The 72,089-nt window shown below is 42.2% G+C and overlaps 1 long non-coding RNA gene across 2 annotated transcripts; it reads right to left on the bottom strand.

Annotated features, from left to right (window-relative positions):
* Positions 1 to 50,665: 50,665 nt before the first annotated feature.
* LOC114091512 (uncharacterized) lies at positions 50,666 to 60,518 on the bottom strand. 2 transcript variants are annotated; one of them, XR_003582508.2, is made up of 4 exons: positions 60,360 to 60,518; positions 56,853 to 56,967; positions 54,496 to 54,593; positions 50,666 to 50,884 (listed from the first exon to the last, which is right to left on the bottom strand). It is a non-coding gene; the product is annotated as an uncharacterized lncRNA (long non-coding RNA). The 2 variants fall into 2 exon arrangements; XR_003582509.2 differs by lacking the exon at positions 60,360 to 60,518 and adding an exon at positions 59,292 to 59,369.
* Positions 60,519 to 72,089: the final 11,571 nt, after the last annotated feature.

Raw genomic sequence — 72,089 nt, 5'->3', positions numbered from 1 at the left:
GTTTGAGGATAAAGATGTCATGGTGTACCAACAGATGCTGGTCCCAGGTGCCATTACAGGGGCAGGTTATAAAAAAGTAAGGGATTAGCTACTCCTTGAAATTTTTGTGAAGTTTGGAAAATGACTTTACCCTTAAGAAGCCTTTGTACATTAAGGAGATTTTAGGATAAGACAGTCCATTTTTTTCTAAATTTTGTAGAGCAATTTTACAAAGAAGAAGAAGAAGAAAAAAGAACAGAAAATAACATTCTATTTTCATCTTGAGAAAAAAAGGAAAAATTTTACAGATTTAAATTATTTTTAAAAATTGGGTGAGAGCACTAATTCTCTAATCCTTGTGATGGACAGGTGTTTCCTACTAGGGAAGAGAAAGAGAGCACTTCCCTCTGAGGGCACATGTGCCTGGGCTGGTGTTGGGATCAAACGTGTCCCTTCTCACTGTCAGGTGTCTTGGATGTCACATACCCAATCTTGAAGGGTGGCTTGGACAGTGCTGAAGAGCTGACATTAAGGACATTTGGACCTTGTCCTAGCTGGGAACCTTTCCTGTCCTCACCCACAATACACACCCTGTTTCCATACCTGAGGACTTGGTATTGATGTGGATTCAATGCTTCACAGTGAATTCTGTTTTGAGTTACTACTTTTATTTTGATGTCTATGGTCTCAGGATTCTTTGACCGCAATTTCACCCACTATCCATTTCAGATTAGGTTTGGAAGCATTCGTGGTTCCCCACCTCCTGATACATGGGATCTGATTTAAATGCAGCTGTGCAAACTGAAGGACAGAGACACCTTCCCTGTGAAGTCATAAACTGTGAGTTTGCAGGTTAATGGTGAGCAGGATTGCTGTCTTGATTCTGGGACAAAAACTAAAATGACGGTTGTTTTCTTCTTGAAAATATACACAGGTCATCATTGTAGACATTCGGTAGCGATCTTCCCCCAGGAAGACACACAGTATCGAGGTGTTGGGAAAGTTACAGGCTTGCCCCAAGCCTCACTTTTCTCTGTAAATTATACTGTGTCGTGGGGATGAATGAATGTCAACTGCTTAGAACAGCTCTCAGAACCTAGCACTGGAAATATTAGCTACAACTGTAACTTTAGTAAGTGTGTTATTCTGTTTTCAGGGGAAAGTAGTTACAGAATGTTGAAGTCAATATGAACAGCAACTAAGATTCAACAGTTTAGTAATAGAACATTGTGTGCTTTACCTTTTTCATATTTTTATTGGTGCATTATAATTGTGTAATTGTACATAATTGTGGGATTTGCTGTTACAGATTTATACATGCACACAAAATAACAATATAATTTGGTCAATATCATTTCCCAGTTTTCCCCTATTCCCTCTCCTACTTTATTCATTCATTTATTTATTTAGGTAAAGAGGTCCTGTAAGTTGCCTAAACTGGCCTCAAACCCCTAGGCTGAAGTGATACCCCTAACTCAGTCTCCCCAGTAGCTGGGATTATAGGTCTGTGCCACCACATCCAACCAGAAACATTGTTTCAATAATAGACATGCTGCCTTACCAAAGGTCCCCCATTTACCCAAGGAAATCAGATAATAAAAGGAATTGTCTCCTAATCAATCATCATACACTGACAATATCCAACTTAGCTAACATTCTGATATACAAATCTTATTGGAATTTGGTTTACCTATTATGCAAATAACAAAAGCATGCATACTATTCTTTATCTTAATCCCATATTTACTATGAAGATGCATGTTTAAATTCACAGACACATATAAGTCATACTTACAACAGGAAAGCTGTGGATGGATTACTCCATAGGATACGTGGGCATTTACCTACTAGGCTCTGGGTGGAAAGAACTGTTCTTTTGTATAGCAGAAAAACACCAAGGGGACCATGGTCCTAAGACAGAGTAGCAAAATAGCTTTTTTCCCAGTTCAACATAATTCTGCAATAAGGTCCCTGTTACAGAAATGATGCATGAATACATTTCAATTTGGATAGTTTTTAAATAAACGCATGTAAAAAGAAACAAAAGGAAGGAAAGAGGCCCTTTTTATAGGTTGTATCAATTATATCATAGTCATATGGAAGTGCATTTCTTACACAGTATTATATGTGTAGAGTTACAAATTAGAAAACTGTGAGCTAAGAGGTAAGTTAGGGAAAGAAGCCATTTGGAGACTCAGGATCTCACTAGAAGTCTTGAAGGTAAGAGCATACCTTTTAGAATGCCAGGTGCCCAAAGTTTAGACTGATTTCACATGCAATGCAGAATATTTCTTTTCTTTCTTTTTAAAACATGAAAAATAAAAATTTAAAACCTTGTATTCAGAATTCCCTTGAGAAAAAAAGAAAAATCACAAGTTTGTCTTTAGGCTTAACTTTACTGACTTCCACTTCTGGAAGGGCCTCCAGGCAATATCTGCTTCTGAGCCTGGAAGACCAAGGCTAAGCAATGTGACCTTATGCATATTCTAATTGGCCACTTGGAGTCCTTGTTCATGAATCCAAGTTCTGGCTTTCTCTTTTTCTGAATGGATACTGAAATTGTTGTGTCTTCTTCAAAGTGTAATGTGAAACTCAAATTATTAAACAAATAGGAAAATGCTCTAAGTGAGAAAATACTGAACAATGTGCATTTTTTGTTGTTGTATTACAACCTTCAATTCTTGGTAGGTAATGCTAGTTAGTTTCTCAGAAAAGAACTTGAAAAAGGTGCTGCTACTAGACCTTTGGCATTTCAGTGTTACGAAGTTTCAGTTATCTCTAGTCATCAAATAGTATACATTCAATAAAAATACCGTGCATCCGACAATGTAATTACCAAGCAAATTTGTGTTCAGCCTTTCAGAAGCCAATAGAGAGTCTCAGCCTTGGTTATAGACTAAAACGAACAGTGGCAACTATAAACAGTGACAGATTGGATGGCAATCCCTGCACAGTCTCAATTTGCAATTTTGTTTTTGGCAGAACTTATTGGTTTTTATGACCAACCATCTACTGCCAGCCAAGGGAAGAACATGGATGTCTTGTGATCTGTTTTCAAGGGCTGTCTCACAAAATGCTTACTGTGGTCGGCGGACTGCAGAGAACAACTCCTGCCCAGTGGGACCAGGTGGGGACTGTCATTCATATTGTTGCCATTATCATTTTAAAGACAGGGAACAGGTGGAATACTTTGTCTCCCAAAGGGACCAAGATGAAAGCTGTATTCGGCCACATTGTTCCTTAAGAAGGAACCATGGAAGAAAAATTCAATTTTGCAGAGCAGCCTGAGGGTTAAATGATTAACAGAGGTGCAGTTTTCATTCATAAACATGAATGAAAGGCAAGGAAACTGGGATGTCAAATTGTGGCAGATAAGAACTATCAGGAGGCCTCATTTTTAATTGCAAGTTTTAACTCCAGAAGAGATGGCTTAGGAATTCTAGTTGAATGTGGAAATGTAAGGATTTATTCTTCCACATTTTAATGATATAAGCTTTAGGTTCACAAGTTATTTTTTTTTAAATAAAAGATCACTCATTTCACTTTCACTATGTTTCCTGGCATGTTTAGAGTGATAGGCAATCAAGAGTTCAGCCCGTAAATAAATGTAAACAAAATCTACACCAAGATGCCCATTCTCCTGTTTCTCTTTCACTTAATTATTTTTATTTTTCCAGTTCTATTGAAAATATTGGGCATAATTGCTGTGGAAATGTTTTCTATAGAATAATAGAAACAATTTCTGTGGAAAATTCACAAACTGATAGACAATATCTCAGAGGTAGAATTTACTTCATTTGGGGGGGGAAATTTGATCTGATTTTTATTTAAAATTATATTAAAAAATATAAATGGCAAGACGAGAGTTTTAACATTCTAAAAAAATGTCATGGAAGCAGGGCGCAGTGGCACACACCTGTAATAACAGCAGCTGGGGAGGTTGAGGCAGGAAGATTCCTGGTTCAAAGCCAGCCTCAGCAACTTAGCAAGGCCCTAAGCAACTTAGTGAGAACCTGTCTCTACATAAAATATAAAAAAGTGGTTCGGGATGTGGCCCAGTGGTTAAGTACCTGTGGGTTCAATCCCCAGGAAAGAAAGAAAGAAAGAAAGGAAGGAAGGAAGGAAGGAAGGAAGGAAGGAAGGAAGGAAGGAAGGAAGGAAGGAAGAAAGGAAGAAAGAAAATATAAGTCATTCATGTAAAACTCAGACAATATTAAAAGTGAGATGTTTTCCTTAATAACACAAATTATTGATTATTCTTAACTCCAAATGATTCCAAGAACCTCTTACTTTTCCTTTTACTCATACTTATTTCATATTAAGAAATCCAAATACCCCACCATCTCTTTACTCTTTAGCAGAACATCTCGCTTTATTTTCTGCCTAGCACTTATCACTCTGAGGATGCCGGTGACCTCTCTCCTTGTTAATTAGCAGTTGACTGGCTAGCTGAACTCACAAACACATAACCTGCATTTACCTGGTTTCTACTGTCACAAAAATATGACAATAAGAAAATTAGAATTAAAAGAAACAGTATTGAGGGGTTCTATTTAGATCTCTGTCCTCCAAGAGGGTTTTAGATACGGTTTTTTTCTTTTTTTTTTTTTAAATTCTGTCTTTCCTTCATTTACTCTCTCCAATTGGTGAGGAAGGGGGATGTTCTGTCCTAAATGAAAAACGAAAAGAAAAAAAAAAGTTTCTTGTTCTAAAGATTTAACAAGAAGGTCACAGAGGCATGGGCTTTTATTTGTAGATTTTAGAGCCAAGAAAAAATATATATTGACACATTATCTCTAGGGAAAAAAAAAATTACTCAACCCTGTATTAGCCAAACCACAGAGGAAAACCTTAGGATCTTGTTCATGACTTTAAAATGCAACTTCAAGTATGACTAAATCCACATTTTTAAAAACAGCTTCATAAGCTGGCTGCTGTCTTTTGAAAGTCCAGGACAGAGGCTGAAACACAGGCTCTGCAGGCCGCTGCCAGAATCTGACCCATGGATTTTCTATTGAAAAACTTTTCATTTAAAACCCTGGGAAAGGGACACAAGCTCTTTGTGCCTAAGTTTGCTCATCTGTAAAATGCAGATAATCATAGAATCTATTCAGTATCATTGAGGAAGACATGGGTTAATGCATCACAAGTCTCTGTAACAGATGTGGCATGCCCAGGGTGTTTAATAAAAGTACGTGCTTTTGAGAGGCGTTACGTAGTTATTAAGTGGCTTCTTAATATGCTAGTTAAGTGCCAGGCTCTAGAACTCAGTGCACCTGCGCACTGCCATTAGCCCACCGAGTGTCAGTCTAACAATCACGGAGACGCGCAGAAGGTACATCTTAAAGGAAGCCAGTCCTGCTCTGGGTTTGACTGGTTTTGACTTCAGCCTGGGCTGGTTTGGTAAAGAGGGGGAAAAGCACAGTGTTGTAAACAGAGGGAGGGAAACATACCAAAGCCTAGTGGCCAGATATACCAGGCTCTGGAAGTGCCAGTAGCTAAGTCCTGGTGTAGGAGAGACTCTAGACTCTCACTGTACAAATGAACCTCGTGAGGAGAAAAAAAAATAAAACAACAACAACAACAGCAAAAAAAAAAAAAAAACAACCCGAAACAACAAACAAGCAAACAAACAAACAAACAAAACCTATTAGAATCCTCCTAGACCCTCATGTTTACCCAGAGTTTAGTTAGCTGGTCATGGGTGGTGTCCCTGAGCTGGTGTGTTTAAAAGCTTCCTAGGTTTAAAACACAATGTGTGGGTATTTTAAACAGCAATTTATTGAAGCCCTAAGCAACTTAGTGAGACCCTGTTGGCCTTGATAGCTAGTGTGACCCTGAAGGTTGTAGGTAAAAAGGAAATGATCTTATCAAACCTTGGAGGTCACAAAAATGATCTCCATTTTAGCCTTTTTGCTTGGGCTGGGGGTGGATTTACTAGGGGTTGAACCCAGGAACACTATACCATTGAGCTGTATCTCCAGGCCTTTATGTTTTTAATTTGAAAACAGGGTCTCAAGACAGTGAGGTGCACTTGGGCCTGGAGAGTCCCGTCAGGAGTCTACTGCACCTATCCAGTCCCTGCCCTGATACCTCAATCGCAGGACCTTTCTTTCAAGAAGCACACAGGCTATCCTTTGGTGCTAAATATCAGGGAAATGCCGAATAGTGAACTCCAGGAACTGTAAGGGCAGTCATTCAAACAGAGGTGTTTCTTGCTCCAGGATTTCAGCAACTTATGGATACCTTGAGATTGTACACAAGAACTGTACCTGTCTATGCTGTGTACTTTTCCAGTGTGAAATTCCATACCTTTATCAAATCAGCAAAGAGCTTAAGACCCCTAGAAGTCAACAGCGCCTGTGTTCGAAGCAGATAGGCCTGGCTGTGGATCAAAGGATCTACTGAGAAATTGGGTCATTTCTAGCTCTAATACAATGTTGTGGGTATTTTAAACCTTGTCTCTTAACTTGAATTCTTTTAGCAGTTTCTGGTTCTGACAAAACATCAGAACCACCTAAAGATATTAAAAAAAAGACATTTCCAAATCTCATCTGAGAATTCTTAAATCAGGAGCTATAAAAGAAGACCAACATCTGGGCACAGTGGCACACTCCTGAAATCCCAGTGACTTGGAGGCTGACGCAGGAGGTTTGCAAGATCCAGACCAGCCTCAGCAATTTAGTGAGGCCCTAAGCAACTTAGTGAGACCCTGTCTTAAAATAAAAAAATAAAACAAATAAAAAGGTCTGGGGATGTTGCTCATGGTTAAGTGCCCCTGGGTTCAATCCCTAGTTTAAAAAAAAAAAAAAATTCATGTGATCTTAATTACAGGCAGGTGTGAAAGCCATCAAATGACTCCTTTACTTAGAAATACTTACAGTAAATGCATTTCCTTATAGACTCTACTATCTTGCTTTTGTTATTATACATCTTCATTATTTTTGCTGAAAAAATGAAACCAAGTCTTTCTTTTAAAATTATGCGCTATCATAAATTTGATAGCTCTCCAAGCAGGGGAACATGTTTGTAATCTGACTTGTAATTCTGGAGAATGTTTTTACTTGGGGATTTTTCTCCCCCCCCCCCCCATTTCTCTGCTCCCCTCTCTCCTATAAACAATTGCCATTCTGAGCTCTTCTAATAGTTCTGTTTCCACTTAAGCTTTCTGGGCCAAGGTGAAAATCATTCTAAATTGCCTTATCTTGGCACTTGAAGTGAATGGATGCTTTTTTTTTTTTTTTTTTAAAGAAAAAGGCTTCCTGGTTTGGCAAAATTATTTTCATTCTCATCTGAGCCTGGCCCTCCTATGAATAGCCTTCTTATTTTCCTCTCCTTCTGTTATCTGCTCCACATCTGGTATCCAATCCAAGGCAGAAACAGTGCGCCATCAACCACACAAGAAAGGAAACATAAGGCCCTTAGAAATCTTGGATCTGGTTTATTGTACCACTGAAGGCATACTGCGGAGGATCTGAAAAGCTTTCGATGATTAAAAATGAAATATAAGAATGTGTTGTCCTCGATGATTAGGAAGGAAGAAAGGGAAGCTTTTGTAGATTGCTGGGCGGCAGTCTCGCCAAGGACACTCGGTAGAGCACCAGTGCACCAGGCCGTCCCGCAGGCCTGCTTGTGAGGGAGGGGACAGTAGTGGGTGTTCTTTTCTCTTCTATCAGACTGAATAGTGGAAATTTGACATAAGTAAGTATTCTGAACAACAAAATCACAATTGCTGTTTGGATGAAGACTTTCTAAATGAGAAACGTTTCAGTTGTTCTACAAAAATAATCCATGTGGAGAAAATCAAATTTTTGAGAAAAAGTCTTTTTTGGAGGATTGAGGCTGGAGGACTCTGATGAGATTTCCCTGACCCCTGCCACGTCCTCCTTAGTGTTTTCTCTCCTGCTTCCTCTCCTGACACTCCTTTCCACATTTCAACCTCACTGTTGTCTGCTTCTCTCTGTCACCATGGTAGGGTCTCCTGGGCACCTGCAGCTTCCTGCAGCTTGAAGGGGGATCTGGGGTGGGAACCAGGGTGTACCCTAGGAAGGGACAGCCAGGAAGGTGTCTGGGGCCAGAGCCTCTGGTGAGCAGTTCCCAGTCCCCTACTTATCATAGACTGCTGTTGTTCCCTCTCATTGTGGGGTTGCCTTTCCATTTTGCAAGATTTTTCTTACAATAATTTCTTATTGCTGGGGTAGTTTACTACATTTCAGGCCCTTTGAGGTGAACCCTCTATTAACATGCTAAAATACTATGAGGTAAAGAAATGAAGTCTGTTTGCTTTTCTCAATGCACTTGGGAGATAAAAAAAAATTATGCAATGAATATAAGGTTCTGATGCAGAGGAAGTCCTAACTGACAGAAACTACAGATATGTGAGTCAGTAGAAGTGTAGAAACCTCACACTTTCTGACACTTTTTCTTTTGTGTGTAGTATATGTGTGTGTGTGCGCGCGCGCGCAGTTCTAAGGATAGAACCCTGTAAAAACTCTGCCACTGAGCTATATCCTCTATCCAGAAGTCTGACATTATTTAAATTTTCTTGAATACATGTCCCACCATCAAGCCTCACAGGGCACATCCTGTTTCCCCCTTCCGAGTCTGGGATGGCAGGACCTCCTACCTAAGGGAAAATGGTTTCAGGACTATCCACTGCAAAAGACTTTTCTCCAAAGCAGAGCTTCTCGAAGGGCTGATCTTGACTCTCTTGCTCCCAGGACTTTAGACAATACCTGAAAACATTTTTATGGAGGGTGTTCCTGGCGTCCAGAGGCTGGAGGTCAGGGGTGCTGCCAAACACCTCCCTTCCTTCTACTTGGTCCTCTGTTGCTAAACAAAGAGTTCTCCACCCCATTGTCAAAAGTCCTGAGGTGGTAGAGCTCTGGGCCAGATGTCTTCTGTGCCCAGTGAGGGGAAGTGTGTCCATGCCACTGGAAGCTGACACACAGGTGACAATCGTGCAGCCTTTGGGAAAACTGGCTATGCTTGTTAGTTTGACAGGTGCTTGTGTGTCTGCCAAACACTTGGTGTGCAGGAGAGAGTGAAATGGCGTCTGCTGAGCAGAGGCCAGGAGGGAGCAGGGTCCATTCACAGAACCAGGCTGCCTGAGTCAGCAGGTCCGCCTGTCTTCTCCTGGGTTCACGCATCTACCAGGGTCTGAATGGTGACTGCTCCCAGTTGCAGAACCAAACGAAAATAAAAGTGACCTCACTGTCAAATGGAGCTGTTTATCATAGTTGTGACTGGACATCTTGATCTGTAGTTCTTGGAAATTTTTCTCATCAAAAACAAGACTCGATCTTCAAATATCTGCACTTGGATATTGCACGGCATAAGCTTTGCATCCTAGGGAGGCAGGACACCCACTGAGTGCCATTTGAGTGCTGCCCTTGCCCCAGGCTTCTTGTCTAAGCACTTGATTTACTGTCTACCCGGAGGAAGGCCCGTGTTTCACTCCCAGGCATCAACATGGCCAAAGCAAAGTTGGGCACTGTGGCCCTTTAAATCATGACCTCAGTCCTTACCCTGCCCCTCCCATCTCTGAGAACTCCCTGCACAGAAGGGAGCACTGGTCTGACGCATCGCTACCCAGAAGTTTGCAAGAGGACATGAGGAGAAGAAAAGGAAGTGGCTTGAGTAGTTGCTGGCTGCCCTGCACATGACCTGTCCTGGAAGATGCCACCCAGTTCCAGCTCAGCTGATCCCTGATGGGGAGGGTGGTGTCTGCTCCCTCCCTGAGACAGAGGAGCCTGTTATGCCCAAGTTATTCCCAAGTGACAGAAGACCCGAATCAAAGGGGCTTCAGTAGTGAAATAGAATTGTCAGGTCACAAGATGGCCAAGTGCGGAGGTGCAGGGCCAGGCAGAGCTGGCTCCAGGGACTCTGGTCTCCCATTGTCTGTCTCTCTGTTTCTTCTCCCTGTCTGACTCCTCCCCAGGATCCAGCCTCCCTTCCTCAGGAGCTCACAGCATGCTCTTCTGCACGGATCTCTGTCACAGCAAACCTGGGGTGCACTCTTTCTCTCAGGCTGTCTTCAGGTCACGCTTATAGCTGAACTCACTGCCCGGCACTGGCGGGACCAGGAGGTGCCAGGAAACACCCATCAGCCAGGGCCCATTCCAGGTGCTGCTGGGTCAGAGGTGAAAATGAGCCGTGGACTGAAGGCCTCTGGCTACTGTTGGGTGAAAAAAATGGAAGGTCTCACTGTTGAGATGGTGACTCAAAAGAGCACCAGTAGCTGGAAAAATGACCAAAGGCACAAAGTTTCTAGAACAGAAGTAACTTTTAAGTCAAAAACAAACTTTAAGTTCAAATATCAAATAAACAGAGGATGTTTGCCACAATCCAAGCTACCAATCCTTAATTCCCAGCCAAATTCAGGAAACTCTGGAGATTTTGTATTAGTGATTTAATTTATTATTTGGTGATGTTTTGAAGTTGGCCTGGGTAAGGCATGAAGACTAAGTAAGGGTGCCACCAGCTACTGCTCATAGTAATGGGCACATTTTTCTCATTGACCGTAGAAGTCCTTGGAAGAAGGTAGAAGTCCAGGTCAGACTGGTTCCCTGTATGCAGTCCTCTTGGAATGGAGCAGAAAGAAAAACTCCAGAAGATCTTGGGGTTCATCTATCTCCTTGCCCCCACCAATCTTTCACTGACTTCTAACAATAACTTCATTGGTGTTTAACTCTGAAATGTTTCTTTTGATTACATGGCGATTTTGAAGTAATCTGAGTCAATTTTATATGAGTTAAAAATAACGAGGGCAAAACTTTTAAAAAGAAGACAACATTATTATGCCTGATCAAACAGATTTATTTCTCTATAATATGCAAACATATTTGATTAAGAGAATTCACATAGGCCAAAAGAAATTGCCTGAGCAAAATATCTCACTTACCTCGTATAAACAAAAAATATGGAATGTGGACATTAAATGGATTTGTCTTTAAGAAATAAAGAAACTAAATAAAATTTGGTATGACATGGTAGGATCGTATTAGTTGGATATTCTGGAATTTCTCTATACAGAGATGTATCAGGTAAGAATAAACAGGTGTTTTTTTTTTTTATTGTTGTTGTTTGTTTGTTTTGTACTGAGAATTTAACCCAGGGGAGATTTATCATTTGGCTATGTTCCCAGCTCTTTTTATTTTTTATCTTGATATAGGGTCTCAGTAAGTTGCTTAAGTCCTTGATAAGTTGCTGAGGCTGGCCTCTGAGACCCTCCTGCCTCAGCCTCCCTAGTTGCTGGGATTACAGGCATAGACCACCACACTGGCAAAACAGGTTTCTGACCTGGCACATAACCACTAGTATACCAAAGTAGTCTGTTTACCAACCACCTATCTAGATGGAAAAATGGATCCCCCTTTTAAAAATTCCTTCTCTTTTTTTGCCTGTCCAGTGTCCTAAGGTTGAATAAAATATTGCTTGTGAAGAAATTAGCACAAAAGTTTCAAAGATTCATTTTTGATCTATTTCAGGCTACTAGACCACAAAGGCAAAAGTAATTAACAGCAAAATAAAACTATTCCTTCATGATGTTACCTTCTAAAGCTGAAAACAGAGGAGGGCACTCAATGGATAAATGCTTCATGGGTCTATTTAGAAGCACCACTTGTCACCAGTTGGAGGCGCCAGACTCCAGTCCTGGGCAGTCACCTACAGCTCCCGAGGAGGTCATAGTGTGAGTGACCAAGACACTCACAGCATAGTCACAGATGAGGGACTTCGGTAGTGGAAGGTCTCAAAATGTGGCCATGTGCAGGAATGGCCACCAACGATGGGAGACACATTTGTTGAAGGGACTGGGATGTTGAATTAGAAACTGTAAGACTTCATTTCTTTCCCCAAATAAAAAGGCTCACTTAACAGGAAGAGCTAAGCTTCCCATCCTGTGGCACCAAGGAAAGCCAGATCAGCTGCAGGGGCTGCAGGAACAGGGGCTTTGGGCGGCTGGTGGGAAGAATCTCCAAACAGCCAGAGGCAGCCCAGCGGGGTGTGAAGGATACAAATTATAGTGTTGGAAAGTGCTGGGCTTAAGTACCTGTTCCTCCAGGTACTAATTGTAGAAGCTTGGCCTGTTGTTTAACCTCCCGGAGCCTCAATCTCCCTGTCTGGTAGGTGAGGAGAAGAGCCCTACTTGCAGGTAATGCTAATGATCAGTCCACTGGGGCCAAGTGCTGAGCACTGGCAGGGCACTCACCCACTGGTCCCTTCGCTTGCCATCAATGTCCCCACGGTTACTGTTACTTGTCAGAAGCACCCAACAATAAACATTCCTGGCTTTGGAAACAGTAATTTTAGCCACCATTTGAAGGATTCAAGTAGCTTCTTAAGATGCAAAGGCTACAGGCTTGAAGTCTCCTGGGTTTGAATTTCAGTTCTAAACACCTGCTGTTACAGTGAACGTGATATTTGATTTGTTTGAGCCTGAGTTTTCCTAAGTTAGGGTAATCAAATCTTCCTAAATAAACAAAAACTAAGTTTGCTCCCCTCCCCCAATAATAACATGATAATCAAAACGAGAATCTAGTTCTTGAGCATAATACACTTCATGCCAGCCTTGTTCTAAATGTTTTACAGATGCTCACTCATTGAACTCTACAATTAAATAGGTAGATTGCTATTATTTTCATTTTACAGATAAGCAAACCAAGGTAAACGTGGTCTTGTACCCAAGGCCACTCAGTGCAGCACGCTGGCTCCTGGGGCCGTGCTCCTGAGCTCACCTGCGCAGTGCTTGTCACGGAGCACGCAGCACTAACTGTTCACCTCCTCCCCAAGCACTGGACGGCCTCTTAGCCATGATACGCTGACCATCAAGTGGAGAGTCAAGACTCCTGACTTCTCTTTCTTAAACGCAAACCCATGAATGAGGGCCAGATTGCAGTTAAATGAAAAACTGCTTTGAGATGTACAAGTTCCCAGGTTCCCTTTACAAATTACAGGTGAGTCATCTCAGGCCGAGTCTAGAATTGTGCAAATGTGCAGCCCTGCAGGGCTCTCGTGGCCACCTGGGAATTCACGTCTTCCCACCAGAAGTCTCCGGATCTTTAGAGAATTTTCTGCATAAAGCTTGACCCTGGATCTATTTGATTTTCCAGTTTGCAGGCACAGAGTCCTCCGTCCTCTAACTGACTGAGGGAGAGACTCAGGACCAGTGGCACCTGCTGCTACATACACGCTATACAAAAGCTTCACCTGCCTTTCTAGAGGGTGTGTCCTCGATGGGCACTGCCGACCCCTCCCTGGGTGTGCCAGTTCTCTAATAAGTGGAAGAGGGAGATGAAGCAACCCAGAGGGCAAGTTCAAAACCAGAGCACAGGTCCATCCCTCAGCCAGGGGATGTGAGGGATACATAAATAAACACAGATGAGTAAAAATGTCAGGTATGTTCAGCTTGTCAAAGACGGGTGTGGAAAGCCTACCTCCACCTCAGACCTGCAGCACTGTGCTGTGTTCAGGACAAAAGGAGAAAACAGCTGGGTCCAAGAAAAACACTTTCTTTGAACAACATCCTTAATTATAGTTTGTGTCAATCAAGTTTCTGTCACTGTGACAAAATACCTGAGAAAACCAACTTAACATAGGAAAGATTTGTTTTGGTTCATGGTTTCAGTGGTTTTAGTCCATGGTGGGCTGGTTCCCCTGTTTCTGATCCTAAGGTGGACAACAGCTGCTAACCTCATGGCAGTCAGGAAGCGGAGAGGTGGGCCAAGGTAAGACATACACTCCCAGGACCTGTCCCCAGGGACCTAGCTTCTTCAGCTGGGCTCCATATCCTCAGGGTTCCACCACCTGCCAGTGATGTCATCAGCTGTGACCCCCTGAAGGACTAATTCACTGATGAGGTCAGAACCCCATGACCAGTGGCCTCCCAAGAGCCCCCCAGGACAGGGCTGCACCAAGACCCAAGCATGGGAGACTTGAGAGACATTCCAGATCCAAGCATGACACAGTCTATGATATAAAAGGCACAATGAACTGAACCAGGGCTTGGTCAAGGTCAAGCACTGTGCCCAGGAGGAAAGGGAACTGCTAGTTAGAAAAGTGGATCAAATACCCTGGGTCAAGTTCTGCAGTCTGAAGAAGAGCACCCTTCCTAAAGATGTGAAGACAGAAGTGACAAAGAAAAAAGATCCCATCTGTGTGTGTCACATGCACATGTGCGAACTCACATGAAAACACACGCGCTCACGCTCACACACATGCCCATGTTTTACCTACAAAAATAATTTTAATAAAACATCCGTCTCTTCCTTTTGAATATTTATATGGATAAAGGAATTTTTCAAAGTTTTAGTGCAGACTTTGGAAGGTCAAAAAGAGGTTCGTGATTTTTTTTTTTTTTAAGTTGGAGTTTGACTCAGAACCAAATTAATTTCTAGTTTTTTTTTTCTTTTGGGGTGTGTGTGTGTGTGTGTGTGTGTGTTTCCTTCCTTCCCCATTCAGAGCTTGGGAAATGACAAATCTCTCTTCATGAGAGCAACCAGACATGTTTTGGTTACCTAGATTTTATCGTGGTACGAACATCCAGAGGGGATAGATAGAACTGTATGTAGTGAGCGTCCAGGGTACTAGGAGGCAGGAGTGCAGGCTGAATTTTCCGGATGTTCTTGGACAGCAGGTTGAGGCGCAGTGCTGAGCAGGGAGGGCAGGCGTGGCATTTGGTAGCTAATTCCCAGGAGGAAGGAATGAGTCAAGTGTTTTTAAAGAAGCAGCAGAGTAAGAATCTGAATAAGAAAATTATCAGAATAAGAAAAGGCAAGATAAATAACGTTCATTACATAAGAATAGAAAACGGATTCATTGTGAAGGAAGGTGTTTACAAAATCCTAGTGGACCTTAAAAACTATTTTAAAAATCATACTATGAGTGTTACAGTGTATTGAAAAGAAACTCTGTACATCTTTGCCGAAATAACAGACAAATGAAATAGAAATAGAAACAGAGACCTTGGTCCTTTAAGGTTATGAAGAGTTGCAGTTTTAGTAGGTTCTTAGGGTGCCATCTAGTGCTCAAATAGAGGAAAGCAACTAAGATAGATTTTTTTTTTTTCCTCCCATGGAAAAAGAGTTTTGCTATTTTCTACACAGGAAAAACTAGTATAGTGAGATAGTTGGTATAATAATTTTCAGGGATAAGGCACCAATTAGAAATTTATTAGGTAAATGATTTCTCCCGGTATAAAGAAGGTGCTTGGAGACGGCGGGGACCTCAACTTCAGGTTTTGTTTCAACTTCACCATTTGGAGAAGCACCTCTATGTAGATTTGCATGAAACAAAATAAGATAAATGAAGGCAAAATGATATGATTTCAAAGACTATAGATCACATTTATTGACAGTTTTTAAAAGGAAGAAATAACTTTCATAAATAATTCAAATAACAATATTAGAATTTACCCTAAAACATTGTCCTAGTGTAGGTTTTTAAAAATCATGTTAGGAGTTCTTTACAGAGTTGGAAAGGGAATATTGGAAAATCTGGGATATTCAAGTTCTAAAATCTGTGTTCTTGTATTTTATGTGTCGTTTATTTATTTTGCACATTTACAGGGAAAGAGGGAGGAGATTAACATACGTTGTGTATCTCCGATGAGCTAGGTGTATATATCAATTTGTAAATTAATTTATGTAATCTTCACAAAGAAAAAGTTGCAGATTTAGTTCTAGTACTGTGAAGCCCACCTGAGTCTTCTGGCTTTAAATTCCACAAACACCTGAAGGACATGGGTGAATTTCCTTTGTTTATCTGTAGCATTTCCACACTTTGATGTTGTCCCTCCTCTTGTAGAACCAAGAATTGGTTTAGGGTTAGACATGCAACCAATTTCTGGCTCCAAAGATAGATTTCTTCCAAAAAGCTTTACCCTAGATGAAAAGGAGCATAGTAAGAAATGCTTCCTTTTCTGCCTGTTGACACTGGTCTCTGATGATGTGATGCCTGGAACTGCTACAGTCATCTGTGACATGAGGTGAATGAACTTCACATCTAGAATCAAAAATGAGCATTGTGTGTGCAGGGAGGAGGTATATAGTTCAGTGGTAGAGTGCTTGCCTAGCATGCACAAGGCCCTGGGTTCAATCCCTAGTACTGGAAAAAAGAACCAAAAAAACTATATTCAAAAAATGTGCTGAATATTTTTTAAAAAATGAGCAGTGGGCATCTATGACATTGTTCAAATGTTGAATCAACCACCAGAGACTGTCCTGCCTTCAGCATTGTATTATATAGACAATAAAGTTTCCTTTTAAAGCTATTCAAAGGTCATGTTCAAAAATATATTAGCTAAAACATTTGATATAAAAAATGATCAGAAATATCAGTTTAAACACTATTGGCAAAGAGATTAGTACAAAATAAATCCTGTTTTTTTTTTTTTTTGTAAGAACTAAGAGAGACCATAAAATTTAATCAAATTAATAAACATCATGTTGAAAAACAATTCTAGCAAAATATACTTGGTGAATTTTAAGTCGAGACAAATTCCTTCAAAAGAAGAATACAGAAAGATAAGAAAACTGAAACTCTGATTCACACACCACAGATGCCACAATTTAACATGCTCTTAAAAAATAAGCTATAGCAATTTTCTCAAATGTTTTGAGTATAAATGGAAAATATTTAGCCAAACTTCAGTATACAGAATATACGTAGTCTTCAACTTGCTGGCTCCTGAAAGGGATATTCTGTGGTTTTTTTACACGGACGTAAAATATTAATTCAAATTTATTTTTTCTGCTTCAAGGTAGGGTTGTTCCAGCCCAAAGTGAGTTTTCCATATTGAGTTGCAAATTAGAATGACATGGTATGTCTCCTCTATAAAGTGAATGGATTTACTTTTTAGTCCTTTATCTTGACTTTCTGTTAACCATATCAAAATAAATGAAATCAAAACTTCAAATTGAAGTGAAAATTTAAAAATGGAAATAGTGTATTTTTTAATTAAAAGAAAACATGAAGATAATGGAAATGTTTTCTCAGTTGGGGTGTTGGTTTCAGTAATTATGATATTATCTGGTATGAATTTACACAGAGGTTCTTGGACATCACAGCTGTCTGCATTTCAGCCCTTTCCTGCGCGTGCCCGGCACACAACGTAACAGGCAGAAATTCAGCTGCTTTTAAGGTAAGAGTCAGATCACTGTCATTTCCTCTGGAATGATTTTTTTGATAGACCATTTGTAAAATGACCCCTTTATTTTTCTCTTTAGAAAGTAGGAACCGATGGCAGGGATTATGGGTAAGTTATAACACCCTCTGTATCCTGGCCGGCTTTTAGCACTTCTTATAAATCATTAGAGCCACCCCAGTTTCTATCCGATCAACTTTTAATAAATTGAATTTTCCATGCTTCGGACTTGTGGTAGTGCACTTTGCAATTTGCTATAACTCGGGGAGGTGGCTCTGTTTCTTTCTTACTGTTTAAAAAACTATTCTGGCCACCATTTCATGATAATTATTCATGTAATGAATTTCAAGTCTGAGAGGATTTATGTGTGAAAATCATCTTTTTCTCACAGCTAAGAGACTTTCCCACAATCTTTTTCTTTTACAGACATTGTCAGCCTATGATAATATGGAATGTGGTCGTTTCACTAATTTCAGATACATTTATTTTACTTCCTCATAATCATGCTGTGAATTACAGCAAATCAAGCAATAAAAATTAGTATGTCTTTCCAACACTCTAGTGAAATAGGTTTATCATTATTCCCACTTTATATAGAGAGAGATTGAGGCTGCAGAGACTGACCTATCAGAGATTGTGTAGCTATCAAGTGACAGAACATTATTTAATCCTAGACCAACTGAGTACAAAGAACTCTACCAAATAAACAGTCTCAGTTTCCTTGCTCTGTTGAGATAATTAATTCTATTAATTAACTTGTTCAAAATTATGTCAGAAAGTATTACTCATTCATTACTTGTGGGAAAGTCAAAGGGGACAGCCACTTGGTTAAAAAGTTTGGCAGTTTCTTATAAACGACACATGCAAGAGCCAAATGGCCAGACAATTGCACCCTTGGTATTTAGCCCAGACAAATGAAACCTGTGTTCCTGCGAAACTTTGTATGCAACTATTCATAGTAGCTGTCATATTGTATTATATTATTTATAATAGCTCTACCGAGGAAACAACCCAGTTGTTTTTCAGGAGTTGAATGGTCAAGTCAACTGTGGTGCATTCATTCCATAGATAAGTACTTTGAGGTAGAAGGAATGAACTGTTCATCTACACAACAGCTTGACGGGGTCTCCAGGAAGTGATGCTGGTGGAACAAGTCATTCCCCAAGGTTGGGTACTGCTTTTGGCTGCATAATGCTATTGAAATGACAAAATTAGAGAAATAGAAAATCTATTTTTTATTTTCATCAAAACAATTCAGTACTTATTTGTGGTTAGGATCTGAGGAAAGTGGGTAGGAAGGAGGCAGATGGGATCATAAAAGGACAAGGCCAGGGATTCGTGTGGTGGTAAAACTGTTCTATTATCACTGTTATGGTGGTAGACACACACATTTACACATGTCATTGGCGAGATAGAACAAATACTCACCTAGACAGACAGACAGATAGACACACACACACACACACACACACACACACCTAGCTATAAGTAAAACTTGGGAAAACAATAAAAGATCTATGGATTGTATCAGTGTCAAAATCCTGCTTGAAATATTATAGTGTATTTTCATAAGATGATATTATTGGAAAAAAATACCTAAGGGTTATATGAGGGGTTTTTTTGTATTATTTTTTTTACAACTGCATGTGAATCTACAATTATCTCATAATAAGAAGCTTAATTTAAAAAGATTGAAGGTATTCTGTTTGCAGATGTCATGATTTTATAAATAGAAAATCTTTTAGGACTGATAAAGAAATTCAGTAATCCAAAAATCAATAGCAGTTTCATTGATCAATAATGAACTAGCTGAAAGAGAAATCAAGAAAACAATACCATTTATAATGGCTACTAAAAGATACTCATGAATATATTTAACCAAGAAGGTGAAAACTCTGTTGAGACAAATTGATACTGATGAAAGAAATTGAAAAAAGTACAAAAAAAGTGCCAAGACATCCCATGTTCATGGACTGAAAAAAACAATATAATTATAATGTACATACTTGCCAAAGAAATCTACAGATTCAATACAATCCCTTTCAAAATACCAATGACATTCCTCATGGAAATAGGAGGAAAAAAAAAAAACCTAAAATTCATAGGGAACCAAAGATCCTAAGGTAATCCTGAGAAAAATTAACAGAATTGGGGGCATCATAGATACCTGACTTTAAAACAAAATATAAGACCAAAACAAGATGGTACTGGCACAAAAATCAACATAGATGGACAGAACTGAGAACCCAGAAATAAATCTACGTATTTACAACCAACTGATTTTCAGCAAAGACACCAGAACATACATTGGAGAAGTTACAGTTTCTTTAATAAATGTTCCATATGCAGAAGAATGAAATTAGACTCAGTTGTCTCAACACATTGGAAAAAAAAAAAAAAGAACCTTACAAACATAGGAAATGCTTCCCAGTATTGGTCGGCCAAGGAGTTTTTGGATAAGATTCCAAAAGCCTAGGCAACAAAAGCGAAATTGACAAATGGGATTATATCAAACTGTAAAGCTTCCACACAGCAAGTAAATAACCAGCAGTGAGGAGACAACCCACAGAACTGGCGAAAACACTTGCACACTGGCAAAGGGTCAACATGGAGATCATATTCCATAAACTCACACAGCTCAGACAAGTCAACCGCAAATAGAAAATACAAGCCAATCTGATGAAAGAATGGGCATATGGCCTGTTTGGAAATTTCTCAAAAGAAGATAAACAAATGGTCATCAAACATTTCAAAAAATCTTAACAACATAAATCTTTAGGAAAATGCAAATCAAGACCATATCTCCTCAGAGGTCATCTCACCCTATTCAAATGACTGTTACCCAGAAGCCAGTAACAGATGCTGCACAGATAGGGAGGAAGGGGAGTTTTCATACACTGTGGGCATCATGGAAAGCAGTGTGGAGTTTCCTAGGGGGAAAACAAGTAAAGAAAGAAACACTAGGGATCTGGGGATGTGGCTCAAGCGGTAACGCACTCGCCTGGCATGCACAGGGCACTGGGTTCGATCCTCAGCACCACATAAAAATAAAATAAAGATGTTGTGTCCATCAAAAACTGAAAAATAAATATTAAAAAATTCTCTCTCTCTCTTAAAAAAAAAGAAAGAAAGAAACACTAGAAAAACTCACCTTATGATCCAGTGATCAGTATGTCCAAGGGAGATCTGCACTGCACATTTACTGTGGCATTATTCACAGTAGCCAAGATACTAAGTGGCCTGCATGTCCACCAATGGGTGAATGGATAAAGAAAATGCATCTATTTCCATGGGGAATAGTACTCAGCCATAAAAATAGAATTCTGTCATTTGTAGTAATGTAGATGGAACTGGAGGACATTGCATTAAGTAAAATAAGTCAGACACAGAAAGGCAAGTGTTCAATTTGTTCCTTATATATGGAGGCTGGACATTGATCTCAAGACATCAAAGGATAGAATAGTGCTTCCCAAGGTGGAAAGAGGATGGTCCACCATATAGATCACAGTCAGATGGGAGAAAGGACTTCTTATGTTCTAATGCATCATATGCAACTCTGGTTGACAATTAATTATGTATTTAAGATGGCTGATAAACAGGAGTTTTGAGATCCCCATGCAAAGAAATGATACATGCCTGAGGTGATGGAGATTCCAATGATCTGATCTGACCATTACACATTGTATACATATGTTGAAAGGTCCTGCTGTATCCCAGAAACATACAATTTTATGTGTCAATTTGAAATAAAATTAAATCATTGTAGACAAAGTATTATCCAGATTAATCATGATTATAATTATCTTTCCACTTATGTAGAAAAATGAATTAAAATTTCTATACACATTTTTGTTGCCAAAAATAAAACATTAGGATGAAGTTTTATTCACAAACACAGCCATGCAGGGGCCTTGGTGCCTTGCTTTGCTTGCTTATAGCATGTCTACAAATGAGCGACTGGGGGAGACTATCTTTGAGCCCTGTGGACATGCATTATACAGTGTTTTCCCGAAGTGTGAAGAGAACTCCCTTCACAGAACAGCTCTCCTTTTGCATCAATTCATGACCCGAGCCTGTGCGGCTTCGTCAGATTTTCACTTTCTTTGTGTGGCTCTTGTCAAAGGCATTGATTTAAAAAAAAAAAATGTCCTGATTTGTCAAAGCCCACTGATTTTTAAAATATGCCTAATTCAAATCAAATACTTGAAAAAATATATGGCATGATTTTTATCCCACCTCTGGTTTGAACAGGATGGGGGAAATATCTTTGAAAATATGTTGGGACCTCTGATCGCTGCAAAGGCCATGTTCAGGAGTTGAGGCCCATTTACATGGTTGGTCTGTGCTATCTTTCCTTTCCTCCCTCTGTCCATCCCCACCTTCTGCTCCCCAGCTGCCAGGTTTCTGTTCTCGTGACTAAAAGGCTCAGGGGTCACTCTAGTTAAACTGGGCTAACTGGGCTGCACAAAATAACCACACAAGAGACACAAATACCTTTTTTTGGGGGGGTTGCTGTGACGACTCCTCTGACCTTAAGGGTCCGCAGAAAGAGAGAGAGGGAGAGCACGCGCTGACCCCTTTTATTGAGGAGAAGTTATTTAAATGAGGCAAGGGGTCAGGTTTCAGGGGGCTGAGTCTATCTTCATGATGTCCACTGTCAGCAGGTTGACTGACACCTGGGTAGGCCACACCCAAGGGCACAGTAAGAAGAGGGGACACACACAAGGCACTTCCATGGAAGATTCTATCCTAAACAGGGCAAGGGGTTATATTACAAAGGAACAGGTGAGCATAGCTTCACCCATGGGGCTGTAGCAAGACACACCCATTTCTGTGACTGAGCGCCTCAGCACCCAGCTGGGGAGTGTAACTCAGTCACCGGTAAGGTTGGCCTCCCACACCCAGCCATTTGTGTCCAGCCTGTCCCAGCTGCTGGTGCTGATGTACAGCATTTGCTTTATTGTTACCATGGAAACACTGCTTGTTAAAAAAAAGTCTTTCTTCAGAAACGAATCACCATGTTATACATTCATCCAGGTCCTTAAACACATTTCTATACTCTGAGCTTACACATTTAATAATGAAGCCACTCTACAAAAGCAACCTCTGCTATTTACCGTCCACTCCTGCGGCTGTGCCATTTCCCAAGACACACACCAAAGCTGTCCTTATCTCCTTCCAGCACAATCAGCCGAGTGGCCCCTGCACCACCTTCCCAGGTCTACGCCTGCGGTGACTGTCTGCGTCTCAGCCCACTCTTCCCTCTATTCAGACCTTGGGCTGGACGTACTTCAGGAGCTGGTCAGATGCCACGGTGCTCGTGGTAGCCTGAGAGTCGGGGAATTCTCTGCCTGTGTTGTCCTGTGTTTGCACTCTCCCGTCACCTGGGCGAGGAGAGGACCAGAGGCTGCACCATGAACCTGTGACACCTGTGCATCTCCCCTTGCCCCCTGTTCCTTTCCCAGAGCTCAGGGATGAACAGCTGAGCACTTAGTGAAGTGCCTACTCTGTGCCTCGTGCTGGCAGCACAGCAGATGAGACAAATCTCCAGGTTTTCATTTTGTTTGGAGAAAATCAGATCTACTTTATGTACACTCTTCTACTGTTTGATAAAAACTAAACACCACCAAAGCTTTATTTGGGGGGAATTATTCACTTTACCACTCACACTCTGAATACATGGAACGGCATTTATAAAGAGAAAAGTTGAAAAGATATGGAATTACTCAGAAACAGGATCTGTGACACTGATGGAGAAGTGTCACAGGGAGGCAGGTCTGCTGAGCTCTGGGTCCAGAGACCTGGGGTGGGGATATTACTTTTAGCTCCTGCGTTCTAAGAATGGGGGAGCAGGACCTGTCGCTTGCTGGAATAGGGTGCTCCCTGCCCATAAAAGGAAGGGAAAATAGGCCTTTGATCAACAGTGGGAGCTGTGCCTCACCTAGAGTTGCCCAACCTGGGGAAGGTGTAAGAGAGAGCTCACACCCAGGGCCGGTGCCAGCCTGCCCGTCATGCAGCACCTGTACCTGTGTCATCCAGCAACACAGCTGGGCAGGCTCGGGCACCTACCGTGACCTGGCTGTGGACTGGGGTCCCCAGTGTTGTGGGTGGGGCATCACAGGGAGAGGGAAGACTAAAAAAAAGAGTATAAAAAGTAAGCAAAAAACATGAAGGGGGTGGGGAAGCCTCCCATCTAAAGAAGCTTCTGGAAACTATAATCACTCTGAGTGAAATCCAAACAACTCACCTATCTGAAAAAAATAAAACAAATATGCTTAATAATTTTAGCAAGCTTTTGCAGAGAGAAAGTGGAGTAATGATTCTAAGAAAATTGTTTACAAAAAATAAAACACCTGCATGTGAAAAAGAATGGAGTAAAAATTTGTAAATGAAGTTTATTATAGGAAAAAAATTAATCTACAAGAGTCATCCAAGACTAAATGCAGTCAAAGAGAAAATTTTAAAATATTAGGAAAAAGTTATTGAGGGTGCATGCATAATTCAGCACAAGGGCAAGAGATCGAACAATCTGTATGAATGGAGTCGAGAGACATGGACACACTGTGGATAGATTCTGAAACCTCTGGACCAGGAATCCTTGAGAAAGAAAATGAAAGAAATAGGTGAGAAGTCAGAAGATCTAATGGCTTAGCTTTAACTAGAACTGAAAAGAAGACATTTCATGTTGAAATACCGTGCTTAAAACAGAGCAGGATGTATTTTACAACAAACATTTATTTCAGTGAGAAGATTGTTTCAAACAAGCCTTTTGTCTGTTATCAAAATATAAACTTCAAAGGTGTGGGGGACACAGTTGATTGTCTACTTATGGAATTTCTCTAGTCTCATGTATATTTAGACTAAATATTACCTAAGTGTAGTAATTTAGAAATGTTCCTTTTTTTTCCACCACCACTCTTTAAAAAAATCCATCAACTTCAATATCAGTGTCGTTGGCATTATTAGAACTGCTTTTTTTTTTTTTTCTTTGCAGTGCTGGGAATAGAACCAGGGCCTGGTCCCTACTAGGTGGTGTCCCTAGCTCTGCTCTACCTTTAAATAATCATAGGGGCCTTGTTCCTTTTGGATTATAGGTGTGATTTTGACAGTGGAGGTTTCCATTAAGAACATTAGGGCAGTTTTAATTTCACATTTATTTTTCCTCAAGGGTCAGATCCCCAAACCTCATAAGGCAGTAACCTTTATTGTTCTCCAGAACACTCTTTAGGAGCCTGTTTGCATGGCCCTTCAATGCTTGTGAGTGTGATGTCCACACCCAGGATCAGTTCTGAAGTTATTAACCTTCTGCGCTTCCTTCTACATTAAGTTTAACAGACGATTTTTATAAACACTGAAACTAGCATTCATTATAGAAAACACATCCCAGGGGAATATCTGGCTAATGTTACTCTCAATAATATTTCAAGATTTACGAAAGTGATCTAGAATGACCAACTTTGTAAGAACTCGAATGTGGTCATTTCTTGTAGTGGGAGTTTTGGAAAAGTCACCTTATATTTAGTTTGTAGTAGGTTGTTTAGTAAGAGGCTCTGATCAGCCTCTTCCTCTCTGCTCCACACAGGTGCTGGCCATGTTGCAGCAAGGAAGACAGACAAGAATCCCAGTCTCCTGGAGTTCACGCGCTAGCACCGTGGTATATCTAATAAGCGAATAAAAAATATCAGGAGGTGAGGAATGATATGGAGGACATTAAAAATGACTTCAAAAACTTAATGAAGTTTAGCAGAGATCCAGATCTTGCAAAGACTCTGAGACCGAAGGGCCTGTGGGCCTGGGTCTCCTGTACAGACCACAGTAAGCCTGGACCCACCACTCTGACTCTAAATCCCATTCGGCTTCTTTATGCCATTCACCTTTTGGTTTAATTTCTTTTAAAGACATTACAAATCCAGAAGCAAGAAGAAGAATTAAATTGCAGAAGATTAAAAGCAAAACAAAACCAGCAAAGTCCCTCTGACATGCACATGGGCAAAGATCAACCACACACGCAGAGTCTTGGCCACACCTGGAGCGTTCGGGCCCTCAAACCTGCCCAGTGGGGTCTGTGCTTCTCTGCTCACTTGCCTGCCTCTCCCTCCCTCCCTCTCCCCCTTCTTCCCTATGTTCCTAATTTCTATATTTTCTAAAATATTTCTGTTGCCTACGAAATCTGGAAAGAAACACATTATTTTCAGTTTGAACCAGGAGTTCTCAAACATTTGTCCTTTATCATTTAAAATGACCAAAGTGATATTTTTGAAACTTAAATTTGAAACTTCTTATAAAAACATTCTAATGGGTATGTTCCGTTGTTAAATTTGTTGCTCAATTAATAGGTAACTACGTGAGAATATATTGAGTATGACTTTTAAATTTTGATTTTAAATGGTCTTATAGCTCTATAAGTTTATCTGCAAGCGTGGTAAGAATACAAACTATATTCCCTTCATTATGGTAAGTGAATGAAATCCAAGCCATTCCCTCCCATTTCTACCTCACAGTACGTTTTATATTCTTGGGTTAATTTCAGTATGAGGAATTACTGGAGCATGAGATGATACCTGGGTCTTGGAAAGAGGGACCTACCCTTCCCTGGGACTCCCTTACTAAAGAACACATTTACTACTTTCCTGAGGCTTTTGCCCTTGAGTACCTGAATGAATTCAATCTAAAATATTGCAAGATAATAGATCCATAATCCCCCCAGATGAAATCTGGCTTGCTCCCCTGGGCTTACATCATCTTATTTGGCTAACAGAGACTCTCAGCAGCTTCTCTTCCCTAGGGGCAGAGAAAGGTTCTTATTTGGAAGATTTTGCTGACCTGACTGATCTTGGTTGATTAGCTGCTCAGTTGGCCCCTTCCAGCCACCTCACTCTCTGCCCGAGACCAGTCACGTCTTCCCTACACCATGACTCATGGGAAGACAAACGCATGCCTTCAACCTAGCTTCATTTGTCCCGGTTGCTAATATTTACATTCAAAAATGTCTCACAATAATACTTCTGGTGACATTTTGTTTTGCAATCAGATGCATCTTTTAGAAGCCTATCAAATTAAAAGGGTGAAAGAGAAATTTGCTCTTTTCATTCAACTCCCGAAGTACAAAATCCAGTACAACTATCTTTTTGGTCTTTGCAAAACCTGTTTTCCAGGCTGGCACATCAGACTGCGTCTTCATCAGACACCTGATAGATGGTTTTGATTGCTTCTGAAAAGCAGGAGCATTTTGACACCCATGTGTGCCCAGCTAGGGGGTGTAAGCAAAGTGCTTCATGAAAAACACCTAGAGATAGGTGAAGTCATGACAGGCGCATTTCTCCAGTGCGCGCGTGAGCGCACACACACACACCCTTGCTGTGCTCCACAGGGAGCAAGTCCAAGCAGCTGCTGGTGTGGGTGGAGCAACACAGCTGAAGCGGCTCCTCTGTCTCATGACAGCTGCTGGTAGGAGGAGACCTGCCGGCTGGTGAAGAGCCAGCCCACTGCCTCCTGCCAGGCTTTCTCTGGACAATGGTGGCAACAAGACCATGAATGTCCCCCTTGATGTTAAAATGACAGATGCAGGGGAAGAACTCACAGGGCTTGGACCAGGGCTCATGGGGCTGAGGAACACACAGAAGGCAAAACTTAAGGAGGCGCTTCCTGGTGGGTGCTCACCCTGCTCATGTTGAGGGAGAGGGTGCTGACTTAAATTTTGGGCCCTGCTTGTGCCATCCAAGTCCTTGTCAACTTCTACAATTTTGGGCAAGTTACAAGCTACCTAGGAGCAGATATAAGTCAGGTGACAGGGACTTCTCTTGAGGCAGCACATGCAGTTTTCTTCCATCGGATGCTTCTGGGAGGTATTTGATAATGGACTTGGGAATTCTGAATACCCACGGTTATTAAGCATTTTTTAAAGTACATTTCTCAGACATAAGCATACTCTCAAGAACAAAAGATAAGGGTCTAACATGAGGAAACTGTGTCTTCTACCCTCTTGCTCATATTTTGTCCTGGATTTGTATCCTGAACTGACACAAACTAGGCTGCTTATTTCTGTCCTTGACTTCACCTCTGGTGGGAGAGAGTGCTCTTTCTCTATCTTCAATTGTTTGGAGCTGAACTGTAATAATGCATCTAGATTTACAGCCACCTGTGCTCATGGTCACATGAAGCTTCATGGGGTTCTTCCTGTTCCCAGTGCTGTTCCACGACATTTGCACTGGCTGCTTGTTCTCCTGAGGTCGCCATGTTGGTGGGATACTCTTGGTCTCTGGTCCATCCCTCTCTGGGTTTTCTCTTCCTGTTCTGGATCTTGACAGAGTAACTTCTAGATTACTTTCAATCTGAGCAAACCCTCCACTGCATAGAACTAAGTACTCCCGATCTTCCTTCCTGCTGTGTACCACAGGACCATTTTGTGTTGATTAGTACATAGACTCTCCATACCACCCAGGACCTGCTGTAAGCTCTAGGGGCATGCGTGAGACAGATGTGCAAGGGGAGAGGACACTGTCCCTCATTTGTGCTTCTGAGCATGGGATGCTGAAGTTCTCTTTCATGTCCTTGGAGCCAAGCTAGCTCTCCAATTGTGAGTTAATTCTCCATCCGAAAAACTTGTCCCCCTCTCCCTTTGCCCTGGCTGCACTTGCCCTTCTTGCTCATTCAAAGCCTGAGGCAGGAGCCGCAGCCTCCAGGCACCAAGGGCAGTCAGAACGTGCAGTGAATCACAGGGGAGAGCGGAGGTCTGTGGCAGGCTACCAGCACAGGGCCTGCAGGAACCCAAGTTCAAGTCCAGGTGCAAATAAGCTGCAGGAGCCACGACTATATAATAGAAACGCCATTCACACGGGGTGTGCACACGCATTGTGTGTGTGAGCCTGACCTGCTCAGAAGAGGGCTTTGTGTGAAAGGATTGCTTGTTGTCAAGTTGTTGTGCACAACACAAATCTCTTAATAAGAATCAATTAAAAATAGAAAATGGGAACAGAAGGAAACCTTTTCACAGCTGATCTAGAAGCTGAGCTGGAGGTGAGCTAGGTGTAAGCCAGAGCTGTCCCAGGACACAGAAGCAGCAGGCTCCACTTTCCAGGAGCAAGAAAACCCTAAAACGAAATCCCAGCAGCCAGCCCAGGAGGACACGCCCATAGCAGCTCCAGGGACATACTCATGTGCACCGGGACATGAGTGAGGAAGCACATTCTCCTACAGTGGTGGCCAGAGCACTTCAGACCCCAAGTACAGGGTAAGCCAGGGCAGCGCGAGGCAGTACAGCCCCAGGGAGCCGGAGGGCCTGGCTGTATTCCTGCCTTCCACCTACCCCGTATCCCGAATCACCCAGACTCCCCAACTCTGAGAGCTAACACCACCACAGAGATTTGCTGAGAAAGCCCCTGTATTTCACTTATTTTGAAAAGTAAGACTCAAAAGCTGAAGTGTCCTGAAACCACTCTTCTAAATGAAAGCTTATAAAAGAAAAAAAATATATATTCCTTCATTGTATTTCCCATTATTAGATTTTTGGCATCATTTGTAAAAAAAAAATACTAGATAGTATGAAAACTTAAAAACACAAGGAAACTGAAGACAGTAATATCAATATTGTAAAACTAAATAATTTAATTGAATAAATATCAACTGCAGTTAAATTCTCTTTAGGCCAACGTCTGAATTTATGTTCTTCAATTAAAATTATACCTACCTTTAACAAAGATGTGGGAGGAAAATGGAAAACAATGAAGACAAATTTATTTGAGAGTTCCATATTTGTTTGTAAAACAAACAAAAACACAGTTGTTCTCAGGCGTTGCTTGAAAATCAACTCTTCCCAGAAAGAGAGTTCAGCACCGGGTAGATACCAGAAACCGTCTGGAGCCACCTTGTGGTCGTCGCCTGTCATTAGATGTGGTTTTTTAGAACAGAATCTTTTAGAGCAGCAAAATGAGATGCTTTATTTCACAAGGTAACTTTCCAAGCATGAATGGCATATTTTTGTTTCAGAACTGCCAAACAAAATAAATTTTAACAGTAATAATGAGAATAATGGTCCATCTAGTGCTCCCGGGTACTAGGTGCTGGGCTGTGGATTTGATTTGTTTCCCTACTGAATGGGGACGGTGAGGAACTTGGGGACACATATTAAGGCTAATTTAATTAATTTCCCACAGTCTAGCAGATTTAGGAAATGGTTCAGCTGGGACTTGGAAGGAAGATCCCAATCCAGAATGTACTGACTTGCACCCTTTCAAAAGTGCCCACTACGGGCGGAGCATCGTGCTAAGTACTTCATCTAGTCAGGATAACATTCCAGGGAGATGCTATCACCGCATCCATTATGTAAATGAGGAAATGAGGAAGAGGCTACAACCTGCCCAAGGTTACTTAGCTGCAGCCAACCACGCTGGAATCTGAAACCAGGAGTCCTTCATCCTGCTGCCCAGACTGTCCTATACCATGCTAGTGTCCACTGCACCACCACATCACCTGGCCTCAATGCACATTTTCTCTTGCTCCCTTGTTTGTGATCACATGCAAGCAAGTGTGCACATACACACACACACACACACACTCACACACACATTCATGGAGTGAGGAAAGTGAAGGGGGACATTTGAAGGCACAGTTTGCTGGACTGCCGTGTGAATCCATCTGGTTGTTCTGTCTCTCTCGATCACGCGCACACCCCTCTACCCTGGGTCTAACTGCATTTGCCCCTTAGCTGGACTCATACCCTCTCCTTTGACTCTTGGGTAATTCTTATTCTTTGTCCAGAACCAGCATAGTCATCCATTTCCTGAAGGGCTCATTCCCAGCCTCCCTGCAGCCTCCACGGACTCTGCCTTCCAGAGCAGGCCCGCACCTCATTGGGACCATCCTGTCCTGGGCCCTCCTTGGACTCCCAGCTCCCTGGTCCCCAGACTGGTTACCGTCAGTGGGTTGCAAGCATTCGACGGAACCTGCTGACCAGGGAATTAAGACCCCCCAAAGAAATCATGGTCCAAGTCACAGAAACAAGAGCAAATTGTAGCACAGGTGCAGGGCGGGAGACTGAATGGATAAAGCAGATGCCCAGAAGAGGCAAGGGAAGGATTTCATCTGGGGATGGAGATGGGGTCAAAGGATTCTTCTTAAAGAGATGCCATCTGACCTGTGGAAGGGTAGGTGGAAAAGATGGAGGGCTCATCCTGCAGAATGGGATGTGGGCCTCAAGTCTCAATGCCCTTAAAACTAAATCACAGGGAGCAAATTTAACATGCAGATCCCTGTGTGGAAATACCAGGCACTAGATGTTAGCAGGACTCTGGAATCCCAGCCATCCCCTCCACTGGTTCCAAGGCAGATGGAAATCAAGGCGTGGGGAGTGTGGTAGGTGGAGGCCAAGCCAGGGGCCCACCATCCTGTGGGCTTGTGTTGCAGTGGAGGAGGGCAGGAAGGAAGGGCTCCAAAGTTAATGGAGAGCAGAGTACAGGGAGCCTGAGCGTCAGACCAGGGAATTTAAATTGTAACAGCAGCACTAAAGAGATCCATGACAGTGAGAAACCCCAGCTCCATAATCTCACCTGTGAGTCACCTGGAAAACAGTCCAACAACTTCAAAAAATAACCAGAATCCAAGAAATGGGTAGTTTCCCTTGGCTTCTCTAAAGGGTAGCTCTCTGCACACTGGTCCCCATGCAGATGGGATGCTCACCCCCCCACCCCCCACCCCCAGCACTCCTGGACGCCTTGCACATCCCTCTCTGCTCAGCATCTGCTGGGTGCCTTCACACGGAGCCGCCCACCCCACAGCACATGCAGCGCTGCTGGCCACTGAGCTACACACCCATGGCCTGGGATCCATCTGCTTTTCCGCAGACAAAACAGAACTGATCACAGACAACGATCCCGGGTTGTAGCTCTTTCAAACGCAACGCCCGTATGTATCTGCTAGGCTTCATTGCTTCAAAAAATCTCTCTCTTTTCCAGCCATTGAATGATATTACAGAACCCCTCTTCTATTGCTTTAGAACCCCTTCTTCAAGCCCTTCTTCATTTAACTCAAATACAGCCGGGACAATCTACTCCAGGGAGTCATCTCTCCCACATGGCCAGCAGTCTGGATGTCAATTCAAACTGGGCTGGAATTCTCCTGCTTCAGACACACCTGGCCCTTGGCTGAATGGAAACAGTGACGGTTCAGAAATGAAGGATCCGCTTCCCTCATCTACGGAGCCTGTAGCTGTTTCTCCCTTGGGTTCTGTCCCTCTTCATCCTTACCAACACCGACGTGCTGTGTGTGCTTCTTCATGCTTGCAGTCTCTGGCTTGGGGGTTTCCACACACCCAGGTAGACTCCCCTTGGTAAATAAGAACTATGTGGTCTCTTTTTTTGAAAGGCAATACTGAACCATCATTGTGTCAATTAGGATGCTTTTGGTACCAACTAGTGGGAAACCTAAAACTAGGTTCAGCAATGCAAACGATTTATCAGTGCATGTAAAACAAAATAAAAAAAAATTAGTTAAGTTCAGCAGCTCAGCAAGGTAATTTGCAATTTTCTGTTATCCTAAAGTGTTTCAATAGCTTTCTTACACTTCCAGGGAACAGACTCATAGCCCGCAGTAAGTAGATTCCCCCACCCCACTTCCCCCCCCCCCCAGAGGTCTTAAAAGAAAGTGTGGCTTGCTGACTGATCAGTAGAAAAGCCTCCACTGGACAGGTCCTTTGCCTCCCACTCAAACCCAGGTCCTCCAAACGGCTCTCTAGTACCTGTCTTTTTCACCAAGCCATGCCACTGCATGATGTCCTTCCTGTGGTCACCTCCCCGTGGGACACCCTTACATTTCCTGTCTGTTGCATGGATTCCATGCATCCTTCAAGGTTCCGCTCCAGTCCAACCCCTTCCCAGGTCCTCCCCAAGCAGGTCTGCGTGACTGCACTGTGACTCTCTTGCTCTCATCATTGGGGTCCAGGCATAGCACCTCCTCCTGAGGCTGTGAACATCAAGGGCAGAAATCATTTTCTCTTTAGGTCTATATTCCTATGAGCCCTCAGGGCAAGGGAGAAATGGCTGATAAGTTATTGGCAATGTCAGCTGGGTAAGGTGGGAATTTGTACCATCTGGCTTGAGAGAGCTCTCTGTAAAACACAAGATGTTATCAGTCTGATAAAATTTAATTTCCCAAGAAATTATGAAAACGTGTACAATGGGATGTGCCCTACTTGGGAATGTGGGACTCTGTCACAAACAGCACGGGTATAAAATTCAGCATGGGACGGATCAAAGAAGATGTGCTGTCATCTTCTCAAAATCATTATGCTTTCATACTCTATTTTTCTCTTCTCCTCCTCTCCGTCCTGTGTGCTTGCCCTCTTCCCATCTAGAGACCACCTGATCAAGTCCTCTATAGCTGTGATGGGTGACGTGTGTCTCGACTCTCAGGCCTTCGTACACCATGAAGCCGCTTCTCACTGCTAGGCACCCTTGTACCAGGGGCCTTCAAGAACAGTCTCGGGAATCGAGTTCTACTGTGAAAGTCTTGTGGGTGACTTTGGGGATTCTCAGGATTTGTCAGCCATAGTTCTAGGGATTTCCACGGCCTGCTTTACAAAAGAGTCCTCGTGAAGGTGTTGGAACCTTCCTTCTGCTGCTTGTTCCTGGTGAGGCTACTCTTCTTAGCTATGGAATCTCATTCCTTGGTCTGGATCTTTATATTCATTGGAGAGACAATTTAATGCCTAAAAATGACACAGTGGATATCCAAAGTTGGCGTTTCTCTTAGCCGTGGCCTCGTGAGGGAGAGTCAGGGCTGTGGTGCAGTCGCTGCCCCCCCAGATCTGAGTCACTAGAGGCCAGGACGGAGCAGCCACATGGAGAGAACTGTCAAAAGTGCACCACCCCAGAGAAGAGCATCCTCATGCTGAACATCCCCATCCAACCCTGCGATGTGGTATGTGTGATTCTATTCTAAATTTTGAACCAATTTAAATATTTTACTGCACAAATGCAAGATACCCACCTCCTTCAATGCTGCACTCCATCTTAACAATTTTTAGCACATATTAAAACTAGAAAATTTGAAATGAACAGATAAAATGGTGTAAAGTTTATAAGCTATTGGTTTTAAAATAGCTTATTTCTTCGTATCAGTCAGTACCTATTAATTCGAAAGCTGCTTTTGTGTTAGAACAACATTTTGAACAGATGAATAAAAATAGTGATGGTATTAAGGTAATGAAAAGCAATTTCTAAATGATACTGGTGCCTAATGTTTGTTGAACTGTAAATCTCTTCATTGAAAGAACACATATTCAGTTTACAGTTAAGCTTATTCTAACCTCACAAAACAGTATGTTTTATTGGGATGTTAATAGGATTGGAAAACACATAAGCCCCAGGAGCCCTGGAATGACTCATTTCCGCACACGGAAAATCCCAACAAAGGTTGAATTCTAGAGTTTGTGATTTCTATACACTTCAGATACTGGTCTTCTGTATTTTCTTTATAATTAAAATATCATTTGCTTGAATTTTGAGCAGGTTGCATGCTTTTATCATTCAAAAATAATAAAGAATTAAAAAGTATACTACAAGAAATATCCTTCTACCACCCCCTGTGTTTCTCAGGTATTCTTCTAAGGAATTTTTCTAAAGTACATAAGAAAAAATATTCTTTTGCTGCCATTTTTTACACAAAGGATCACTCTCTTTACTCAACAGTCTTCCCTTTGCGTTTTTGGTGTTAGGTTCATTGTTGCAACAACATACCTTGGAGATGCCCCCTTTGGTCCTACAACATCTCTATTCTTTCTGCAGGGACCTGGAAATCCTCTGCATGCAACGCAGGATATACTACTGGTCTCCTGTTGACGGAGCACTCGAGAGCTCTGACTTCCTAGAAGTTGTAAGAAATGTGGCAAACACACTTCACTGTGATTTAGAAGTTAATGCCAAACTTCCACAAAAGTGTCACTGATTTATAGCCTCACTACCAATGCATCCCCACAACAGACTCTTTCCCAACTATGACACTTCTGCCAAACGACTAGGTGAGAACCGCACCTCAGTGAGTTTTAACTTGCATTTATTGTATTATGATGGAATCTCTGGGCCAGTTGTGTTTCTTTCCTGTGAGCCATCTGTTCATATTTCTTGTCCATTGTCTACTTATTTTCTATTGGGATATCAGTCTTTGTAGGACCATTTTATATACTTGAGAAATTAACTTTTTAAAAGGGGTTTGTGTGGTAACACTTTCTTTTCTTCAATTTGTTGCATGTGTGTTTTTAAAATGAAGACTTTTTCCCCCTGTGGTGATAGAGACTCAACCCAGGGCCTTGCACATGCCAGCAAGCTCTTCACCCACTGATGTACATCGAGGCTCCAGAACCTCTGCACTAAGTCCTCAGAGCCCCTACAGAAAGCAAGAAGCAGGGTCCCACATTAATAGCCAGATCCTCTTCCTCTAGTGTGAGCAATGGGCACAGAAGCCTACAATTCTTAGGATCATGGACACACAAGTCCTAAGCCCCATTCTTTCCAGTCTGTTTACCATTATTCTATTTTCTACTTCCAGGAGATTGACTATTTTATTTCCATTTATAAGTGAACACAGGTCGTATTTGCCTTTCTGTACCTGACATTTCACTTACTCTATATCTTCCAGGCTTGACCACATTGCTGAAAATGATAAGATTTCATTCTTTTTTATGTCTGTATAATATTTCATTTCACACACACGCACACACACAGGTGCAACTCTCTTTGGCCAACTAATTTCCTTTCCTTTGGGTTTGTATCTGTTATCAACATTGCTGAATCATATGGTAGTACTGTTCCTAGTTTTTGAGGAGGTACCACACTGTCCTCCATAGTCACTGTGATAATTTGCATTCCCCCCCCAGCAGTGTAAGAGAGTTTCCCTTTATCCACACCCTCACCAGCACTTTTAATTTCTATTTATCTATTCATCTTTTTGGTGGGAGTCTTTTGGGATGAGGTGCTATATGCTTGTGGTTTAGATGGGCCTTTCCAGTTGGTGGGCACGTATGTCTACCATTCGTATGTTTTCTTTTGAGTAGTGTCTTCAGGTCACCTGCCCATTTATTTCATTTTATTTATTTTAATTTGTTATATATGAGAGCAGAATGCATTTCAGTCCATATTACACAAATAGAGCACAATTTTTCATGTCTCTGGTTGTACACAAAATAGAGTCACATCATTCATGTCTGCATACATGTACCTAGGGTAATGATGTCCATCTCATTCCATTGTCTTTCCAACCCCCATGCACCATGCCTTCCCTTTCATCCCCTTTGCCCTATCTAAAGTCGGTCTATTCCTCCCATGCTGGCCCCCCCACCATCCCCATTATGAATCAGCATCTTTGTATCAGAGAAAACATGAGGCATTTGGTTTCTTGGGATTGTCTTACTTCACTTAGCATGATATTCTCCAACTCCATCTATTTACCCTCAAATCCCATGAATTTATTTTCTTTTAATGAGGAGTAATATTCCAGGGTGTGTGTGTGTGTGTGTCACATTTTCTTTATCCATTCATCTACCGAAGGGCATCTACGTTGGTTCCATAGTTTAGCTATTGTGAATTGTGCTGCTATGAGCATTGATGTGGCTGTGTCCCTGTAGTATGCTGTTTTTAAGTCCTTTGACAACTGCCCATTTTTTAATAGAAGTATTTGCTTTTTGATATTGAGTTGTTTGAGTCCTTCTAGATGCTGGATGTTAATCCCTTCCGTTTGCAACGGTTTCCCGTTTTGTGGGGTTCTCAACTGTGTCCATTGTTTCCTTGGATGTTTAATGTTTATTTGGGGGCAGCATATATTCCCTCATACCCACCCCATTAGTTACCAAATAATTAAGCTATTTTGTTGTGACTACTGTTGTTTTTACATTTCCCCCAGATATTTTTGTGGTTTTTTTAAACTTTAATATTCTGTTTTATATTTTGAAATTGTTTTACTCCTCTCTCATTTTTTTCTAAATGTCTGACTTGCATGCTGTTTATTTTCACACCTTCTTTTGCATTTATAATTTGTTAATGTAGGTCTATAATATGCTTCCATGATTTTCTTCGAAGCTCTGCTTTGACAGTTTCCTTAGATATGATACATTTAAATTCTTTTTTTTTTTTACTTGTCAATGGACCTTTATTTAATTTATTTTTAAGTGGTGCTGAGAGTCAAACCCAGTGCCTCGCACATGCCAGGTAAGCGCTCTACCACTGGCCCCAACCCCAGCCCCAGATATGCTACATTTTAATTGCAAATACTTTATAGATCATCCTTATATCTGGTTTGACTTTCTCTCATTTCCTTTTTCTTTTCTTTGTGCTAGTGGGGATTGAACCCAGGGGTGCTGTACCACTGGGCTACATTCCCAGTCTTTTTAATTTTTTTTATTTTGAGGCAGGGTCTTGCTAAGTCACTGAAGCTGGTTATGAACTTGAACTCTTCTGCCTCAGTCTCCCGATCCCTGGATTACAGGCACCAGCCGCTCTGCCCTGGCTTTATTTCTGTTTTACCCACCGCTGGACATCAGTGCTTTAGTTGTACTTTCTTTTTCTTTTTTGCTTTTTATTGCAGTTGAGGTCAGAAAGTATGGCCTGTATCATTTTTAGTTTCTGTAATTCATTGATTTTTTTTTTTTGAAGTTACATTATAGCCAATATTTCTTAAATCTCAAAGAAAAATTAATTCTGTGTTTTCAACATGGTACAAGTGTAACATTTGCATTTACCTTTTTAAAGATGTTATTAGAACATCTTTATACTGACTTATGTTTGTCCATTTGATCTGTCATGTGATGAAATATCCACTGATAATTTATTTTTAATGTCTTCTTACAATTTCTGTGCTTTTTCTACATATAGTGATTGTGTCAATCAGTTTTTCATGAGTGGGGTCAAATACATAAAAGAACGACTTAGAGGAGGAAAAGTTTATTTTCGTTCATGGTTTCAGAGGTCTCAGACCATCGTTGGCAGAGTCCATGGCTCTGGGCTTGAGGTGAGGCAGAACATCATGGCAGAAGGGCAGGGCGGAGCAGAGCTGCTCCAGACTGGCCAGCCAGGAGGCAGAGGGAGAGGGGCAAGGCAGGGACTAGATCAACCTTCCAGGGCCTGGGTCTGTACCATATTTCCTACCTCCCAGTAGTCCATTCAGCTACCAGTGGATTAATCCAATATGGATTAAGCCACCAATGGGGTTGAACCCTAACCACTGCCTCAAACCCTATCCCCCCAACCTCGATACCCTGGGGCCTGGGCTTAGAGAACATTTGTGGACTTAGAGAACATTTCAGATCCCAACCATAATATTGAAATGATGTTATTTGATTAATACTAATTTTTAGTGTTTTAAATTCAAGTATAACATTTAGAGAAAATTACATGCATCATATGTGACTGATTATTTCAGAATAAACACATTTGAGTAACCATCACCCAAATAAATGATAAAATACTACCAGGCGACCCCTGGGTTTCCCAGTATTTTTCTCCAGTTGAGGTCAACAGCTTCACTGGGTAGAACGTTCTTGTGTGTTGATCATTTTAGATGAGCACTTCACATCAGGGAAGTTTATCTTATTAATGTGTCTTCTGTATTGGTCCCTTTATTTTCTGTTCTTCTACTTTGAGAAGGACATTCATGGATGTGCCGATCTCTTACTATCTTCTACATTATTTTCTTTCTAATTCCTTTCCGCTCTTTGCTCCTGGTTGATTCTGCTCACTTTTTCATCTTTGTCTTCCTTACTCCCACTGAGTTTTCTGGGGGTTTTCAGCTTAGCGCCTTTCCTTCCAACTTCAGTTACAATTTTTTTTTCTTTCCTACGACTTTCCTGAAATCTGCCAGATTGTACTTCTTTTCCCATAGCTTCATTTTTGAGTTCTTTCATTTTTTAAAATTTAAGAACCTTTGTTAAGGAACTGATTCGTTAAGCTTTTCATACAATTCACAGTGAGATATGTTATCCTAATTTTCATCTGCTGTGTCGTTTTGTGGGTGATTTCTTGGACACTGTAGTCTCCTCTACCTTGGGGTGGCTTTGTATTACTCCTTTGCCAATGGATGGATTTGTGGGGTTTTCCTGGAGCTGCTGTGTGTATGGGGACACAGAAGGTCATGGGCAGTGCTCCAAGCCAGTAGGTTGTCACTGCATGGAGGTGCCGGGGTGCCCCATTGCCATGACCCTTGGTGACAGCTGAGCTTCAGAACTCAGTGCTGGGGCGGGAAACCACGCCATGTTCTGGCAGGGATAGGAAATAGCCCGTGCTTTTGTTCCTTTTTACTCTGTTTTCTTAGTATGTCCTAAAGCATGGGAAGACATGTTTGGTCTCTGTGTGCCGCATCTACAGGGGTGTGTGTGTGTGTGTGTGTGTGTGTGCGCGCGCGCTCGCTTGCATGTGTTTTTCGGTGTATAGAAGCAGGACAGAGAAAGCAGTGGCACTCTGCCCATTCTGATTGGTCAGAAAGAAGCAGAGAGACCCTCCTTTGTGGTCGAAAGACGCTGGAGGCGAAGGAGGCAGACCTCTGCCCCACCTCACAGTGTATCTCAGTGGTGCCAACACCTAGGGTGGGCACGCTGAGCTCTGTGGTTTTTGAAGTAAGATACAGTAACTGGAATATGCGACGCATTTGAACAAGTATATAGTGCTCACAAGTATGGCTGGAAGTGAACACAGAGAAAACAGATGGCCTTATTAGTATCTGACTCAAGTAATGATAAAATGACTATGTATTTGATTTTTATGGAATAATTTATCTGAATGAGCATATTTAAAAGTATAACTGCCCTTGGTTATGATGTGTTTTATTCTGTAAGCATGAACCAATTGTTCCAACTCAATTTTTTTCTTATTAGGTTCCACAAGTAAGCGGAAACAAAATTATCTATTTATTTATACCAGTAACCGTTTAACCTTAATAAATATATTATGAGTCAAATTGTAGTTTTATTTGAGATCGAGTTAATTGTAAAACACTGTTAAGTGACATAGTACCACAAATATAAATAGTGCTGTCTTTTCTTTTCTGAGCTAATAATTTACTAGGTATGTAACTAAAAATTAGTTGGGTGAAGTATAGGTAATAAAGTCAATGAGAAATGAGTCCTCACTAGGGAGTCAGAGAAGGGTTTGGTTGGGGACATGCGGATGGGGAGAATTAGGTATTGTGGAGTAGACTTAGGAAGAAAGTTCTCTTAAATGACTCTTTAGTTTCGGGTCAGCTGGGGTCTGAGTGGACATAGGATGGCCAGAGAGAGACCGAAGGGGGAGGTCTGTAGCATGGGAGACATCTTGAACTTGAACTTGAATTTGAACTTTGACAGATAGTTATGGTCATTCAGGTCATTTTGCAAATGAAGAAACTGAAGGCTGAATGGATTCCTGTGATGAGTTCTGGCAGTGGACCATGGACACCTGATCTTGGGTTCAAGGCCTTTCCCAGTCGCCACACTCCCTCTAGAAGACAGGGGTCAAACTGTAAGCAGTTTGACCTTCATGCAGAAGGCCTTCATACAAGGAGAGAGCACAGAAAGGGCCTTGGAGGAGCAGATCTGTGATCTGGACATCCTGGAAGAGAGGAAGCATAAGCAAGTTTGGTTGGCAAAGCCTGGATGATGGTGGGTGGAGCCGGGCTGGGTTTCACTTGACACCTCAAGATGTCCTGGGCTGCAGTCTCATCTCGTTTGCAGGAGTGCTTTTTACCCTTCTGCTTTAAGGAGCTATCTGACATCCAGGAAAACAAGAGCATGGTTGTCTCTGAATGCATCAGCATCAGTAAGGGAATTGAGACCTGCTTGTCTACCGCAAGTTCAACTTGGCCATCTCCAGGCACCCTGGATATGTCTCATTTGTGGCTTAGACTCTTTGGAGCTTTGTCTGGCCACTGCTCCCAAGGTCACCTTGGAAGAAAAATACCAATCTAAAGCAAATGAGTACTTAATTCAGACACAAAATCAACACACATAATTTAATAATCAGATCGAAACTCACTGCCAGGGGCTTCATTCAATATCAGCGTGTAAGTACAGTCTTTCATATTTTATCACTTTTTTTCTCCCTCATCAAGAGCTGAATGTGTTTCAAGTTCATCTTTTGTCTCGGCAATCAATTCTCAAGAAAACTGGCTGTCAAGCCTAGGGCTTGAAGGAAATAAAAGGAGAGGAATATCAATAAGCCTCCTGCTGCTCTGTCCTTTATAAATGGTCAGATTTATGCCTTTGTGCCTGCTCCCCATTTTCTGAAGCTGAGCAGTCAGGCTCGAGGGGAGGAAAGTCCAGGAACCCTCCACTTTCAGATCTTGGCATTTACCTCGAGGAGTAGTTAATTGGCTTTTGAGTTTTCTCATTTGAATTAAAGGCAGATTAGAACAAAGAAGAATGATTACATTCAGTGGCACTTTATTTCTGATTTTATTGTTGCTTTAGTCTTGCTGGCTGCTGACTTTAGGTTAACAGGAAGCAGGATGCTCAATTAAGATGAGAGTGATTATGAGAAGGATAATTATTTCATAATTGGGTTTTTTATGCACTCCTAATTATTGTGTACCACAATGGCTATTATTCAAAAATAGCAAAAATAAAGTCCATAGTTAAATGCTTTTGTAATTTTCTATTGGTGGTAGCTTCCTGTTGATTCCAGCCACCGTGAATTTAGCAATAATTAAAATAACTTTGCATTACAATCAAACAATTACCTCAGGGAACTGAGACAAGTCCATAATCCACTTGATTTTTGTCAAGCTCTAAGTAAAAGCTTTTCAAGTTCTTTGAAGCCAAGGAATTCATTCTTATTGAGAGATCAAAATTCGAGGCTTCAGAAAGCACATGTTTTGGTCATCACCTAATCTGGAAGTAAATGGAGTCCTTTTGAATTTCAAAGTTTGATAAGCCTGAAAAAAAAATGTGAACTCCACTTTGTGATTGATTTCCCAGTAAATTGAATAAAAGAAAATAGATTGTTGTGACTGCATTATCTTCATTCAGACAGTTTAAAGGCATTCAGTATGCAAATCAGATTGTTCCATAGTGGCAGCTTCTCTGTAGATCAATCATTGAAGAAAGTTATGCAAATGTGCATAAGAATAAATTGAGAGAGTTCAAGAAAATGTCATCTTTAAAGACTGTAGAGAGTCAAATACTCCTTGAGTAAGTATTCAGATTTACTAAGAGTCATACACTCTTAAGAACTCAGGTTCTGAATAGGAAGAACAAGGAAGGTCACATGATTGCTTCTAATTCTCTCTCATGTCCTCCCTTTGCTTAAAATCTATGTTACCTTGGGTAAGTACTTTAGTTTTAAGCTGGGTGTGCATGCTCATATTCTCAGCTACTCAGTAGGCTGAGGCAGGAGTATGTCAAGTTCAAGACTAACCCGGGCAACTTAGGGAGAGCCTGTCTCAAAATAAAAAGGGTTGGGGTTTTAGCTCAGGGGTGAAGGTCCCCTGGGTTCAATCTCCAGTACAAAAAAATAAAAAGAGAGTCTTAGTTTTCAAGTCTAAATCTTAAGAGGGAACCACACTGCTTCTGTGTGGGAATAAAGCCTGGGGACCGTGCCCAGTTGAACGGAAAGCCGCTCTAATGGTATCACAGAGGGTAAATGGGCCAGTGCTGTGCTCCTGGTCACATCCAAGCTAGCTGTCTCTCGCGGTCCTCTATGTCAAACTCGGGGCTCATGGTTCAGCTTCACCACTTTGGGGTTAGGCTATGAGCATTAATTTTCTTTGCAACTTCATTTGGGCCCAGAAATTTTTTTTTTCAGTTGTTTAATAACAATACAGGAATTGGCAGATCACAGGCAAGGGATCAGATCCATCCTGAGTCTGTGCTACACTTTTAAGGATTGTAAACAAACAAAACCAACAAAAGAATGTGCTGCCAAGACTGCACAGGCTTGCCAACCTCTAGACATTTACCCTCTGGCCCTTTACAAAGCTTGCTGACCTCTGCTCTGGGCTGATGTAACAGACTAGGAGGCTTGAATGGGAAACACTAAATAACACCTTTATCTTTAAGGTGTTGAGTCTGTATTAAGAAGTACCACTGTGATTCTGCAACCTGCACACTCAGAAAAATGAGAAATTATATCCCATCTGATTCAAATGTATGATATGTCAAGGTCATTGTACTGTCATGTGTAACTAATTAAAACAAATAAAAAATTAAAAAAAAAAAGTACCTCGTCTCCTTCCCCCTGTGGCTCTCAGAGTTACAGCCACTCATGTTTCAGGAACGCAGGAGGCTGCCATATTATAAGGAGGACTCCCTGAACACCAGGTATTTCCAAAGACCAAGGACACTTGTCCTGTTGTGCCTTGAGCTTCCAGCTATTAGATTTGCGCAACTGCCTCTTTGAATGCTCATGATTTCTCAGTGAATTGCTGGAGTGGCCGTGTGGCCAGGGACACAGAACATGCATGGTGTGAGGTGGTGTGATTTTAACCAGAGCGAGCTCAGCCTCTTCACTGATGTAGGTGCTCAGCCAGGTAGCCAACCTCTCCCATCTCGGGTTTCCACCCTTGTCCTGTACAATGGACATCCCCTTCTGGAATTGCATGACTGTTGAATGAGAAATAACAGTTAAAAGTACCTTGCTTATTCCATAGTGTGTCACTCTCAGAACACACCAGAGGGTGCTGAGTCAGAGATCAGAACAGGAGTTCACAGGCATAACTCCAGGGGACCAGGAAGCACTAACACGAATATGTATTACTTGGCTGGTAACTGTTTCCTTTTCAAATTGAGGTTAATTATTGCCATTTTTTTATACATATTTTAAATGGCCCAAATTTTTAGACATGCCCAATTTTGTGACTTCTATGTGCTTGTCCATATTCTATACTGGCAGAATTTTTACTGCAAAATATTAATTATTATGTAAATGGACTGTCTCATCAGGCATGTTATTTTTAACTGAAAATTCACTTTGTGAGGTGAATATTTAGGTGGATGTATCAATGAATATTTGTGTAAATATAACGTTTGATGCTGGGTTATTGAACATCTCCTAGAAAATATATTTCTTTCCCAATATTTTAAAACCATGACTTCATTTGGGAACATGCCCAAGAGCACCATAGCACTAATGGCTGATGGCTTCCCAATGTCTATTCTCTCTCTAGGAACAGAACACTTAATTTTGCCTTGGGATATTGCTCCCTAAGGGATGATTTCATTCTCTGTTTCACTCGAGGCCAGACGTGGCTGTATTACCAAGCTCTGACCAGTAAGAGGTGATGCAGTGAAGACACAGGGTTGGTGTCCTAGCAGCCACAGGAGGACATGAAGATGCAGTTTGCATTGTAGAGAATGGAATCTGAGAACTTCAAGGACACTGGGTTTCTGGGCTTCCCCCCCCCCCCACCCCAGTACTGGGGATTGAACCCAAGGCCTCACACATTCTAGGCAAATGCTTTACCACTTAGCTACACCCTCACCAGTAGCCCTCATTTAAAATTCTGAGACAGGATCTCTCTGGGTTGCTTGGGGGGTCTGGAACTTTCATCCTTCTGCCTCAGCTATTAGAGCACTTGGGATTGCAGGTGTGCATCACTGTCACCAAGCGTACAATGATTTCTGAGGTTTTGAGAAACTTCCATAAACCCGTACTACTGCCCTTAGGCTTACTCTATGTGAGATGGAAATTAAGTTAAATCTTGTTTCAGTTAGTATCATTTGTTATTTTTCTACCATAGATTGTAGAATCCAATCCTGACCTACTTGTATGGATAGCATCAATTTAAACTTATTCAAGTAAAAGAGAAACATCAGTTTATAAAAAAAAAGTATTATTTGAAAGTGGGAGCATATTGATTCTGTGGCAAGGATCATAAAAATGCACTTCAATTTTCATTTTGGGATAGTCTTAAAAATTATCAGGAATAACATTAATAACATTATTATGTCTTTGTGTGAAATAGAATACCCAAACTTGATTACCTAAAGTTCTCTAGAGCAATGGATTAACTTGAGGTTCTAGCCTGGTGTCTGGTCTTGGGCAAGACTTTTTAAAAACTCTTTGGTAATTACATTTTTTAAAAAAATTTCAATTTGTTATATATGACAACAGAATGCATTAGAATTCATATTACACATATAGAGCACAATTTTTCATATCTCTGGTTGTACACAAAGTAGAATGATACCCTTCGTGTCTTCATACATGTACCTAGGATAATGGTGACCATTGCATTCCACCATCTTTCCTACCCCTATGTCCTTTCCCTTCCCTGCCCTCCCCTTTTCCCCTTTGCCCTATCTAGAGTTCATTTATTAGCCAATCAGACATGTTATATGTATGAAGCAAAAATGAGCATTATCCATGTAACTTTCTTTAACACAAAGCAACTTTATCGTTGAAAAAGCTAAGAAATTCTGTGTCAAAATGTGTGAATGGTATTGTTTTGAAAGAAAAGATATGTTTTCCATTGTATTTGCATCTTGTTTCCTTTACTTACAATAACATTTGGAAGGATAATAATAACTCAATAACTGCCCTTTAACAAGGACAGGATATGTCTTCTGTAAGTTGCACGATGTAGTTGTGTCTCTGCAAACAAAACCCCTTTCCTGACCATACTGTAATTTTAAATATTTGTTATCTGTGGATTTTCACAAACTGGCTGGGTGGGAAGATGAGAGATCCATAAATAAAATAAGAAAAATAAATGGTGCAATAATGTTCAGAAAATTTTTCTCATGTTTTGTAAGGAATAATGGCCTCAAAGATGAAATGTGAACTACTTATACAAACACTAAAGTAACCAATTATCTTACAATTAATTATCTCAGCACATAAGCATTTGTCTCATGAAAATAGAGAGCAATTCTTCTTTAAATATCAGGAAACAGAAGTGCAGAAAGTTAAATGTCACATTAAGACATTTAAGACGAAAGATCCATATTTCTTCCTTTCCAAGATGGGGCACCCTTAGATATGCTCAGAGGAACTTTGAAATAATGAATTATTGATGGATGTCATGCTGTTGTTGACTCTTCTAAGCAAGAAATTTAAAATTCAATCCAGGCTTGTACAAAAGCAGTGGAATTAATTATAGACATCTGTCAATTTCTTTGCTCTGTCCTTTGCCCAAGGAGATCATCACCAAGTGTCTGTCACAGCATTGCTATCACATTATGTTCCCAACTGAGTCCCACTGCATACTTATAGGAGCAGACCTATGATTCTCCCACAGACCAGAGGCTGAGGATGACATCAAGTAATGCTGAGAAAAACAGGAACTGAGTTTTAATGATACAACTGGTTTTGGTACTTTGAATCCCCTAGTTCATCAATAGAAATCCTGTGCTTGTTGCTGCAATCCTAAAGACTATGGATACCAGGAGAGATCAAATGCTTCCCCAAAATATCAATATTATCCACTAAGGAAATTATTTGTAAAGCAATCAATGATATTAAACCACAGAAAATTGAAAGAGAGAGAAGATACTGAAAAAAAAAAGTCACACTGCAAATATTTGGACTAGTTATGGCAAACTCAGAATAAAGTACTTAGTATCTAATTTCATGAAGAGGACTGAGGATCTGGGCAGTTTCTTGGTGCTTGCCTCCTCCAGGAGAGCCTACGAAACTAAAGCTACATGATAGACAGGCGTCCAGTGGAAAGTGGCAGCTGCGGACAAGGAGGGACCAAGGGCTGCGCTGCAGGGCGCTGGATCTCTTTACTGCATCGGTCCCTCGACGCAGCTTCACGGCGACTTTCAGAGACTCCTTGACTGGTTTCGTGATCACTGTCTTCATGTTCCATATTTTCTTTTCTCCTGAGGAAAAAATACCCAGACGGGCTGCCTTTGGGAGATGGCCATCGTTGCTGGCCGTGTGTTTCACACGCATAGAACCCACTGCAGGGGCAGGGGGAGGGGTGAGCCTTGATTAGGAAGAGCCGGATAAAACCAGCTGAGTGGTGTTTGGGAAACCTACCAGGATCCAGTGCCAGGGAGGGGACACAAATCCTGGGGTGTTCACAGGGAGAAGGACAGGACGCACACCTCAGTGAGTAAGGAATTGCAGCACGTAGTTGGCATGCGGGGAAAGGCTTGCCCAGGGGCCCTCCAGGAGGAAGTACCACAGAGCACTCCTGTGGTCCCCAGGTGTGACAAGGAGCCTTCTGCACCCACATGAGGCTCAGGAAGATCATGATCCCTTGTCAGAGGTGGACAGGAGCCAGATTCCCTGACAGAGTTTCAGAGAGGGGGACTGGGTAGTTAGTGCCTTCTGTAAAGTCTGAGAAGGTTCACAAGGCACAGAGGACGTCCCAGGCTGTTTTCTCTTGCTCTGGCTGATTGCCACTAACTGAGTAATTTATAGAGGATAGAGTTGCATTTGCTCATGGCTCTGGAGGCTGAGCAGTTCAAGACAGGTGGCCGCATCTGGGGCGGTCCTTCTCACTGAGGGCTCTGCAGTGTCCAGGACAAGCCTGCGATCTTGGTCTCTTTTTTCTCTTCTAAAGCCACTGCGGCAATTATGACATGCCACCCTCATGGCCTGGTCTAATTCTAAATATCACCTCCAGATGGCATTCACACATGACTTTGGGTTACAATTCCAATACATGAGTTCCAGGGTGTACACCCAAGACAGAGCAGATGGGAACTCAGGAATTAGGTCTCATGTCACCTTTTTGGTCCACAGAAGTCACTGTCTGTGGAGCAAGCATACCTCAGTGGCAGGGCCGGGACGTCGGCGGGAGAAGCCCAGCCAGAGGCGGAGGTGGAGAAGGAGGCTCATGGTGAGGAGAGCACCCCCCCGCGGAATGTGCACTAAGCCCTGCTCCAGGCGGAAGAACCCCAGAGCCAAGGGAGCCACAGCTTTCTGCCGTCCTGTGATTGGAGCTTTCCGCTTGGCGCTTGTCTTCCTTCAGTTTTCTTACGTAGACACGCAACTGCACCCTGTAACTCCCCTTGGAGGTCGCCTGCAGTTCAGTGAGCACTGAATGTAACAGCACTTGGCTCAGAGCCCTGTGTGACAGGGACACAGAGGTCTCTACCCTCAGGTATGAGTAGCTCTCGGTCTCTAAACTAGGGCATCTAGAAATATACTGTTCTTTTTTTCCTATAGCTCCGCATACTCTCTGGTTTGAATCGTCCTTTCCGACTGATTGGCAGGGAGAGAAAAGGAAAGAAAATCAAACAACAACCACGGGTGGGGCTTGACTGGGATATTTGCCTTGCTGGGGAGCAGGGTGGGGTGGGGCCCAGGGAGTCTGGCCCTCATTATCTGGGTCCTTTCTTTTTCTGCCCGATCTGATCTTTGTTATCCGCCCATCAGGGGTTACCCCACTTACCTTCAGATCCTTCGGTCCCCCCCTGTTTCTTGAGGCTTGGGCTTTCTTTGACACAGCAGCCTCTGGTCCTGGGTGCCTTCCAGGCTCACAGCCATTAGCCCCTTGAGTCCTTTCTGTGGGCACTGGGCGCGTTTGGTGTGAAGGGCTGCTCTCCTCCCTCTTTCCTGGTCACCACGACTTTGGTAAATATTTTTTTCAGATTGCTAATAATTCACTTTAAGTTCCAAGGGACTAATAAAATATGCTGAAGTGAGTCTGGCTGTGCTCCGGGTACAGAGAAGACAGAGTTGGTGACTGCTTAAGACCCGGATGGGAAGACATAGGAACAGAATCTGCAAGCCAATCCCAGACATCATTGAGCTTCACGTTCACTTTTAGCAGAGCACACAGTCCAAGCAGAAGCACGGTCTGTGTTGGCGTGAGTTATCATGTTAGGTTAGGTCAGCCCCACCCGGTCGCCCTAAAGCTGATTTCCCTCCTGGATGCTGCACAAAGGTGCTCGAAAGCCCTCAGGAGCTGCTACTCACCAGGGGCCTTGCTTTGAACATGTTCATATTGAAACGTGTGGTACAGATTTCAAAGAGAAGAAGGGCAAACTTTCTGCACAATGCCTGCAGGGTTTACCGCTTTTCCCTCAACTTAGGCGCCCAGGTGGAGATGAATTTAAACTATGGACTATATATTTTTAAGTGAACTGGAGCTCCTTTAATTCATCTGGTTGCATTTTTCCTCCTGGTTACATGGCAGTCAAAATATCAAAATCACCTTTTTGTTTTGCTTATATTTTGTATTTTAATGTTTTATTAGGAGTCTTGATATTTATGATTCTTTTTTCTATGAACCAGCAGATTTCACTTTAAAGTGACAAAATAAAGAGGCCATTCCTGCTCATGTAGAATATACTAGAATGGGACTAGATTCATTTCCTTTTTAAATTTAAAATTGTTTCTTGGCATAGCTTTTTTTTTTTTTTTTTTTTAGCAAAAGCTCTACTCCAATTAAGAAATTCAGAATTCTTATTTAAGAGATTCATAATTCACAAAAGATCTCACTGTAAAATTTTAGATATGCAAAGACACAGGTTGTAGGATATTTACTGAAATAATTTATAACAATAAACTATTAAAAATAATCTGTGTCCATCAGTTAAAGAACAAATAAAACATTATATATGAATGATAGAATATAAAACAAGTTTATATAATTAGGTGAATCTGCATATCATCAAAAACACATCTCAAAAACATAACATTGAATTATAAATTAAGAAAATAAAATACAACACAATACCATCTATGTAAATTTAAAATGCTACATTGTTCACTGTTGAATCTGACCATATGTTTGTGTGCATGTGTGTCTATGTACATGTGTGAGGGTGCATGTATAAAAATTTATACTACATGCATGTATATTCAAAAGAACACACATGAACTGGGTAAGAAGGTCTACCTGCAGGGATGAAGAGTAGAAACTGGAGTAGACTTATAAGTAGGGCTCAGAGGAAGTAATAAAGTGAAAACATCAGGCTGAACAGGGGCAAATAAAGGCTGCCTCAAGCTTCTCTCAAGTCCCTGCCCTAGGGGTGCGCTCCCTACTCTGCTCCTGCCCCCTGTCTTGTGGGTGCTCTTTTCCACATAGAAGTGACGCCATGATGAGTTAGAACCTTTTCAGAAACACCAGCAGGTAACTCAAGAGGGTTCCCTAGAGGGGCTGGCCAGGGAGCTGTGGTCAAGGTGAGGGACTGTAAGGGACACCAAGACCCTAGAAACAGGAGGAGGGCACAAAGGAGGCAGTGTGGTCCTGGGTCTAGAAAGGGACAGGTCCTCGGAAGAAGCAGCGGCCTCAGAGGAACTATGGTGGGCAGGGGCCCAGACTCTTCCGAGATGAAGCAGGAAAGGCGTGACCCACTGCATCTACCCTGGCCCAGGAAGCCCGGGTGCTTCCACAGGCACAGGGCAGGACTGAGGCTGGAGTGGGGGACAGGCAGGCAATCATTGATTTTGACTGGGTTAAGAGATACCCTCATTTCTGAATGTTTCTGTGTAGGTGTTTCTAAAGAGATGAGCATTTGACTCAGTAGACTGAGTAAAGAATATTGGCCCCACCAATGAGGGTGGGCATCACCCAACCCACCGAGGGTCCTCATAGGCAGAGCAACATCAAATCCACCCTCTCTGGAGCTGGCATGTCCATCTTCTCCCGCTCTGGGACAGCAGAGCTCCAGGTTCTCAGGCCTGTAGACCCTAGGACTTACACTGGTGTCCTACCCGCTTTGTGGTTCTCAGGCCTCTGACCTTGGACATGGAGTGACACTATTTTCTTCCTTGGCTCTCAGGACTTTCAGACATTCAGACTCAGACTGAATGATTCCACCAGTGTTTAGACAACATACTGTGGGCCTTGGCCTTTGTCATCTCACCAGCTGTATCTCATAATAAACTCACACACACACACACACACACACACACACACACACACACCTTTATTTATTTTTTTAATGTGGTGCTGAGGATTGAACCCAGTGCTTCACACATGCCAGGCAAGTGCTCTGCCACAAAGCTACAACCCCAGCCCCAATCAACTCTTCTTACATGTCTGTGTATATTTTATTGGTTCTATTTCCCTGGAGAACTCTGATGCATACAAGGGGCAAACATAATAACCAGCATGCATCATATGTAAATATACTTAACAGCATAAATGATTCTATAATAAATAAAATATAGTATATTATCCATTTGTTTATCCTGTATCTGTATTTTCCTGATCAAATATAAGTTCCAAGAGGGCAGAACCTGTTTTACTCACTGATGACTCCCAAGTGCCTAAAAGAGTACCAGGCACAAAGCAATCAATCAGTGTTTGGGCAGGGGGTGCCACCAATCAAGGTATATGATCAATATTATTTAAAACTGAGATTTAAAAAAAAGCTTGTTTAGTTTTGGGTCAATGAGGGCATAAGAATATCCCATGGCATTAGAATATTGTCATTTTTATGCTTATGAAGAAAATTTTCTGGACTGAATCAATTTTTGCTTTTCTAGTCAGCACAGGGCAAACAAAATCAATTATCTTAAAGATTCCAGATTAATTCATCAGCATCTCAATCTCACTGTCACTTTTATTTGAGTGGCTGCACTTCCCACATCTCTAGACCTGCTTTTTGGGAACACAGCCCTAGGTAAGAAACCATCAGAGAAAGCCCTGCCAGTAGCTCCACAGGTGATTGCGGCGGGGCGGGGGGGGGGGGAGTCCAGATGGGTCTTGTGCTCCAGGAGCATAGGAAGGGCAGAGGAAGACACCTGAGAGCCATCCTCTGTGTCTGAGGCCGATCACTGTTCTCGTCCTTTCTCAGCTAGTCAGCGAGCATCTTCGGCACAGTTTCAAATTGGGAGAAACTGTGTCCGTTAAGAATCATTGTAGATATAACCTCCTTGAAAGATGTTTCTGGTATGAATTCCCATCCTGAGGGTAGAGAATGTGCATTTTTAATCTGTTTTTGGCTACTATTCTAAATGCTCAGACGTCATGAAAATCATTCTTCTACTTGAATCCTAGTTCTACCTGGTTATTAATATTACAGTGGAGCTAGTTTTACAGTTTGAAAACAAAATTTAAGTTTCAAAAAATTTAAAATACTTGTATGGTAATTGAGCAATCGTCATTTTTATATATTAAGGATGATTATGAACATTTAACATCAAATATTCTAAAGTCTTAAACACTTCCCATAAGATACAAGCTTTTTTCTACTCTTAACGTTTTTCTCCCCTTGGTACTTATTTTCTTAATTATATGTATATCTATATATAGTTTGCTCATTTGTCTTTGGCACTGGGGACTGAACCCAGGGCCTCACGCATGTCAGTCAAAGGCTCTGGCACTGAGCATCCCAGCTCCTTAATTTTATCTTCTTGAGTTAGAATTGATTCAAAAGTAAAACAGGGTAATGCAAAAATCCTACAAAGTTCTTCAGAATTTTCAAGAATGGTAAACTATGCTTCTCTTCTTTGGACAGTAGGAAAAAATCACAAAACTGGAGATTTTGTTTTGCACCTTCATAAATTGAACTGTGAGGCCCTAATATGGTGAAGTGTGCCCAGTGACTTCCACCTCTGGTCCTGAAATCATTTAGACATTAAAGTAACTTGCATATTGCTCTGTCAGCTGCCTCTGGACAATTTATGGAGTCTCCTTAGGAGATAGTTTTAGGTTCTTTAAGGAAAATGCCAACTCAATCCTTGAGGGAATGGAAGTGCTGACTATGGTGGTTCTAAAAATGGACTTGAAATTCTTTGACACTCCTGCCATTGAGAGGTAGAAGACAGTCTGTAAGCTGTGAGGGCTTTACTAGTAAAGTACAGCGTGACACTGTGACAGTTTCTGGCCCCAAGCCTTAAGACTACCTGGGAGTGGCTAGTGGCTCTTGGGATAGCAGCTCATCTCATTCAGCCACCATACTTTGAGGAAGCCAAGGTAGAATGTCATGACATTCCTGGCTGGCTCCACCCAGGGCCAGGGTCAGCACCCATACACGTGGGGAGGTGAGACTCTGGGTGATTTGAACCCTTAGCCTCTGAAATCAACCTTGCACCCACCACTGGAATCATGCAGGAATTTTATGCATGCAGATGCATGAAGTCCTCCAAGGGGCTTTGTTCTGCAAATTCCTGATGGCTGTAGAAATCTGTCTGGCCTCTCTTCCCCTTGTGGATGTTGGGTTTCTCTGGGTGAGAAAAGCTTTGCTCTGTGTCTCTCAGGGAACAGTTGGGAGATGCTAGAAATTTCTTTTTAGATTATCAAAGTTAAGATTTGGTTAATGGAAGTATTTTATGAATTAACGTACTTAAGAGCAAATGGTAGAAAAATAATCTAAAGTGCTTTCTGGAGCATTGAGCAGTCTCAGGGACTCTAAGAGATTTTTTAGGGCCTAAGTTTTCAGCCGTCATGTTACCGTCTTCCTCCTTCTCTGCAGAAAGAAATCTTGAGTCATTCATTAGCGTTCCCCAACAACCCTTGGCCTGTGGTCTACATTATTCTATTAGAGTAACTGCCACTTTTAGGTACCATCCCCAGGCTTTCCCACCCTTCCCACACTGTACTGGTGAAAGCGTGTGTGCTTTGAAGGCACAGGGACTGGCCAGCAAGGCTGGCTGCAGGAGGACTTGCTCCTGGTGGATGCCAAAGCCCACAAGCTGAAACTGTGAATTGGGTAAAGATGACACATTCTCAGGAAGAGTTTGGGTGTTGATACCTAGCTTGTGTCTTAGACACTAGAATATCAATTATTTATTGGGATAAATGACTCACCGGCCAGATATTTCATCACTTCATTTGCTTCCACATTTATTGCACTCTGGAACTTATAGAAACCAAGCAAATCACAACGTCAGTCTAACTAATGGAAGCAGATTAAACCCTCAGGGTTTGCTATTTGTAAAGATTGGTTGCACACAAAATTCTACAAAGTGGAAGGGAACCAGCAAGCATTTCAGTCTTCAACCTTCCAAGTCCCTATTTTATTTGAAATAAATCATTGCATATGTGACACTTTGCTTAAATGTTTTTATTCTTTGCATTCACGTTTTCAGATTTTTGTAGCATTATGTAATTGAAAACCATACTCATTTAAGTTACTTATGTAACTTAAATTTGCTTTCTTTTTAAGAAAAATTATAAAAATCATACTGTAGAAAGCCCAAACAGTAAATAAAAATATGCTTTTAACTACCAACCCTCCACCTATGAAATCTTTTCTAATATGTTGTATTCCTTATTCCTGCTTGCTGCCTGGGTAACCACCTGCCAAATTAGAGCTTCACTGTGGGAAAACTCATAATTTATGAATAATTTTTCATCACCCTTTGACATTTCCAAAAAAAAAAACAAAACAAAACAAAACATGGCATTGAGAGTCAACGTTTATTTTATTTTATAATTGCATGCTTTGTAATGCATGAGATTAATTGTCATATCTGGGACTGGACATTGGTGTTGTGTCCTTCCTAACATCAATGTCAACTAAATGTACTGTTCTGATTTGTTTTATGGTGTGATAGTAAAACATCACATTGTCCCTTTATAGTTGTTATATTAAATTGCTTAAGCAATTTGTTTCAAAGAAATAGCACTGCTGTTTTACATATGATAAATTGGGATCTTAAAACCTTAAGCCAGTCTTCCACATACATACAGCTAACGCACAGATGTCAGGAACCAGAGTGTTCTGCACTGCCAGCCGGCAGCAATTAAGTGGAAGGCACCATTGGAGAACTCAGGTAAATAACGTTGCTCCCATTCTGTCTGTTGTAATTAAATGCTGCTTCTTATTCACAGAGTAAAACCTGGCCCCTATTGAACTATTTTCCCAAAGAGATCAGAGACAAATGAAGAAAAACCTGAACTGTTATTTTGTTGCAGAGAGCTTTTGTAGGAATTTAACCCTTGGGCATATATTTTAGGACTTCCCTTAGTGATGTAAAAGAGAAGACAGCATTACCAGTGTGGCATTTTTATCACCACTGCCTGTGATGTACATAATTGTGATAGCTATCAGGGACCCTGCAGGGGAGCAGCAGCCCTGTTCCTAGTGAAGGGTGTGCCACCTTGCAGGGCCAAAGTGGCTGTGGTGCTTTGTGTGGTTCACTCAGCACAGTTTTATTGAGTACCTATTATGCCAGGCACTGGGGTACAGAAGAGAACAAACTAGACCTCATACCAGTAGTCAGAGAATTATCTTCCAGGGTAGGGAAGGAAAAACAAGAGAATCAAATCAACAAACTGGCTCATATGAACAGTGAGAAATTATGGGTGTAAATATGCAGGTATCTTCAACAAACAGGGTGGAGAAATAGAGCAGGAACTTAGATGGGCATATGCAGGAGGCTCCTGAAGGCAACAGCAGAACAGTGTGCAGAGGAGAGCAGACCCTAGGACCCGGGAAAAGCAGGGAGCACTGCGGGGGAGCAGTACCCTACAGTGGTCATGGTACCTTCCCTGTTTGGACCCACATAAGCTCTCCATAAGCCCTTTTCTTTACCAAGTACTCATTTTCTGTCAGAGATTCTATCACTTACAGTGAGCAGAACAGGGTTGATCAAGGAAATGGTAGCCAGGGAAGTGCCCTCTTGCTGGTTGGCTCATGAGTAAATTTGGTTACTGAGCATCCACTGTCCTTAAGAAAAAAGAAGAAAGGAATCACAGAGGGAATTGATGGCAGGGTGGACCTCTGGTCAGTGTTGGAGAAGGACTTAATCAGGTCGGGGAAATCCAAATCAGCCCCAACTAGGACGTCACAGGAAGATTCTCCAGGTTCTCCACAGAGGGCACTGAAAGGCCTCTAGACCATACTTAGACCACAGTGCAGATCAAACCACCAAGCATTCCACTTCCAGTTATCGTTACAAGCACTTTGGGAAATAAATGTGTTGAATTAATATACAAACAAAACCGTGTGCCGAAAGCCTGTGTAGAGTGTACCCTCGCTGTGGATTTAGTTTTGCACCCTGGCTCTTTGGGGACCTTCTCTTTCGTTCTCTCTCCTATGGTTGGAAAACATCCTGCTCTTTCAAGAAGACCCACTGGCCAGCAGCTGGGCCAAGTACCCCACATTCAGGCTCTCACAGCTCTCTGTAGAAGCCTTTCTCTCATCAACAGATCAGTCCGATCAGGCTGCGGCACTGTGAAGCCAGGCCAGGGCCTCATCCTTCGCCCTGGGCCCACGTTCCTGTCACCTGACAGGTGCTCATGGTGTGCTGAATTAGAGTCAGCTATTGTCACTCAACTGCTTGCCATTTCTGGGCACCAAGCCTAACTTAACGTTCATTGAAGCTTCCAGAGGAACTTGAGAGGATCCATTTTAAACCATGGAGCCTGTTTAATTGTAGCTTAAAATCCAGAAATTACAAAAATAATTTTTTGATGAGTTTGACAACATATGCATGCCCCCCAACTAACTTTTACATCGTAATAAAGCATCATATGCTTTATTATCATAGGCAAGATACACACTAGAACCCTGGGGAAATTATTTATATCCCATACTTCAGACAGAAAGACTAATTTCCTTAGTTTATGAGGCAAAGACAGTGAGAAGAAAAGGACCAATACATACAATAGAAAATAGGGGACCTGGACAGAGAGTTCACAAAACACAACATCCAAACAACACTTAATCTTACATGAGAAGATGTTCAAAAAAGAGCACTCACTTGTTAAGAAAGCAATATAAAATCCACACTGGAATCTCATTTTTGCACATCAGATTGTCAAAAATCCAAATGTTTGAGGGCACCCTGTCTCATTGGTTGTGGGCAAAGGTTTATTCATATATCACTGGGAGACTTTCGAAATGGTGCTGCCTCTGTGGAAGAATGATTGACAGTGTCTATTGGATTTGCAGTTGTACCTACACTGGCCTTTGGCCTACTTATCATCTTGCCAACAGATGTTGCAACATGTGTAAGAAATTATGTAGGTGATTTAGGTCACTTATTGTGGTGCTATTTTTACTACTAAAAGATAACCAAAATGTTAAAATAAAAATAATAAAACCTAATTTTTTTTAAAGAGAGAGAGAGAATTTTAATATTCATTATTTTTTAGTTTTCGGCAGATACAACATCTTTGTTTGTATGTGGTGCTGAGGATCGAACCCGGGCCACACACATGCCAGGCAAGCGCGCTACCGCTCGAGCCACATCCCCAGCCCCTAATTGTTTTTGAATAGGACATTAGTCAAGTAAATCACTGTCCAACCACATGATGGAATTTTGTGCAACTGTGCAAGAGAAGAGGGGACTGACCCAGGACCTCCAGGACAGCCTGCAAACCATGAAAGGAGCTGAGTGCATCTTGGCCCACAGAGTGTAAGAGAGGCAAGGACCACATATTTGCCTTTGCTTGAGTTGAAGAATCATGGAAGCACAAAATGCAAACTAATAAATGCACCTGGAACAGGCAGAGGAAAGAGTATGGAGAAAGGGAAGTAGGGAGGTGGGATTCTTCTGTGTGACTTTATTGTTCTAGTTGTGAATCAGTAAATGTAACTACTAAAATTATGTGTTAAAGAAAGTTCCACCTTCCCCAAGAAGAGCTGTACTGTGGATATCAGCTATATCTACCTCCCTTATTTATATGTATTTTCATGCAGGTGAGGGAAAAGTTATAGATGCAGGAATTAATGTCACAATATCTGAGTGTGCAAAGAGGAAGGCTTGAAAAAGTGGAAAGAGCATAATTTTTGAAGCAGAGAGATCTGTTTAGTTCCCCCAGGTCATTAGGGCTTTGACCTTGGTTTCTTTCCTTGTTTGCTTCCCTCAACTACAAAATGAGGCTAACAACATCCGCCCTCGAAGGTCATGATAAGAGTCAAAGAAAAGAAGGTATTAATTTAGTTCACCCGATGCAGCCTCTGGAGCTTGAGCCAGCCTGCCTGCCCTCTGCAACTCTCCTCTTGCCCACACACTTAGTGGGTGACAATGCTGACACCAGGAATAGTCATTGTCTCTTCTGGTCAATGTCTTACTTCCTCTCTGAGGACCTCTTTCCTAGGGATTCAATTTCAGTTTATGGTTAGTATTGAAACTTAATCAGTTTTATACTTTTATATAGTGATTTAAAACCACAAGATTCCTTTTATTCCTTTCTGTATTCTAAAGTAATAACCAATGCTCTGTATACTTTGGTTTTTCTATATGTCAGAAAGCTTCCATATTAAGAAGTTAGCATAAGTCTAGAATACCAATGATTATATTTTCTTATCTGTGTGCCCTTTAATTCAGACCTTCTTACAGTCTGCTAAATGTAATTAGATTTCTCAGTATATCTAATTCTTGCAATTATTAGATCATTTTAAATGAAAAATAGTATTCCAGGCACCATATCATTTAGACATTTTCCAATCTGGTTTTCCCTACTATCATAAGTCAGGTAACATCACCAGCAAAACTGACATTTAATTATAAAAATGGCAATTGTTCACAATTTTTATATGGTTACTCTTTAACATATATTTGTTATATCTTAACATTTGCCATTCTAATTTTCCTAGGGTAATACTTAGTCTTTCTGCTGAAAAATAGTATTAAAACTAAGTCAAGGGCAGGTGGATCCCTTGCTGCCTAAGACCTTCTGTCCTGTGACCAGTTCCCAGCTTTGCTATTCTTTCTTATTTGGAATTTAATACTATCATGACTTCTTCTTTGGAAAAGTTGTGGTTTTGTTAGTTTATTTCCACTAGCATAAAACCATAGTACAATTGAGAAAACAGCTGAGAAACAATTTAAAATACCAGATCAATATTCGTTTTGTGTAGTTAATTTTGCTTGACATACCCAATATCAGGATGCAAACTGGCAAATGACAGAGGGGCCCAGACTTCAAACTGCATCCCACGATGCCTATGTTTTAATCATGCATTCACATGCCACAAATATATAAATGTTTTACATGTTTATACATAAAGCTGAATATACCTCATTTGTCTCTTAAACTAGCAGCTATCTTATTTAATATAATAAAACTTTTAGCTATTTTAGATTATTAATAGAGATACAGTTGCATGTATCAATCACCGTATGAAAGATTCTGTGCTCCAACGGGTCCCACAAGATCTCAACTAAATTTCATATCAACCTAGTACCCCATAAAATAAGTGCTATTATTATTTTCATCTTTTAGAGATGATAAAATTAAAATGTAGACAGATGAGAAAACTAGGCCGAGGTCTCCCACTTTTAACAAGCGATGGAGATAGAGGTCATCTGGCTCCAAGGCCTGGGATCCAGCCAATCAGCTACACCGTCATGTTGAGGTTAAAAATATCAAACTCCTAACACTGGCTGCTGAGCAGAGGGTGCATTCAAGGGACCAGGCAGAAGGCAAAGAGGCCAGTTAGGAGCTCACACAATGATCTAGGCCAGAGCTGTGTGGCTTGAGCTGAGAAAGTGGAGGCACGGAAGGTCTGGCTGGATCTGCTGTGTTTCCCTGGCGGAGACCACAATTCTCACTGCCAGGTAGTCACTGTGCTGAAGAAGAGGAAGGGATCAATGGAGTTTGGGCTAAGTAGCTAGGGGAAGGCTCCAGAAGGAGAGGTTTGGAGGAAAGCAAGAGCTCTGCGTTGGCTGTGCGGTTAGGCAGCTGGAAGTCTGAGCCTGGATTTCTGGAATGCATCAGGGCTGGTGATAGGGAGGTGGAAGTCACTGGTAGAGAAACAGTGTTTATAACCTGGGGACTGGATGAACTCACCCAAAGAGAGGGGTAGTAGAGAAGATGGCTTGTCCCACCAAGCGCGGACATCTGGAATAGTCACTGTGGACAGAACTCGGCTTAGACCTGAACGTAGTTTTCAAAATAAATGGTGCTTTGGGGCTGGGGGTATAGTGAGAGCACTTGTCCAGCACGTGAAAGGTCTTGGGCTCGATAATGATATTAATAATAAATAAGTAGAAAAATAATAATAATAAATAAACATAAATGGTGTTTTTTTTAAGGCTTGTGTGGCATTCAGTGTGAATTATGGGGAAGGAGATGGCCTTGTTTGGTGCTGGGGTATCCCACACCCCTCAGTGAGATGTGGCAAGACTAGCTTTAAAAAGTCAAGCACTTTAGGGAGGCGGGGGTAAAGGCTGGTGGTAGAATGCTTCCTAGCCTACACAGGCCTGGGGCTCGTCCCCCACACTAGGAGAAAAATAAATACATAAAAATAAAAGAAAAATAAAAGATAAAACAACCTTGACTAGCTCTCTTTTCCTTCTCATGTTCTAAACCCTCTTTGTGCACTCAGCTTTCTTCTTAATGCTCTCTGCTGCTCTTTGTGCCCACCACTCCTAAAAAAAATTCATGAAAACATTGAAAAAAATGGTAGTCATACCTGGTAAGTTAACAAATTAAAATTACAACTATGTCCTCTTAGTATCATCCAGCTCCCCTTCTGGGGGGGAAGATGTTAGAGTCTGTAAACAAGTCAAGATGGCGCCTGGCATTTTGCCAGAGGGAGTGGTTTGTGAGGTGGAGCCAGCAAGCCATTAAGTGTGGAGATTCCTTATTGGTTGACTGCTGTATCTAGTTTATGTTAATTAGATAAGCTGTGTGGAATGTATAAATACATCTGTTGTCCTACAATAAATGGCTCCCACTCCTGCTGTATCAATGTACACAAGTTGCTCGTCACACCCCCCCCCCCCCCCCAGGTTATTTTGCTGCAGCTGGACTGCGGCAGGGAGATAGAATGGAGTTAGTTATAATCAGCAGTTCAGTTGAGAACAGAAACAATGATCTACGACTCACATGAGTTCCATGAAGATGCCATAAAATCAGAGGATATTCAGGATTTGGTTGTCATATTTCTAAGTGGCTCAAGCAAAGGATGCTTTCATGACTACAAGCATGGTCACTTCATCCACAATCCACTAATTCAACATTGACGGAGAAGCAGCTATGGCTTGAGTACTCCCTGGTAGCCAGCGTGATTTGGGGACATGACAAAGCCTCCATCTAAGAGGTGCTTCTACCTGGGAAGTTGAATCCGGAGCAAGGCAGGCCCAGGGCTTCCTGTTCCCGTCATTCCTGGAGACTTGTTCTTCTTTTTTGGTGTCCTTCCATGTCCTGATCTCCAGGACAGTGGAAACCAAAAGCACAAGCCCCATCACTACCCACAGTGACCCACAGAACCCAGGAAAGTTCTCCTCCACGTCCTATACCTCCAGGAACATGGAGACCATTATCTGCCCTTGCCCAGGGGACCTAAGGAGAGCCAGCCACGGACGTGGGACCACAGCTGCTGGTGTCACCTGTGCTTGTGCCATGGGAGCTGGAGGAGGTAGTTCCAAGAGGGTGACTACCAGCCCCACAAACCCCAGTGCCACCCTGAGTTGCCTCATGGGACCCACAACCTCTAGTTTGTTACCGGTGACATAAATGCCCTATGACCTCTGCTCACGCATGTCAGCTGGGAGGTCCATCTCATCCTGTAGCTCCAGGCTCCACTGCCCAAGGCTCAGGAACCTCATGTACTCATTTTGAGAGTCCTTGGAAGGGCCTCACATCCTGCGACTCGGGGACCATGGCTGCTGGTGCTATTGCACTCCTGTCATCCATGCTTTCCCTGAGGGACTTGGGGACAGTCCTCTCCACATCTTGTACCCCAAGACTATGCAGCTGTGGCCACAAGCCCTGTGTCATCAGTGCTTGATCCTGGAGCCCAAAGATAGGCACTTCAGAAAGCTGACATCTAAGTGCAATCAAAAAACTACCCCATACATGTACCTAGCATACGTACCTAATTAGAATAAAGGAATTAAAAAGAAACTAACTACCTCATGACTTGCCTCAGTGTAGACGACTGGGACACTCGGATACTGCTGATATTGATCAAAGCTGAAGAGATCACACAGACTACACTGTGGAGCCCTTATAACACCAAAGCCAAAGCACCTGCCCCCCAGACACCCTGCATCCCACCTAAACAAAACCCTCCTTTGCTACTAAAGCTGCTCTGTGAAACTGGAAGAGGTTTGGTGCTGGGGCATTCCAGACCCCTCAGTGAGATGCGGCAAAATTAGCTTTAAAAAATCAAGCATTTTAGGGAGGTGGGGGTAAAGGTCAGTGGTAGAGTCCTTCTAGCATATAATAATAGACAGTGGTCCTTCCAATGGTAACCTGGAAGAGGTGACCATTCCACCAGATGCCACACAGGGACCCAGGAAACATGAAAGGAAACTGACCCCTCAGGTCCCAAATTTTGCTCTCAGGCCTGCCATTGACTCTGGGAGCTTCACTATGCTTCTGGTGAAGCCCTTGTCTGCTCCAGAGAGCCAGGGTTAATACCTGTCATTTGCAAATAAGGGTTCAGGTTGTTACACGTTATAATTGGAGAACTACAAGACGTAAATCAGACTTATAAAGACTAACTGTATATACATCTCAAAGGGCTATATATCCAAAATTTCTATCCAAGCTCATGAAGGCAAATTTCCCTCATTAAATCCTGTACTGATTCAAGACTAGGAGGGAGAAAAGCTCTGCTTAGGATCCAATTATTTCTTAGGTTATTTCTATTTTACTGAATTCTAAAATAGCCAGTTCTTTCTTACTGTCCATCTTCCCAAGAATGGCAAGCTGGCCTCAAAGATGGGGACACGTGGAACTAATTGGTAAGTCAAGCAAAGTAAATTAGATGCAATGTCTATGCGCTATTAATAGAAACTCTCCCCAGAACCTTGAGGTTATAGAGCTAAGTGCCAAAGAGAATAAAATGTCGAATTGGTCCAATCGTTTCCAATTTGATGACCAAGAAATGAGAACACTTGGGGGAGTCTGCTCACAAACTCAGACTATTTCTAGTTCTCTGTCTCTGTCAGATCTTCAGGGTAGACTCTGGGCTTTCAAAGCCAGAAGTGATAGCAAGTCATTCCAAAATGTGCAGAAATGGAAGCAGGAGGAAGCACAGGCGCCCAGTTTTCTTGTTAGCCTTCTGGGTGGAAAAGATAAAGAAAACAGTTAAAAAAAAAAAAAGGCAGTATCTTTTTTCCTGCAGCCATAGGCACCTTAGCCTTGTTTTTTTTTTTTTTTTTTTTTTTCCTTAAAAGAAAAGAAATGTCACTAGAAGGCATTTGTTCAAGGAGGGGAAAGAAGCATGTTTGTGACTTTTACTGTTAAGTTAGAAATAAGAGAAAAAGAGTTCTGTTTTGCAACTTATCCTGCATGTCAGAAATAACCCTGACTAGGACACATGTTCAGACCCATGGAAGTCACATATTTATGCATCAATTTACAGCTTTTGACATTCTTCCTCAGCCACCATCTTATCTGAAATATTAGTTAACTCTCAAGGGATTCCGTAAAGTTAATGTTCTCTCTATTTTGCAGATGAAGATGCTCAAATCAGAAAAAATCAACTTGGCCTTGAGAAATCCTTCTAAAGAATTCTGGAACCCAGATCAGAAGGAGAATCTTCAAGATTGTGAGGATTTCATAAATTAATGGTAGTTTGCACTATCAAATACAAAGCATTTGATTAAATTTAGAAATAGAAGAATAACTTTGAAAGAGAACAAGTATAATACTGTCAGCCTTGACTCCCTACTTCTGGCTTTGAAGGCCATGTGGCTGATAACCGTGCATGACACAGTTGTGATAAAATGTGGTGCCACCGTCCAAAGAGTTCTGATGAGCACCAGAACAACTCCTCAAAGACCTGTTCTTTGGAGATAACAAGTGAGTTTTAAGTTCACAGGAAGAGAGATTTGAGAAAATTAGGTGGTTATCTATGAGGCTGCTTCTATTCATTTGTTTCCCCAAATATCAAATTGTCAGAAATTATTTCTTTCTTAAAGGAGAAGTGATTTTTAAAAAAATCATTAAATGGAATTTGGAACTGAAATTGTATATCATTGTATTGAATTATGGATCAATCATATATATATATATATATATATATATATATATATATATATATATATTTTTTTTTTTTTTTTTTTGACTAAAATAGCAATAAAACTTCAAAATGCTTCACTGTGTGATGGGTCAGGCTTTACCAAGAGAAGCATACATGGATGCTAAGTCCCAAGGACAGCACATAGCCAGGCTGTTCCCAGCTGTCGTGACAATAATAGGCAACAGTAGCAGCCAGTGTTCGGGGGAGTTTAACACCAACAACTCTGTGCAGTCCCTAGAGCACCCTATTACACTCATGCTGTTGAGAGTCCCATTTTGGAGTCCAAAGAATTGAGGCCCAGAAAAGTCAAGTCAGTCGTCTGAGGTTAAGCAGGCCATATGCTCAGGTCCTGAGCCGCTACTGGCGAGTCCTTGCCCCAGCCTCCAGCTCCCCGTGGACTTCACTGGTGGATTGTGTCAGTGAGGGCACATTCAGCTTTCCTAGGGAGAGGGACTGACAGATGGATGAGCTGTTTGGTATGTGAGATGATTAAACCAAAAGGTTCCTAAGGACTGTGTGCACGACCAGGGCCCTTAGGGGAGACAGCCTGGCCCTCTCTTCCCGGAAGGCCTGGATTTCATTTCTCAGCCCTTAGGGGCATAGGCACAAGGTACGGGCACAGGACCCCACACTGGCTGGAGGTCTGAAGTCTCAGGAAGCCCCTTGGTAGCATCTCCATCAAGGACTCCGCCATCACACAAAGGCAGGGCATCCAGGCTGCTGTGGTGAACAGAAGCAGAGGTTCAAAATCACCTTCACAACCCCTCTTTCTGATGAGAAATGCAAGAGAAAACATGACAAAGACTAGAAAGTATCGTGGTTTTTAAAATTAAGTTTTAATTATCATTGTTAAGAAAAACAGAGCCTGAGGAAGATCATGCAAAAGCAAGACAGCTGAACAAGAGCAGACTGAAGAGCACTGGTGTTCACAGAGTCCCCCTTCCTCTTCACAGGGGATCTCTTCATGTCAGTAAGATTCACAAGGTATCCACAGTGGAAATGGCATTCGTTGAACCATTTGCTATCTGTGCCCTGGAGCCAGCCAGGAAAGACAGTAGGGAGTGACACTGCAGCTCAGGGCTGGGTCAGTGCTCTGTCGGGAATGCTTGTGCAGGACAAACATCAGGGGACCTCTGTCTCCAAGGGAACGGGCCACCTTTTCTTATTTCATATTTATGTATTTGGTGAAGGGATGGGGCCTGGAGGTAAGGGCAGAAGAGGTGAGGATGGGGAGCGGCTTTCCAGGAATTGGGGCTGGGGGCATGGACAACAGGTGATGAGCTAGAGGGAAAAGCGGCTCCATGATCCACTGAATGTGCTCCACTGTCATCCATGGTGCCACCATTGGGGCTCGGTTGTGTGTATGCAACATGTTTTCTTTAACAGTCCATCAGTTGCTGAGAAACAGAAGGGGAAGATGAGTCGGCAGGTAGACAAAAGCAGGAACGCCAGTTGACACGTCCACTTGGAAACGTCAATGCCAACTACGCAGCTGGTGAGGAGCCCAGGTCGGTGTGGAGAGTGCTGCAGAATGAAGTGGTTCCTGTGTTGAAGTAAATGACAACGTCAAGTCTCGAGAGATTTGGGGCAGCAATGGAGTATTGAGAGGAGGAAATGAAGCCCCAACGCATTTTTCATGAGCATCATGGATCCTTAGGAGAATGTTTACTGCATTTGAGAAAATTACAGGACCCCCCCCCCCGCCACTTTACATAAAACATCTTTTATTTTAACTTCAAAAAAATATGTGACACGTGTCCACATATGCACCTGCAGGTGTGTCTATACATGCACAGGTACAGGCACAGGACCCCACACTGGCCTGGGGTCTGAAGTCTCAGGAAGCCCTTTGGGAGTATCTCCATCAAGGACTCCGCCCATCACACAGGGGCAAGGAAACATCCTGCAGACCCCAGATGCTCTGTAAGAGGGGGCAATTTTTTCTTCTTGCTTTCAAAACAAACTCTCTGATTTTCTTTTTTCTTTTGTCTTTCCCGTGTGTGTGTGTGTGTGTGTGTGTGTGTGCATACACTGCTAGGGATCTGGCCCAGGACCTTGTGCAGGCTAGACAAGCCTCTCTACCACTGAGTTATATTCCCAGTTCAAATGCTGTAATTTTCTGAGGTAGACATCAGAATTCTAGTTTCAGCATGCAAGGGGTAAATTTAATTTTGAACTGTAACCTTCCTTGGGAATAGTGGAAAAATAAATGCACATTTTGATTTATGAAGAGATAAATCTCAGTACTGGGTAATTCTCTTTCCTGTATACGTAAGTCGTGGTGTTATTATGATCTGTATTAAAATATGGCTGAGCATTCAGCTCCTGGGAAAACATTTACATCTGTTCAGAGTATATAGAGTTGATTATAAACTTTTAAACAAAATTCTTTGTAAACCGAAACTTTATGAAAGCCACTTTTATAAATTCAAAGATTTAAAGTTCAGTTAAATAAGGACACAAATGAAAACCAACTTTTAGAAATTAATATTGAAATGTCACTAATGTCAGTTTAGCACTGGTAGAAGATATTAAAAGCTTCTCAAAACTGACATTTTTAATCAAAGTTAATATTTTTAATAATAGTTTCTCTGTGATTGTGGCAGTCACTCCTGTTATTTCAAATCTATTTCTGATACACGTACATAGCTACGGCTCTAGCTGTGGGCGGCGTAGGCAGCACAGAGACAGTCACATAGACAGTGCGATTTGAAGGTTACCCAAAGGACCGTGTTCCCCACGTCCATCCAGACAGTCAACAGTGTACGAGGCTAGTCCATGGGGGACTCTATCATTTGAGTACACTGTTCTGTTAGTCTGTCTGCACCACACCAAGCAGGGTGTGGCCCAGATACCTGAAGACTTTAAGTGACTTTCTCATAAGCATGTAGCTCAGGAGTAACAGCTGGGACTCAGGCCTCTGTTGTCTTCTCATGATCCAGTGTCCCTTTCCACTGTAGCAAAGTCCTTTCGGGTGTCTAAATCCCTCCCACGGAGACCTTCTTTTTGGTGAGTACTGTGGTCCTATAGTATATCCTTGTGGGTGTTCATTTGACTTTGGCCTAATGGATTAAGCCAAAAGGAAGCATTAACTCTTGGAAAGAAAAATCAAGAGTCGAGTGTCACGAGGCAGGATGAAAAATTGGTACTTTTTGATGGTCCCTGGACAGAGCACTGAAGCCCTTGGAGATGTCTGGAGTAGCCAGGCCCCACCACAGGGTGCCCCTGACAGCTGCCACCCACACAGGCTGGAAGCAGAGGGGACTTGGAAGTCATTGCTGGGATCTGAAGGGTAGAGCTGGGGCCTAGAAAGGGCTGAGGCCGTAGGGCCGCATTTCTTGATTAGAAATGACTCATGACTGCTTGTAAGTTACATGGACTGTACCAGTGTATGGGGTGTAAACACATGCAAGGGTCAAATACAGGTAGTCACCACTCCTGTCTTAAACATTGTTTATAAATTTTTAAATAATGTGTAATAATATTTGTACATATTTATTAGGTTCAGTGTGATATTTCTATCTTTTTCTTTTTTTATTTTTGTGGTACTGGGATTGAGCCCAGGGTCACTCCACCACTGAGCCACATTCTTAAATGTTTTTATTTTTTATTTTGAGATGGTCTTTCTAAGTTCCCCAGGCTGGCCTCAAACTCAAAATCCTCCTGCCTCAGCCTCCCGAGTAGCTGAGACTACAGGCATGTGTCACTGTGCTTGATATCTCATTTTATGTATAAAATATATACTGATAAAATCACAGTAATTAAGGCTTCCATCTGCTTATCATTACTTAATGTTTGGAGGCTTCAAGTTCTTCTTCTTTTGTTATTTACAAAATATAGGACAGGCTATTATTAATTATCAGCGTGCTACTCTTCTATAGGAAGCTAGAATTTATTCCTGCTACCTTATTGTGTTTGGGGCTGGCTGGGGTACTATTATCTAGCCTCCAGATAACTCCTTCCCTCCTAACCTCTAGTAATCATTATTGCACATTCTGATGGACTTTAAAAAAGAAAACATCCACATGCAAGAGAGACTATGCAGAATTTTTTCTGGGTTTGACATATTTTACTTAACATATTGCCCTTGTGTCCTTCCATCTTACTAGAGATGATAGGAGATTACTCTTTTCATGGCTAAATAATATTTCACCAAAACAAGTGATTTCTCTGCAAAGTGACACTCTCTCCTTGGGCAATGAAAAATTTTTTCAAAAAGTTCTAATTTTCTGGTGTTAGATTTTTAACTTCTATGATGATGATGATCTGGACACTTCCACCCAAGTCACGCAATAGGGAATGGAAAGGAAAGATCACTTTAAACACGCATCCCTCCCTGCACCGGCACTCGATCCTCTAGACACATCCAGGTCTGGAGGTAGATGTGAGTGTGTTCCTGGGTGGAGGACAGCAGGCGGGAAACACTCAGACCTGACCCCTGTCCCTCCCTGAGGATTTCAATACCTACCAAATCTGCAGCATAGAGGGCTGTGCTTGTGCACCTGGAGGTCAGTGGAACTTTCTATAGACCACCCCTGGAGGACACATGGAGGCTGCAGACCTGGTCACCTTCAGCGATCCAGAGCTTGTAGGGAGGCAAAAGAAGAGCTTGGATTTAGTGCCTTGTAACTGCATGGCCAATTAATCCTCATCGTGTGCTTGATACTGGAACCTGTTCCCAGCAAGGTGCCAGCAGCCAGCCCGCAGTCCAGACTAGGTGATGGCTCTTGATTCTTTGTGTCATTGTTTGTAGGAAGCTCTCCTGAGATAAAGTGTAGGTGCAGGAATAAACTATTTTCAGCTTTTGTGCATGTAAAGTATTTTAAAGACTGGTTGACAAAAAAAAAAAAAAAAAAACAGGGTTAATGTCTTAATTCCAGTTATTAAGTTTTTATTCTTATTTCTTTTTAAAACAATTTACAACTCATCTAATTTCCAGTAAGAAATTTGATATTTTATATGATACTAAGACCAATATGAAAATGGAGACTTTTAATTTCTATGAATTTGTACCTACTTTTTTTCTGATTCATGGATTCAGCCTTTATTTGGTAATTATATATTGATCATCGTAAAACATGAAGCATTGTCCTGAGATGTAGGGATGAGTTAGTGGCAGAAAGCAACGAAGCAGATCTCCACTCTTGTGAGTCTCATTTTCTCTCTGTAGGCGATGGAGAGATATGAAAAAAAACAGGGACATTGTACAGAATGCTATAAAGTGTCAAATGCCTCAGAGAAAAGTGAATCATGACCAGGACAATGAGTGTCAGGAGTAGTGCAGGGTGAGCTGCGGTAAGGAGCAGGAGCATCAGGAAGCCACAGGGAGAGCTGGATGTTTGAGCAAAGATTTAAAAGGAGCAAGAGGACAGTTTACATGGGATGTGGGGTGGAGTGGGGTGGGATGAGGGTTCCAAAGTCAGAAAGCGGCAAGTACCTGGAAAAGAGGCCAGGGATTGCCCGGAAGTTCCGGGGCAAGGCAAGCAGGGCCACTGAGGTGCATGACCCAGGGACAGAGGGTGGGCATAGGCAAAGAGGTGAAAGGTGCCCAAGAGCACCAGGGACTGTGAAGGCCATTGCCAAGGTTTCCATGCTGCATGAAGTGCAGAGTCCTTACAGGTTTTGGAAGGGGACTGACATGCACTGGCTAATGGTCCAGCCACCCCACCCTGGCTGCTGTGCTGAGAATAGACAGCATGGCCACAAGCCAGTGGCCCATTTGGAAAGTCATCGCAATCCTATGGCACAGCCAAGCTGCTGGTCGGCAAGCAGTGGGGAGGCGTCAGATCCGATGCGTTCTGAGCTGACAGGCAATGGAATCTGCTCCAGAATTAAATGTGACCTCCGAGGCAATCCTGGTGACTCCAGGGGCTTTGAGCTGAGCGAGGCAAGGGTAGGAATGTCATTTACAGATGTGGGAAGGACAGTGTGAAAGAAGGGGAGGAGCCCGGCTTGGTGATGTTGATCCTGTAGGGCGTGGTGGAGTCAAGCAGTGGGGGACCATGGGAGTCCAGTGCTGGGCAGAGTCCATGCTGGGGACTGGCATTACATTTGGGGACTGTTGGCCTCTCCGTGTTTGAAGCAACAGGACTGGATGAGATCACAGAAAATCAGAGGTGGAGAGACCAAGTTTGAGTCCTAAATCACTGTGACATTAAGATATTGGGCAAGCACAGAAGCCAGGTCGTGAGCCTGAGATAGACAACCCAGGACCAGGGAGGGAGGACAGAAGGAGAGAGCATAGCCTCCCGGGAGCTGAGGAGAAGCCTCCAGAGGAGGGAGGGGCTGCTGGGTGCAGCAAGATGGCAGCTGGCCCCTGATTCAGTGCTGTGGATTCACGTTCTGGGCCAGAGTCAGGCTTTCTTTCTCTTTGGCTGTTAACCCTTTGGGAGGCAGTCCTGCTTCCTGCTTCTGAAGCCAGGGCCGAGTCACCTTGGAAACAGATGCTGGCAAATTCCTGGCCTGGGCCCAGGTCCACTGGCTATTTTTCTGGCCTCTTGGAATTCTAAAGCAGCCAGTCTCTCCATAGGGTTTGACCCAAGCCTCCCATGTCCTCTGGGCGTTAGAGAAAGGGGCCAGAGAGTCACCTGTCTTCCCAGAGCGTCCACTGTGGCTTACCTAGAGGGCAGGCTGTCAAAGAATGTCAAGGAAGGTCAGGGTCATTCTGCCTCAGCGGGGGTGGAGCAGGGCCTTCAACTACTGTCTTAAGAAACAAAAAATTTAGAAAGATGGAGTCCTGAACTTGGGCTTTAAATTATAACTTTGCTCATCATTTACTAGGAAATGAATATCCAATCTAGTCTAATTGTTACTTAGGTACACAAAACACCCCCATTCCCAAAACAATACAAATATGTAAACTTAAGGCCAAAAAAAAAAAAAATTTAAAGATATGAAGTAATTTGGCAATTCTTTAAAAATGAAATTCCTTCAGGAGAATAAGGTGCTGTTTCTATTTACAGTGCAAACACAGATAGCTTAAATCTAATAAATCAGTTTGTCCACCAATTTAGAGAGAGTTTTAGTGTATTTTGATTGAAAAAACAAGACGGGAAGATGAATTTCAATTAAATCAGTTAAATTAGAAATTATTTTTTTAATATTTTATTTTTTAGTTGTAGTTGGACATAACACCTTTATTTCACTTATTTATTTTTATGTGGTGCTGAGGATTGAACCCAGTGTCTCGCACGTGGGAGGCGAGCACTTTACCGCTGAGCCACAACCCCAGCCCCGAATTTCACAAATCATTTTGTTATATTTTCCTTTTTGTACAAGTTTCTCTAATTAAAATTTTACTTTATGTAGGGTTTTCATAAGGGAAAATGAATATATGTTTTAAGTGTATTTGAATTTCACAAATCTCTTTGGAGGACTCAATACCAGAACACATTTTCTTAAACTATTGTTACATAAGAAACCAGTTAACAACCTGAAGAACTCAAACTACAGCAGTTTCATTATCTATGAGGTTCTGTGGGTTTTCTGGGTTCCTCTGGGTGTTTGCTATACTCAGCTGAGGGGCTCTTCTGGCCCTGGGGTGGTCAAGGACCCGTCTTTATGATGCTGACTGTGTAGCCACACTGCCCCCGCCCGTTGATGGCAGCTGGGAGCTCAGTGTGAGTTCAGGGTGCTCAGTGGGGCCTCTGTGGGGCCTCCACAGTGTTGTGGGGTTCCTACAGACAGGCTGCTGGGGTCAAGGGGCTGAGAGTTGAAACCGTCAGTGCTCTTAGGCCTGGGCCGGGAGGTGCCAGGATGTCATTTCTGCTTCATTCTCTTGGTCAGAACTAGGCACATGTTCTGTGCATATACAAGGGGACAGGAAATAAACTGCCCCCTCTGGCCAGGGAACGGTCTGTGTATTTAAGAAAGGGCAGAACTTGATAAAGACCATCTTTTTCAGCTGCCATCATTTGTCTTCTGGCCCTGCAATGCATGACCCCATATGAAAAACACCTCCACCCCATTGCCCCAAATCCTCCAGATCCTCATCCCATAGGACAAAGCCCAAAGTGCAGAATGTTCTCATCCTAGGTCTGGGTTGGGGCTCCTCAGGTGCAGTTCTTTGCAGAGACCTGCCGGCTAAATGAAAACTCATCTAACATCCATTCTCCTAACTCACAACGTTGGTTTGGGACCATTTATCTGCAATAATGAGGGAGAATTCAGGAAGTCCACAGAGGTTACCAGCTCATAGGAACTCCCACGTCCAGCTGGGAGCATGCCAGCTTTTCCTCTGACCCTTGAGGTGAGCACTGTTCCTTGTTAGGACAATTGCACTTCCTGGGACTGGGTTCTGTGGTTCTTGGGTCCACCCTGGCCCTTGGGCTCTTCCTGCTGCCTCTCAGTCACCTTCCCCTCTCTGTAATGGCCCACCTGTGGAGTTCAATAGGCTTCTCAGCCTGCTTCCTACCCACAGGAGTTTGGGGGCCCAGAGGCCACTTATTGTGTACCCATTAGTTCAAGTTGTCATCATTCTTTTAGAAATGTGGGGTTTATAAATAAAAATTAAAATCTGCTCCGTTAGATGAAAACCACACCTACAGATTTATTTCAGGTGGGGCTCTCTTGGGCTATGGGACATCTTAAGGTTTTCTAGATGGAGGGGCTTTTGCAGGGCCAAAGGTATCAGCAGATACCTGTCTGATTCTTGGGGGCCCAATTTTCTTAACCAAAAGGGTCTACAAGACTCCAAGTGTCTTAGAAATTCTGTTGTCTAGCTGAGCTTCTACAAAGGGCTCCAGTACATTTCTCTGAAGGGCTCTGAAGCCACATCCTGAATCCCTCTTGGCTGGGAGGCTGTGTCTTGTTGGCAGTTCCCAGGCGTTGCATCCAGAGGGTGAGCTCAAGTGTACTTTGTGAGCTGGGAGTTTGGGTTGATAAGGAATTTTATTCCTAGGCAGTAATTCTAAGATTAGACATGTTCCCTCCATATGCTACCTGAAAACTAAAGTTTTTTCTTCAATTCATCTATCTTTATCTTACCACACACAGTGAAAAAAAGAAAACAAACAAATTTAGCTCATTTAAAAACTACTGCCTGGTAATATTTTTAGCCATATCTACATTTCATTAAGTGCACGTTCAATATTACTGAAGGTAAAATCACAAATTTTATTGCTGTGTGACACAGTGACCTTCAGTCTTGGATAGCGGTATCTTTACCATCTGTCTAGCCTCTGGTCACAGTCCCTCTGACACCCTTCTGCCCTGTGCCACACTCATTCTGGAGCC

The sequence above is a fragment of the Marmota flaviventris genome, chromosome 8 (assembly GCF_047511675.1).
Source record: "Marmota flaviventris isolate mMarFla1 chromosome 8, mMarFla1.hap1, whole genome shotgun sequence".
NCBI lineage: Eukaryota > Metazoa > Chordata > Mammalia > Rodentia > Sciuridae > Marmota > Marmota flaviventris.
This window is presented reverse-complemented; position numbering and strand designations above follow the sequence as displayed.